Source organism: Borostomias antarcticus (genome assembly GCF_949987555.1).
Source record: "Borostomias antarcticus genome assembly, chromosome: 17".
NCBI lineage: Eukaryota > Metazoa > Chordata > Actinopteri > Stomiiformes > Stomiidae > Borostomias > Borostomias antarcticus.
The window spans coordinates 21801928-21869427 of record NC_140250.1 but is presented as its reverse complement, the minus strand read 5'-3'; the positions used below and the strand labels follow the sequence as shown (position 1 = coordinate 21869427).

At 45.3% G+C, this 67500-nt stretch overlaps 2 protein-coding genes across 2 annotated transcripts; one reads left to right on the top strand and one right to left on the bottom strand.

Moving 5' to 3' along the window:
- Positions 1–18562: 18562 nt before the first annotated feature.
- Positions 18563–36376, top strand: bard1 (BRCA1 associated RING domain 1; the record flags this gene model as incomplete). Its single annotated transcript, XM_084452100.1, has 11 exons — positions 18563–18654; positions 18804–18860; positions 19229–19377; positions 20172–21223; positions 21984–22064; positions 23505–23677; positions 28916–29042; positions 29216–29348; positions 31845–31937; positions 35369–35466; positions 36038–36376. The coding sequence occupies 11 exons, from the start codon at positions 18563–18565 to the stop codon at positions 36374–36376; spliced, it is 2394 nt and encodes a 797-aa protein (XP_084308226.1).
- A 4388-nt stretch (positions 36377–40764) lies between these two features.
- On the bottom strand, positions 40765–55886 carry vwc2l (von Willebrand factor C domain containing 2 like; the record flags this gene model as incomplete). The annotated part of the gene is made up of 4 exons (XM_084451911.1): positions 40765–40916; positions 45812–45941; positions 52602–52700; positions 55497–55886. The coding sequence occupies 4 exons, from the start codon at positions 55884–55886 to the stop codon at positions 40765–40767; spliced, it is 771 nt and encodes a 256-aa protein (XP_084308037.1).
- Positions 55887–67500: the final 11614 nt, after the last annotated feature.

Here is a 67500-nt window from a genome sequence, read left to right as displayed (position 1 = left end):
TGGGGCACATAGTAGCTTCTGACCTAGTTATCTCTGCAGCACACCTCTCCACAAGCCCACTCAGGTTGTTCATTCACCGATGGCCGTGGTCTAACACCATTGTTTTCTCATCGACAGCAACCAGAACCCCAACGCCAGCAGACTTGTCGACACCATGATGTCCTCCCCTGGGATTGATAACGGATGTCTTGAAGGCCCTGATAACCCGTATGTACACTTCACTATAATCCAGACCTGACTTGAAATACTTTTTTGAAATTGTTTCAGTTACTTATCTGTGCTTGATTGTTCTTGACTAGCATAACAGAACAAATGAGCTGTTCCCAAAAATGTAACCCCGCCCACTTGACACTCCAGGAAGACTCAAGCAAAGACCGAAGGGATAGCATTTCGACCCAGGGTCTGATATAATCACAAGCCATTGCGCTGACTAGATAGGAGTGGCTCTTGTTGTATGGGCGGCTGTAGCTCAGTTGGTAGAGTGGGTCATCCAGTGATCGAAGGGTCAGTGGTTCGAATCCCAGCTCCGACTGTCCACATGTCGAAGTGTCCTTGAGCAAGACAACTAACCCCAAATTGCTCCCAATGAGCAGGTTAGCACCTTGCATGGCAGCTGCCGCCATTGGTGTGTGAATGTGTGTGAATGGGTGAATGAGAGGCCATTGTAATTAAAGCGCTTTGAGTGCCGCTAAGGTGGAAAAGCGCTATATAAGTGCAGTCCATTTACCATTACCATTTGTTGAGGTGAATTCAAGTACTCCACATGAAACAGCTTGCCTTGATTTGGTCCAGCAGTATCCTCAACTTTGTACACTGTTCATCACAGCAGAGCACGGGAGACAGGTCAGAATCTGCATGTAGTAGTTAATAAGGGCAGCACACATACAGTAGCTGAATAGTGAGGCCAGTGCCTTCCAGGAATCCTCTATAGGACCCAGCTCAGCACTCTGGCTTTAATTTATCACACACGCACACACGCACACACACACGCATGCACACACACACACACGCACACACACACACACACACACACACACACACACACACACACACACCTGTATCGGGCAATGAATAATCACTCATCACACAGTCACAGCGGTTGGTCTCGTCCTCCAGATGGACTGTTTTTTCCTGCCTCCAGCCTGCACCAGGATTGTCGACATGCTGTCCCTGTGCCCCGCCCCTCCCTGCAGTGGCTGATTGTGTTCGCACCTTCCCCGTCTGTCATTACTCCCTCCACACCCCGCATTCAGTAACTTCTCATTCCCCGCGCTCCACGGCTTCACCGTGCCGCTGTTCACATCCCTTTCTACTCTTTTTGTCTCAACGCCTTTATGTGTCATTGTCATTCCTTCCCTTCCTCTTCCCTTCCTCTTCCCTTCCTCTTTGTTACATTCCCACCATCTGTCTCTCTGTCTCTGTCTCTGTCTCTGTCTCTGTCTCTGTCTCTGTCTCTGTCTCTGTCTCTGTCTCTCTCTCTCTCTCTCTCTCTCTCTCTCTCTCTCTGTCTCTCTCTCTGTCTCTCTCTCTCTCTCTGTCTATCTCTGCCTCTATCTCATTCTCTCCCTGGCTGCCTAGCGTTATGTCTCCGTCTCTGTCTCTGTCTCTGTCTCTGTCTCTGTCTCTCTCTCTCTCTCTCTCTCTCTCCCTCTCTCTCTCTCTCTCTCTCTCTCTCCCTCTCTCTCCCTCTCTCTCTCTCTCTCTCTCTCTCTCTCTGTCTATCTCTGCCTCTATCTCATTCTCTCCCTGGCTGCCTAGCGTTATGTCTCCGTCTCTGTCTCTGTTTCATCTCTCTCCAGCTTCTCTCTCTCTCTGTCTCTCTCTCTTTCGTTATTCTACTCCCTCCATACTATTCTCTCACTATTCTCCAACCCCCCCACCCCCCCACCCCCGCGGTGTGTTTGTGTCTAAAAGCCTGGAGCAGTTCTGCAGCGTTCGAATCATTTGTATTCCATAAACACCCTGTGTTTATGGCATAGATTTCCCTTCGCAGGCACTCAAATCAATGTTGGCACTCATGAACCAGACCTCAGAGGCACCGTAAAATTGTCAGCCAAAAAAAATAAAATAAAAACATCTACTTGTGCAGAGAGGAGGTTCTCTATGCGTGTGTGTGTGTGTGTGTGTGTGTGTGTGTTTGTGTGTATGACACCTACAGTACCCTCGACAATCACTGAGGAGTGCCAGATTTCTCGCTACTACGTGATGCCATGACAGTAATGATTCACGGTCGGTCCTGTGAATGTCTTGAAGGGTTTGCACTGTGAATGTCTTTCTTGAAGGGTTTGCACTAGAAGCACCAGGTCCGACGAATGGGTGACCAGAGGGAACAGCTCAAACCGGTTTGAACCCTGCAAATGTACCAATCAGGAACAGGTGAGACACAGCTGCGTGTGTGTGTGTGTGCATACTTGTGTGTGTGCGTGTGAGTGTGTGTGTGTGTGTGTGAGTCCGAGTGTGAGGGCATGTGTTTGTGTGTGATGCTGTGTGCGTGCAGGTGTGTGTGTGTGTGTGTGTGTGTGTGTGTGTGTGTGTGTGAGTGTGAGGACATATGTGTCTGTGTGTATGTGTGTGTGTGTGTGAGTGTGAGGACATGTGTGTATGTGTGTGTGTGTGTGTGTGTGTGTGTGTGTGTGTGTGTGTGTGTGTGTGAGGACATGTGTGTGCTGGTGTGTGTCCGTTTGTATGTGTGTGCATGTGTGTAAGCATGTGTGTATGTTTGTGAGGGTGTATGTATGTGTGTGTGCGTGTGTGTGTGTGCACGTGCATGTGTGTGCGCATGTGCATGCATGTGTGTATGTGTGTGTGTGCCTTTGTGAATGTGAATGATTGTGTAATGAATTCACTTCTCTTATCAGGTGTGTAAACACAACCAGTACCAGCCCCCCCATAAGAAGCTCCCCTCCTCCCAGATTGCTTACAACTTGTCTGGCATTAACGTGGAGAACTACCTCCTATCCACAGCCAATGACTTCATCAGGGACAGGTACATAAGTCTCCAACAGATCTGACACCCATCTCTATCAACGTGTTTCTTCTTCCATACAGCTGCTCTGGAATTAATGCTATTACCCTGCTTTTGTTTAACATTTTATTAATGCAATGCTCTAAAACAATGAAATGACAAATAGCTTTATGCCTCTAACGTGAACTGTTCCACAGGTATGGAGGCTGGGCTTTTGGGAAGCCACTCCCAGCTGATCTCCAGATGGATCTGTTGGATGTGCCCCAAGACAGGACCCTCTCCAAGGTAAACAGTCCAACCTACCTGTCCCAAATGTCACCAGTATAACTTGTTATGCAGTATTGTAGCAAATGTAGCATGAGTTTATAATTGAATCCGTTTAGCTACAAATGCACTAAGATGGCTTCCCCAGATGGAGCAACATTATTACACCATGAATGTCATCGTTAAAATGGTTTATTGCTGCACTTGCACCTATTTTGCCTGAAATGGCCCTTATTGTACAGAAAACGCCCCTGAAAAGTATGAGGGTAATGAAAAGTATGACATAATCCTGATTTCTCTCTTTATCTCTCTCTCTCTCTTCTCTCTTTCTTCCTCCCTCTCCCTCCCTCTCTCTCTCTTTCTCTCTCCCTCTCCCTCCCCCTCTCTCTCTTTCTCTCCCTCTTTCTCTCTCCCTCTCTCTCTCTCTCCCTCTCCCCCCCCCCCCCCCCTCTCTCTCCCTCCCTCTCTCTCTCTCCCTCTCTCTCTCTCTCCCTCTCTCTCTCTCGTTATGTATTTGTGTTTGTGTTGGCTGCCGCAGGTCTGGTACAACCCCGAGGGGCACCACACCATGCCAGCGTACCTGAACAGCCTCAACAACTTCATCCTGCGCTCCAGAATCCCGGCGGACCAGAACCCTCAGCAGTACGGTGAGCTGCAGCCCAGCGAATACCTAACACGGCGCCCGCTGCGCGCAATAGCGCTTCATTCGTCCATAAGAGCTTTGAAGCAGTCCTTAAGAATGACACATTTCACCAGAATAGCGTAACAACTGTAATTTCACGTCTCTGTGTGTTATAGCTACTCTCCCGACTGGAGAGAGGCCACACCAGCTTAAATCACTTTAAAATCAAATTCCATTTATCAGTGGCTGGCTCTATAGCCTGCCTAATCTGCTGAAAGGGATTTACTCTCTTTGCAAACAGTGCTTCCAGGGAGCCCTCCGTCTTGTTTAGAGAGACCTTTAAAATTATATAATCTGATTGATTGGGTCTCAGTCTCGCTAGGCACCCAAAGGCCAGCTCCTTAGTTCACAGCCAGGGGGCCCCGTGTGTCCTCAGCGCAGCCAGGGGGCCCCGTGTGTCCTCCGCACTCCTATCACTATGCAGCAGAAATACATATTAAAGGAGAGAGAGAGAGAGAGAGAGAGAGAGAGAGAGAGAGAGAGATTGGAGTAAGGGAGAGGGTGGGAGAGAGAAAGGGAGTGAGAGAGAAAAATAGAGAGAGATTCGAGTGACAGAGAGAGAGAGAGAGAGAGAGAGAGAGAGATTGGAATGAGAGAGAGAGAGATTGGAGTAAGGGAGAGGGTGGGAGAGAGAAAGGGAGTGAGAGAGAAAAATAGAGAGAGATTTGAGTGACAGAGAGAGAGAGAGAGAGAGAGATTGGAATGAGAAAGAGAGAGAGAGAGAGAGAGAGAGAGTCAAAGAGATTGGAATGAGAAAGAGAGAGAGAGAGAGCGAGAGAGATTCTCAGGGATTGAGGCGAGGACGACTTTGACGTTTCAGCACCCTGCCATAGATTCACTGTCTGCCTCGGGGTAAGATTAATGCAATCATGCAATCCTTTCCACCCCCCCACTCCCCCACCCAGCCCGCCCCAGTCAATAAGAGTGTAAGGGGAGGAGACCAGGGGCGTGGGGATAGGGGGGGAAGGGGGCGCAATCATTCAAATGTAACCTGTGGACTCACGGAGACGGATAGCGAGGGGGTGTCTGGGAAAGGGATGGGGCGGTACCACCTCCAGTGGTGTGTGTGTGTCTCTACGGTTGCCATGTTTACTGTTTAAAGGTTCATTCTATGTAATTGATCTGTGGACGTTCTCAAAAAAAAAAAAAATTAAGAAATACAAACACAAAAAAAAAAAAAAAATTCTGCTTGTGGAAGTTCTAAAAAAACAAAAACAATTAAGAAATACAAACACACAAAAAAACACAATTTTCTGCTTGTTTCCAAACAGGTATTTCTTTATCCAGCCACCCCTATCCTGGTAAAGTGGAAGAGGAAGATGCCATGTAAGCTCCAAATCTCTTCAATTTACAAAGCAGGTCCTTTACTCCGAAAACGAATTACTATGCAGAATGGTCACCGTCGCTGCAGAAATCGTAAAAGTGTCTCTTGATCATTATTGTTTGCTAGGTTGGCTCAGTTTCCCCCGTGAGAAGTCTCGTCTGAGATATAAGACTTGTTAAGACTCTGACATTTACATTCAAGCCATCACTGTCTCCGGCTAACGCAATCTGACTGCTGTATTTACCCATATTTGATTTTCTAAATGGATTTTCCTGAGCTTGCATTATTGATCACGGGTCCAATATAATGCGTGTTTACTCTGAAGGTGGTGCAGAGGTTCATTGATTCCTTCCCATTTCCCCGGCAGCGGCAGTTTTAAACACTGCAGGCTATTCTAAAGACCTAGGGATCGGACACCTCAGTAGTATGCATGGCAGTGCTCTACCCACTCCATTCCAGTACACCCACACACACACACATGCGCCCACACACACACACACACACACATACGCCCGCATACACGCACGCACGCACGCACACACACACACACCCACACACACTACCAATTCAGTTCAGAGTGTGGTAGTCAGGTCAGAGATGAGCAGTGACTCACAGACCAGAGGGCAGCGGTCTGATCTCACCAGGACGTTCCCCAGGAATCTCATTACCGCCGCGGGGCTGTCCAGAGGCCGGCCGGCCCCTCTCCCATCCAGCGTCCACTTCTGCCCTCACTGTACTTATCATTCTCGTCTGTTTTGTCAATGTGTTCCTCTCCGTTGAGACTGCTGGTATTGTGTAGCTTCAATTGTTATTGATTTGCCTACCTAGAGTTACAGATGATTCCAGACTATTACTCTCAGTGTCTGCTCTTTTATAACAGCATGGCGCTTGGTCATGTCGATAACGAGGCCTGTGCAGTTTGTTACTTAGGCTCTCTCTGCTGGGCTGTCAGGCGGTTGTTTTATACAGTATTTCACCCCCCATCTCTGTTTAGTATTCTCTTTGGTCTGTGGTCCTGCACCAGTGCCAACATGGGGGGGAACACAAATCGTGTGTGTGTGTGTGTGTGTGTGTGTGTGTGTGTGGGGGGGGGGGGGTCATAAAGAAACACTGGGAATTTTACAATTAATCATTCAACAGATGATTTCATACAAGGGGATGAGATCATCCAAGTCCCCTTGGATGATTTCATCCAAGGGTATTTACAATAAGTACATTTGAAGAGTTCATTTGCAAAAACAGATATGTGCATTTTTATTCATTTTGATAAATCATTTTTGCAATCAAATGTCAACATTAAATATCAATTAAATTACAGTTGGGTTGTTTTGATTAAATAAAGAAGACTCTTCTTTACGTAATCAAAACCATCAAACTGTTATTTAATTGATATTTAATGTTGACATTTGATTGCAAAAATGATTTATCAAAATGAATAAAAATGCACATATCTGTTTTTGCAAATGAACTCTTCATTTGTACTTATTGTAAGTCTTGTACCAAGAGAACTGAGGGATTGGGCAGGGTGGATATAATAAACCCGGGTTAGGGGTGTGTCCGAGAGTAGGAGGAGCAGAGGATGAGCGTACAGTACCGGCTAAAGCTACTAGAAGACTTTCACAATCTTAACAGATTATGAAATGACTGGGAGTATACACTAGACGACTGACTTCTGCAGATTTTTGTATGACAACTGAAAAACTGGGTATCGCACATTGAACTACTGGACCAGGTGGTGACGAGTTTACACTACACGATTGCGTCCAGAATCTACTAAAAAATATCAAACATGTTTGATATGCTCCGACTCGCTCCGACTCGGATCGGGAGAAGTCTGTTCTCATCATACACTTGCCGATTAAAATCTGTACCCCCTCATACACTTACAGATTTCTGTGCCAAATTGGCACTCCGACTACCCCCAACTAGTGCAGACTGCTGCTGACTAGGACAGACTTGGCAGGATTGTGAATCGTGTATAAAATCGGGCATAATAGTAGTGTATCCTCAGTTTAAGGGCTGGCTTGAACAGGAGGACGACGGTATAACAACCTCCAAAGGGACCCGGTATTTCTGGGCCTGGCGACAACCCTGGATGTTCCCCAACCCACCCTCGGCTTAGATCTCAGTCACTGGCAGCTGCTTCCTAGAACGTACATCAGTTCCACCATGTTCCAACAGTCCATTATAGCTCCTGGCCGTTCTCGTCTGTTCCGCGGTCTGGACGTGTCTCTTAATCTACTATTGATGGGATTCTGTTTGCTGTGAGCCTCTTGGATGCATAGAATGAATACTTGAATGGAGGTGGAAATGCCATGTACATAAGGGCACAGTGCATAGGAGGATACAGACATTTCATATGGGGAATTATGTTTGTGAGGACTGCAAACAGGAGTTATGTGGATATTCTGCATATAAATATATGCTATTGAGCAGACATTGACTTATAAGTAACTTGATAGCACATTGATAGAGATAAATAGATTCAGTAGATAGATAGATAGATAGATAGATAGATAGATAGATAGATAGATGGATAGATGGATAGATAGATAGATAGATAGTGAAGTGAAATTTTAAGCTGCCGACTATTCACAATAATACTTAATACAGTAGCTGCCTCTATTCACAATGCCTAGCAATAACTAAAAGTAACTAACTAATAATAACTGTCCTGACAAGACAAGTTCAAGTTTTTTATTTGACACTCATATGGCAGTTAAAAACTGAAATGCATGAGACGCGACTGGCAGCAGAGCGATGAAAACATGCTCCCGCCAGAGAATCGAACCCATAGTCGAACTCATTCTCCCTCCCTCTCGCTGGCGTGCAGGGTGCGAGGCCTGGTCCACATCCTGCTGGCTCTGTGTATGCTGACGGGCTTCTCCATCGTGACGGCCAGCTTCATCATCTACGAGGTCCAGGAGCACCACAGCGGCTCCAAGAGGCTCCAGCACATCTCAGGCATCGGAGAACCCTTCTACTGGGCCGTCAACTTCTTCTACGACATGGTAACAACACACCAGCTCCTCGCAACCTCCACTGCCTGCTCACAGTCAAACAAATCGTAATGATGACAGCTTACATATACTATATAGTAGACTACGTTTACTTGGTATTGCATTAGGCCTATACTGTAATTTTTTAATACTTTTTACTCAGTATTAGTTATATAAACAATCGATTTTGTGGTCTTCCACGTCAAAGCCCTTTGTCCTTCTGTTTTCACCAGACCCTGTACATGGTCCCAGTGATGCTCTCCGTCGCCGTCATAGCGGCCTTTGACCTCCCGGCCTTCACAGACAGGCAGAACCTAGGCGCCGTCACCCTGCTCCTGGTTCTCTTCGGGTGAGTAGACTGACTCAGCGCTGTGAGCAGAATGTTGCTGGCACACAAAAGGCCCATCACGAACAAGGTCAAGGTCAAGTTTATTTATATAGCACATTTAACAAGAAAAATCGCGCCAAAGTGCTTTACAATATAAAAACAGAGAAATACAATAAACTTCAAAATTCAATACAATAAACGAACACGACACGACATCAAGCGGAGACGTCCGAGGAAAAGGACCATAGTGCTGCACTAGTCCCCTTTTATTAAGACATGCTAGTCCAGCAACGTACTGTAGTAGCTTATCTATCACGGCTCAGACCCAGAGCTCATCCAAATCTGTAATTTCTTAGATAGGTGGGGAGTCTGATTGCTAGTCATCAATGGCATTGGTAATAGTTTTACTTGTAGTCTAGCTGCTACTGTGGCTCCTTATGCAAACCCACCCCAAAATGGAGCCCAGCTCAGCGGTCCGCATTCTTCATACAGACACCTGACTCTCAGGTGATTAATAGTCACACACACCGCAGTCACGCAGTCTGAATCTGCACCCACCTAGACTGGCTCGCATTCCTGTGTTTGCGTCATAGCTCGATCACCTTTCTAGCAGCCACACACACACACACACACACACACACACACACACACACACACACACTTCCACATTCAATCTTTCAAACTTTCTTCTAGGCTCTATGTCTCTCTTGCTGCACTCCCTGGCCCAGTCGACCCAATCAAATAGAAAAACAGATCATTTCGAGTAAGATAAAAAAGAAACTGATTTGGTACAAACCATGAGAGAACAAGCACAAGCCATTTATCTTCTTGTTCAAGTTTTTCTCTGGTGCTTTTTATTTCTGCAAAGTTGTAGCCATTCCGTTCAGTGTTTCTGTCAATGGATGACCTCCTCAGTCAGGTCACATGTGGTGAGGCTGGCCTTTTTATTGGCTAGGTGCATGTGATTTGAATAAATAGATTTACTGAACAGCTTTGCTTCCTTTTTTAAGATACAGTATATATGACAGGTAATGGAAGCTGTAAAGATTGGCCTGTACACTACAATAGATCAACGAAGCCATAGTACTAAAGAAGGGGTCAAATCAAATTTGATATATATTTATATATGGTATTTCATACACAGAGTCAACACAAGGAAGAACATTTTTAAAAAGCTGAGTATATTGGGGAACCTTGTTACTGCAAAGGTCAAATGAAGAGTTTTGGTGCTAATTAGTTCTGTCTTTTGGGATATTTCACAGCTCCTAATGTTCCAACTTATACATGCTGGATGTTTATCTCAGGTTTGCCACTTTCCCTTGGATGTACCTCCTGTCGAGTGTGTTTAAGAACGCAGAGATGGCCTTCATCAGCTACGTGTGCATCAACCTCCTCGTCAGCGTCAACACCATCATCTCCACCTCCATCGTTTACTTCCTGGCGCAGCTCAATGAAAATGATGAGGTGACTGTTGGCCTACGAGGCAGATACTGTACTCATGGAATGATCTCAGTCTGGTCAATGTGATTGATTAATACATGTCATCGCTCACACGAGTGCCTGTGGTGCAGCGGGACCTTGTAGTTGTGTTGACGTGGAGAATGATGGATGCTACGTCCATTCATTTACTCACTGTTTTCTTACTCTTCCCCTCCTTCATTCCCTTCTCGCTCTCCCCCTCCTGTCTCTTCCGCAGGGCATCCACCACGTGTACCGCACCCTGAGCTACGTGTTCCTGGTCTTCCCTCAGTTCAGCTTCGGCAACGGGCTGATGGAGCTGGCGCGGACGGAGATGCAGGTGCAGGTCCTCAGCGCGTTCGGCATAGACGCCTACAAGAACCCCTACAGCATGGACTCTCTGGGCCCCATGTTCCTCTCGCTGACGCTGCAAGGACTCCTGTTCTTCTCCCTGAGGCTGCTGCTCAATAAGTGGCTTATACGCAAAGTCAGGTGAGGGGGTGGTCACATCAAACCTATATATATATATATATATATATATACAGTATACTCCTCAAAAATAGTTTGGAAACGTCATTTCGGTCGATTATTTCTCCCCTTTAATAATACCAATTGGTATTGTATTTTATATCCTTGGAAACCCTGATTAGACAACGAAGTACAACTTGTAAGGATCGTGCATTCGTGGAATGAGCAACACAGCTAAACGTGTGGGTAGCGCCCCCCAAAAATGTGCCAAAATCCCCTGCAATATTCTTCTGTTGGTATTCACTCTTGTTTTGAGTTGCTTCGTGGATTGGATGACTGCACTCTCCCAGAGTAAGGAAAAAACAACACATATTGGCCACTTTTACTCTTCATTATTTTACACTGTCAGGGACCTCAGTAGCGTGTGGAAGATCCATACGCAGCCAACAGAAGAATATTCACCAATGCCAGTATTTTATATTAAAACACAATCATCTTGTTTTGTTGACTTGAAGAGACAAAAACAAATTTCAAAGGATGAATTGAAAGATATTTTCAGAGATGTTTGGATTTTTTTCAGTGTAAGGCAGAAGAAAGTGGTATTCAAAATAAAATGTATATTTTTCTGGGTGGTTATATTTTTGCCAGTCTATGCATGGATATATAAACTGGTGATTAAGAAAAATGGGCATGAAATTACATTTTTCTGGGGAAAAAAACTGAATGACATTTACGAAGGTACATTCATATGAACCACAATAAAAATGAATTATTGCCTTTATTATTGAATATAATTAATATAAGGGCATAGCTGACTCTAATGAACATAAACAATAATTTTAGGGAAGTGTAATTTCCGTTTTTGTTTTTTAATACTTTGAAAACCTTATACTTCGTTGACCCATATCGGGATAATTTAAATAAATACTAATTTCATCTTCAGGAGTTATACCCCCCTGCCTTTCTGCTCTGCCCCATAGGCGTCTGATCTGCCGCAAGAAGACCGTGCCCCAGACGGCCGACGGAGACGAGGATGAGGACGTGGTGGCCGAGCGCCAGCGCGTGACCAGCGGCGCTGCCAGCTCGGACCTACTGCAGGTCAACCAGCTGACCAAGATCTACCAGCACCTCAGTAAGAAAGTCCAAGCCGTCACGAGACTTTCTGTGGGCATTCCCGCTGGAGAGGTAAGATCACCCGCGCACTTGGGCAGATTATGAGATTATGACTTGTTTTTATTTAAATGTTTAACCTTTATCCAGTGGAACCAATTGAGACCAATGCGATGGTGCCCTGATTACAAGGCATTCATACAGTATTTCAAAATCATAAAACAATACAAAAACTGATAAATGTCATGGCAACATGCAGACCTCGACTTCAAATTCGTTAGCATTTTTGTAATGGCACTAAGACACAAAAAATCTCTTTCCATTCTCTAGGAGCACAATAACTAAAAGCCATTTTTCTCAGCTCGGTTTTGACTCGAGAGACTTCAACTCTACAAATCCAAAAAGCACTTGAGCACTTAGCCCCTCTAAAGTGCTAAAGATAAACTGAAAGGATGAACACTCTCTTAAAAGGTGTCATTATGGTTTATTTCTTGTGACATCTTCAAAGTACAGCACATGTTTAGGATATTACTTCAGTCTTTTTTTGGTGGGGGGGGGTTATTCAAATCAAATCAAATCAAATGTATTTCTAAAGCACATTTAAAAACAACTCACTTGGACCCAAGGGCTGTACAAATACAATAAGAATCACAATAAAAAGGCTGAAAACAAAAACCGACATAAGCATCAACATATAAGTACAAAATGAGAGACATAGGCACATATAAAAAATAATAAAACACAATCATATGAAATATGATTAAAATATTGCCATGAATGACTAAGCCCTTTGACTATACAGTACGACAAGAAATGCAAAGTTAAGAATGAGACTTCATGCAGAGGCTCTGGGGCCCTCTGAGCTCTTGGGCCCCTGGGCCTGGTTGCATCTAACTGTACAAGTAATGTCCCATAGCTTAGAACACCAACTTGCCTCAGGCCTTGATAATATGTTGAGCAAAGTTGTTTTAAAATAGTTTTCGCTGAGTCATTGTGAATAAGAGTGGAGGTGATCGGGCATGCCAGTGCTCAATGATGACGTTTGGTGTCTCTCTGCAGTGCTTTGGTCTGCTAGGGGTGAACGGAGCAGGAAAGACCACGACCTTCAAGATGCTGACTGGGGATATCAGCCCCACTGACGGCACAGCGCAGATCAAAGACTGGGACGGGTATGTGGTAGTGCACATCACTTTGAATCCAAGACATCCCCATGGATACTCCTGAACATCATTATTTGGGAAATTGTCAGTAAGAGTATTGTGGTCTCGTAAAACCCCTAGAACTGTAACGTGACCAGTATCCGTGTCTATGGCTGGAGAATTTTAGTTAGCGATTGAAACCGTTTTCATGGCGCAACAGACGGATTCAAACACCTAAATTCACACTCTAAAATCTGTTCTTGTTCCCCTACCAGGAGGATGGTGGACATCATTGACTGCCGTAACGAGGGTATAAACATCGGATACTGTCCCCAAGTGGACGCCCTAGATGACCTGCTGACTGGAGAGGAGCATCTCTACTTCTACGCCCGCATACGAGGAATCTCCAAGAGGGAGATTGACCAGGTAAGACGTGCACCCGGTAAGACGTGCACCCGGTAAGACGCGCACCCTCAAGGTCAGCTTATCGTGTCAAAGCCCTTAGAGAACTCCATAAAAAATTAAAACATCAGATGGAACCCTAACCCCAACTTACTAAAATATGTATAACAATAAGCAATGCTATTTTACAGGCTATACTGAGGTCAGTATCGTGGGAGCTGTGTGCGTCTCTGTGTTTTTATGTCACTGGTCTTCTAATGAAGGCATGCTCCAATGTGCCAATAGACCCAGATGGATTTACATTTAAAGTGATCCTTGTATGATGAGAGGATTCAGCTTGACAGTTCACTTCAGACATTGCTCCATATTCATTACTTAAGAAGCCAATCAATCTTGCACTCTCTCTTGATTGCGTTAGATACTGTATGTTTTCCTTTCGCGCTGAAGGTGGAAATCTAGAAGCCAAACCGTCAGAGGTGATGGGATATTCTGAAGAGTTCAGTTCAAGGAATCACTAAAAAACCATGTTCACAAGAAAAACTAAAAACTTTGTGAATGATGGTCCAGATGCACTTGGCAGAGAGAGAGAAAAAGAACCAGCTTCCATTGATTGTGAGCCTAACATTTTTATTATGACTACTGTCTTACAAGGCAACAATTTTCCCCCTTTCCTCCTCGTCCTCTCTCTCTCCACCTCTGCTGCATTAGCCATAACACTGACACGCTCCGACGATTCCCTGATGATGTCACCGACAGACATATACTGTAAAGGCCAATCAGACCCAGGCAGGATGTGGCTGACTCTAATCACTGTTGCTTCTGTCATTACCATTCTTGTGGACGCCAGGGGGCTGATGACAACAAGGAATATAATGGCCACAACATTGTTTGTGATGACTAATTCACAGAGATGGGTTTATATATAACCCCCGTCCTGCTCTACAAAATGTCTCTCCAGTAGAGAGTCCTAACTTTGGATAATGAGAGAGCAGGGCCTAATGGCCACTTGACATTCACAGGGGTTTTGCCTCTAATGAGGTGAGGTATCAAACGTCGGGGAAAGGGTGACTGAAACAGGCTTCTGAACTAACAGTCAGTGCTACCTTCTCTTTTTTTGTTAACCGTTAAAACTCTACCATTTATAGTATACTTTCCTTTATGGACTATATAAATCTGCCTATTTTGCCGATATTAAAGTGCACGTGATTGGAGCTAGTGTGTGTTCCTATAGACACAGATAGGGAATTTAAAAGGTGTTATCCTCTTAGCTTGGACCATTAACCTGGGTTATAAAATATATTCATGTGTGAATTCTGCCAACCTATGGGAAAATACTTCATGGTCAAGACTCACAGTAGGAAAAGATGAAAACACAAAAAGTGTATATCATTTAGAGCAAACTTCTGTTCTGCTGGCTCATGTCATCTTACATAATTTAAAGGCAAAGACAGTCCAGCACTGTTTCTTTCTTTGATGTGCAAATCCTACCTCCTCTTATGGGTGCATAAATCATGCAACATGTTTGCATTTATCAGTGCCAACTGGCTTTTTGTAAAGCAGTACAGTCCTACAGTATAAATATTATTAGTAATTTAATACTTTTTCAAGTAAATAAATGTCTCATGTATGGGGAAAACTACTGTATATATATACAGTACTGTACGTCCTCTGTGGTTGCCATAGAACTGTACACTCTGGTCCTGTTAAATCCAACATGGCCTCTCTTTCTCTCCTGTTTATTTTGTCCACAGGTGGTCAACTACCTGCTGAATAAGCTGGAGCTGGGATACCACAGACACAACATAAGTGAGAGCTACAGCTGTGGCACCCGCAGGAAGCTCTCCACAGCCCTGGCTCTCATAGGACACCCCCAGATCTTACTGCTGGTGAGGACCCATCACCCCACCTTACCAAACCCATACAGTACACCTATATTACTGATCCAGTGACACCAACACCAAACATCTATCTCACTGATGCAGTGACATCACCAAACCCATACTCACTGACTCGTCCAAGATGAAACTAGCATATTGCAGTTGCTCTTGAATAAAGCCTTTGAATAAAACTAGGTATTAATATCGGCTAAAGTTAAACATTTCCTCTTCAACTGGTTATCATGACCATGTGTTCAATCCTCCTTGCTATATGGTTACTGTAGGGTTAGCTTTAACTCAGATCTCCCCTTTCTCCCTCTGTTCTCATACTCCCCTCCCTTCTTTCCACTATCCCTTCTTCTGTCTCTCTCTGTCTCTCCCTCCCTTTCTCTCATCCAGGATGAGCCCAGCTCAGGTATGGACCCCCGCTCCAAACGCCACCTGTGGAAGATCATCTCAGAGGAGGTGAAGGGGAAATGTGCTGTGGTTCTCACTTCACACAGGTAGCCTACTATCTCTACTATCTCTACTATCTCTACAATCTCTACGATCTCTACTATCTCTACTATCTCTACTATCTCTACTATCTCTACGATCTCTACGATCTCTACTATCTATCTACCACCTCCACTGCACTCCTTAACATGATGTGATGGGATTTGAATGACTGTATTAAAAATACCGTTTCATTTTGTGCGTGTGTTCGTGTACATGTTTGCATATTTTTACCTCTATTATCTCTACTCTCTACCACCTCCACAGTGCTGCTGATGTGATGTGATTAATTACTGCATTCACAATGCTAATGATTAATATTGCGTGTGTGTGTGTATTGCAGTATGGAGGAGTGTGAGGCTCTGTGCACACGCCTGGCCATCATGGTGAAGGGTCAGTTCAGGTGTCTGGGGTCCCTGCAGCACATTAAGAACAGGTCAGTACCCCCACAGCATCTCCTTATTCCCCCCCACAAACAACCATTAGTCACCTCTGGTCCTCTGCTACTCATCATCTATTGTTCCAGTCTGTGATGTGTTGTTCTGCGTTCCCCTCTGCGTTCCCCTGTGCTCGGCTGGAGCCGAATATAGCACCCTGTGCCTGACAGACGATTACATTGACCGCCGTCATGAAAATTCCTTTGTTGCTGTTGTTCTTGGCAGGTTCGGCAGCGGGTTTACAGTGAAGATGTACCTGGCAACGTCTTCATGCGACGTGGAGGTTATTACCAAGTTCATGCAGGAGAATCTCCCAAGCGCTTACCTCAAGGTAAGCAAGCCTGGTCAATGTGGGGTTGGTTGGTTGGTTGGGTCTGGCAATGGTACTGTATATATCTGTGTGGGATGTACACTGAGACTAATGCTTGTAATGTTATTAATCCTTTGTATGATTCACTGAAAACTGGGTGTTGGTTGTCCATGGAGGCAGGTTCATACTTCTGCTAGCAGACGAGATTCACAATGATCCGCACCAGGGTGGCACTTATCGCTGTCTACTAGGTTGTATGATCATGCGTTAACTAATGCTTATTTAGGGTTAGGTTAGGTTACTAATGTTAATTAATACCTTAGTTAAGGTTAGGGTTGGGGTTAGGTGAGTTAACCTTAGTTAACATAAATAACATTAGTAAATGGTTAATAGAGACATTAGTTAACTGTTACTTAATGCTTACTAATGCATTAACTAATGCTTATTAATGTACCCTTATTGTAAAGTGTTACCGATCATGGCACCATTCAAGATACCTGCCAGCCTGGTGTGTAACCATGTGCTCTCCTTCCATCCACCTACCCCAGGACCAGCACTCCAACATGGTGGAGTATCATGTGCCTGTGGCGCCCGGAGGTGTGGCGGACATCTTTGACCAGCTGGAGTCCAACAAGGCTGCGCTGCAGATCAAACACTTCTCTGTGAGCCAGACCACCCTGGATGAGGTGAGAGAGGAGGGAGGGATGGAGGGAGTGCGTGTATAGATTCAATTATTGTCCTCTGTGATTTTAGTGTCAGCGCTGATATTCTGAAATCATCCGTTTCCCGCCAGGTGTTCATCAACTTCGCCATGGATAAGGTTGGCATGGAGACGATCCCATTAGACAGTGATGGTTCAGAAGATTCCAACAGCCTTGACTCCATCGAGGCTGTGAACACATAGGGTTGGCAGCCATCTCTGAAGCACTAACTGCATGTCGACACATACTCATACATACTGTAAACTCCATGTTTGCGCTGGGCTGTAAATGGATGGATCTATTGCTTTAATATAGCCTACAGTATAATCATAATATACAGTCATTCATATTTACATTTAAACTTACATTACTGTAAATTAAATCTGTAATCCCTGTTATTCATTTATCAGCCTGTTTTGTCATCGTTTTCTAATGTATTTACAGTAACTCCTATTATGAAGGTTCTGGTGGTCACTTTTTTACAGTATAAAATCATAAGTGAAAACAATGTTCAGCATGCTGCTTTTCCTGACAATCATTTGATGTTCTAAATAGTTAAGTCAAATGCAAAAGTCATATTAAGATCATCATCTAACTGAACTGAAGTGCAATAATTTGTTTACTGTATCCGAACAATCACTGGTTTCTCAGATACATGATATTGTGTTGCTTTATGTCTTTTTTCCTAAATCTATATCTTAGGGTGGTCAGTAATTAATTAGAGGGTAAGATGCTTTCATATGAAGCCTGTAAAAATCTGCACAATCCTTACCTCATGTAAAGATGCCCATTCAGTAGACACTACACAGTTTGTCCATACACTGTGGTAGGCTATAACAAACAGAAAACACACAAATGTTTTGGGCGAGAAATCTGCACCTTACCCCCTCTCATTGCCACTTGTTCTAAAGGCATATGCCTGCTTACTGCTAGAATGTACTAAATATAGTTATGGACCTTCCCTCTTTTGCTGAACCCACAGTTCCACATGGACCTGAATGTACTGAGCTCTTATTTTTACATTTAATAAAGCTATTTTCAAATGCACGAGCAGCCGTTGCTGTGTATTGTATGAATATTGTCATTATTGTACTACTGTACCATGATGCGTCTTGGTTTAGTAAATTCATTCACCACCGCAGATATATAACACATGATATGAAAAGTAGGAGTCATGCAGGGTTCAGGTGAATGGCAATTGTGTAGATAGAACATTTTAAGAAGTAAGAGTGTGTAGCCTAGTTAACACCTTTTAGATTTTTTTTTAACTTTAATACAAACCAGACATTCAAATCCGCCCACTCCACCGAAATGAGTTCACATTCCGTCTGATATTAGGATATAAGACCCTTGTGTTGACGCTGAGCTGCACACACTTCTGTTATAAAACAAGCGCGCCAAATCATACCACGCCCCTTTGCCATCATACCACGCCCCTTTGCCATTGTCAAGCCAAACAACATTCGCGGGAAAAACTGAATGTGGCTTCTGGGCAGTAAGAGCTACTAGTAGGGTGACACATCCTCTCTTGTTTTCATGATCTGAACTGTTTGATTCAAAGGAGACTGATCGATCGTTTAAAGTGACACTTAGTGTAATGGATATGGATCCAAACGCGTTCACTAAACCTGTAGGATGGGCGAAAACTAGGGAGGCAGTCGCACATTTTCGTAAACTTTTGCTCTGTTCAAAATGGTAAGTAGCTATGTCCAGCTAGCTAGCGCTAACTTTAGTATTAGTTTAACTAATAGTTTAACGTTAACGACAGCCCAAGTTACAAGTGTGATGGATCCATGCGCAACTATTCAGACTTGCTATCTAACGTTTGTCACGGCGCTTTACAGTTCCAAACTCATGAGCGAACCAGTGTGCCTCGGAGTTTGTGAACACATGCTTTGCAGGTAAGAATATGTTACTTTATAGCTCTCTAACTGTTGCAGTTAACAGTTAGCTACTGTAACCAGCCCCATGTTCTCTGTAAAGCGCATTGTGTTGCCTCTGGGGTATGAAATGCGCTATACAAATAAAGCTTTTGATTGATTGATTGATTGATTGATTGATTGATTGATTGATTGATTGATTGATGTTTACTTCAGCCACCGTAGCTTAATCACAAGGTGCACAACTCATGTTGGATCAACCAGTTACAGGTAGCCTACATCTAGCATGAGTACACAGAGCTATTAAAGTTGGCTAACTTTACATGTGTGCTCTAATTACACCTGTCAAGGCTTTATCTAACATTATCTAACGATGCATCCCGTTCTAGGTCCTGTGCTGGTCCTCACGCTGGAGATGGCTGTGTGGTTTGTCACAGCCCAGCCTGGGTGAAAGACATCCAGATTAACAGGCAGATCAGCAACATCACTGACCTCTTCCGCGGCTTGGACTCCCTGCTTAACCCCGTCGAGAGTTCTGGTAAAGAGCCGGCCAGCAGCCTCTCTACAGAGCATGCTCAACCGAATAGTAAAGTATCTAGCTACTAGCTAAACCAGCCCTCCATAGGTTGCTACCCACTGAGCAAAGACACGTCTAAAATACGTCCTTTAAACGTCTTTTTCTGTCTTTTTTCGGACGTCCAAAGACATCCAATTAGGAGCCAGAATGAAGGCTTTTTTTTAACGTTCAGATATTGGACCCGTTTTGCACGTCCACAGACGTCTTAGAGGGGTCCAAGCCAGACGTGTGAATATTGAGGGGTCCAGCAGACGTACAAATGGGGTTCTGGACCGACGGACGTTATTAAGACATGATCTGAATGTCTCCCTGACGTTGCGTGTTTGCTGGGTAGGTTTCTGCTCCAGGTTAAGCCCTGAATGATATTAACATCTCCTTTCAGTATGTTTTTTCTTTCTCCTATCACCCGTTCACCTCGCTGGTAATGACAGTAATTATGCACTGCAATTATCCATCGGGTGTTCCGCTCTCGACAGAGGGGGTGATGTGGCAGTAAACCATGCTCATACAAGCTCCCGGGCTAGTAGTTATGAGCCCCAAGGGGGGTCAGTGAATTACAGATTAGGCAGCAGAACATACAGGGTTTCGCAACATTTAAGGCCATTTTGAATGCTGAAAACGCAATACACAGAAGGAGCCGTCACATTAATGCCCCTGTATTTGATCGTGTCTTTACATTCAAAAGTGTTTATTTGGACTTGGTAGCTCGGGTGATGAATGATAATCATAGGTTCTTTTTCCTGTTCTCATTGCAGAACCCACTGCTCTTGAGCCACAAACGCAGTCCGAGAGCTCGGTATTGAAGCACAAGAAGAACTTTAAGATCTGGTTCAGTCCTCGCAGTCGTAAGGTGCGCTGCCAGCCGCTTCCAGACAGCAAGACTGAGAACACGACCCCAGCGCTGCCTGAGACGACCCCTACAGAGTCCAAAGACCTGTCTGTCTTCAACTTCACATCCTCTCAGGACTCTGATACCACCTCCTCCCCTCAAAGAGGTAAAAACAATGACCGAAAGAAGAAGAAACCACAAAATGGTGTCAGGAAACCTACAGGGTGTCGGAAGAGGCACGTAACCCGCAAGCAGACCAAGCTGGCCTTTAAGAAACAGAGGCTGGAGGCTGTCAACCAGCAGTGGGGGTTTGGGAGTGAGGTCGAGGCCCAAGGGGATGGGGAGCAGTCCAGTGCTGGAGAGGGAGGCCAGATGCCTAACAAGCGGGTCTCCTTCCTTAGCCCTGCCATTGAGGAGCCCCAGCAGGAGAACCCCCAGCAGGAGAACCCCCAGCAGGAGAACCCCCAGGGAACCGTCGTTGCTCACATACCCAGTCGAAGCATCCTGAAGGGGGACCAGCCTGAAGAGGGCGTCCTCGTCTGCATTGACCAAGACCAGCCTAGTCAGAGCCCTCAAACCAGCCCATCTGCGCTGTGTCACATGACCACCGAGAGTTCTGAATCAAGGGAGAGCTCTGCAGGACAGGACCAGCCCTCCGCTCCAAAGATCGCCCCTACAAGAGCCAGAGTGGGGGAGGGTAGCGGGGCCTCACAGAGCACCCCAAAGAGGCCCAGGGCATCTCCCGGCCAGGGTAGACGCCCGGTGGGACCCCCCCTCCTCTCCCCGTCCACCTCCATGCTGGAGATGACCGCCAGGCGACCTGAAGAAGAGCAGAGCCACAGCCCCTGTTCCCCAGCCACCGTGAAGAGGTCCCCGAGCACCCCTGGGCGGTCTGGGGGTCGGTCGTCCCAGAGCAGCCCCTCCGTCATGAAGAGGAACCGCAAGGGAGAAACGCCTCTGCATCTGGCTGCTATTAAGGTCTGGGAGCTCGGTCTTATGGGGGTGGGAGAAAGTAATTGCAAGGAGTTGATCTCCATGGGCATCACGGTGACATTGAACAAGTGTGTTCAACGTCCCTCCCATGTGTAGGAGGTAGCCCATTGGGGCGGCTGTAGCTCAGTTGGTAGAGCGGGTCGTTCAGTGATCGAAGGGTCAGTGGTTCGAATCCCAGCTCCGACTGTCCACATGTCGAAGTGTCCTTGAGCAAGACACCTAACCTCAAATTGCTCCCAATGAGCAGGTTAGCACCTTGCATGGCAGATACCGCCATTGGTGTGTGAATGTGTGTGTGTATGGGTGAATGAGAGGCCATTGTAAAGCGCTTTGAGTGCCGCTAAGGTGGAAAAGCGCTATATAAGTGCAGTCCATTTACCATTTTACCATTGTGCATCTTTAGAGTTATCGGATCAGCAGTTAACAGGCATGTCGGTATCACACTCAGGTACACAGGCGGGAGGATGTAACTTGGCTTGTGCGTCTGCCCTGGCTGTGTGCTTCTCTCATATTACTATTTAGATGATTAGACAGCCTTTCCCAGCCCTGTGGGAATGAGCGGTTTACCGTAATCTCTGTAAACAAGGTTGTTATCCCAGCCTGCAGCCTATACAAGGTAATCAATATCCTTCTGCTGAAAGTGATTGATAAGGCTTGTCTGGGATCAGCTGGGATCAGTCCCTGGATGTGTTCACACATGTCTAGTACTGACCTGTAGCCTGTTGACTGACTCTCCCACCCACAGGGAGAAGTGGAGGCTGTGAGGGAGCTGCTGGAACAGGGGGCTGACCCCAACCTGAAGGACAACGCTGGCTGGACCCCCCTGGTGAGTCAGTCCAGGGTTCGAGAACCCCCGCCAGGCCCCTTTTTCTCTTCATGCCAAAAATAGCAGACTTTTAAATTCAGCATAGCAAAAAATTAGCATCATAGCTAGTGGACATTTTCTGACTGGGGGTGAGAGATGATGAAATAAAAATATTTCTGGTTCATATATAATAGCTAAACAAGATACATTTCCTGGGGATGATGCTGGAATGGATCCTCCCGGGGGGGGGGGGGGCTAGAGTAGACTTGGCTACACATCAACCAATCACAGCACTAGGCAGCTACTGGGTCAGACGTGCAGACAGGGGTCAGGCTGATTTGCAAATTGGACCCAGGAGTGGTGCTACTTGGACGGCGCTGAGTCGGCGCGCTCCTGCTCGCGGGCAAGCAGGGGAAGGGCTCAACTCAATACCCCCCCCCCCCCCCCCCCTTAATGTGTCCCTCCCTTTGATTAATTCTAGGGAAAACACTATCATGTTCACACAATGAAGTGAACCTAATAGACCTAGGCTATATTGTTGGTTATACAGAGATTGTTGGAAATAGTTACCACCACATGAATTGTGTCAACACTGAGTAATGGGAATGAAACTCAAGATGGTTCAGTGCTGTGACACGGGTCAAAATTAAATGATTTGAAATGGAAAGTGTACCTAATTAAGTGTTTAATTGAGTCTGCCTTGAATGTCGGCCCTATTTTTTCAAATAGTATTTTGACCCAGGTCTGCTGTGAAGGCATTGAGCTGATAGATATTGACATTGCTCTTGACTCCTACACACTGGACGCCTCGTAAAACCATCCTCATCTCACTTACTTTCTCTTCCGTTACCCCGAATGTAAGCTTGCAAAATCAGGATGGTTTTATGAGGCCACCATTCTCTGGGGTAATGTCCTGTTTTGTAGGCCACTCTACCTGATTGGTCATGTGTAAAGGATATGTGAATGTTGATGCACTATTGTGCATGTTTAAGCAGGGCATGAGGTAAGGTTTCACCTTAGCTGAGTGTTCAGCTGTCCAGAGAGACCTACCTGAATTTATGCAGCTTCATCATTCAGCCTGCAGCCTGTGTTGCTCTTGTCAGTTGTCAGGCCACTCATCGAAATAAAGTTACAGACCAGTATGACTTCTCTCTGTTTAATATCTACAGATAGAGATTCATGTTTTTTATCCATCTCTTTATGTAAAGCACTATGTGCTACATTGATTAGTATGACTGGTGCTATAGAAATAAAATGACATTGACATTGATACTAGTTGAAACTAGCTTAAACTACACACAATATAAAATGCCTCAATTAATTACTCTCCATTGTTGCATCATCCCATTGAATTGAGTAAACAGATTAAACCTGATTCTAAATCACTTTTTAATGTAGGCTAATTGATGGTACTTGTGTAATATATTAAAAAAAATCACCACACCGCGCTCTGTGTTGCAGCATGAGGCGTGTAACCACGGTTACCTGGGCGTCGCGGAGACGCTGGTGAGGGGCGGGGCTCTGCTGAACACGCCCGGCTACGAGAACGACTCGCCGCTGCACGACGCCGCGAGGAACGGACACGTGGGCGTCGCCAGGCTGCTGCTGGAACACGGGGCCTCCCAGAGCGTGCTGTCAGTACCTCCACACACACACAAGTACCTCAACACACACACACACACACACACACACACACACAGTCGTTTCCATATTGCTTTCACTTATCTCTGGTCTCTTAGATCCACATAAATAGCTGTAGTAGAGGGACAGGATCAGTTATTTGATGTGTGGTTGAGGGATAAGACCAGCCAGTTTTATTCACATGCACATCGTACAAGTATAATATGCAGTGAAATATAATTGCTTGCTCCTAAGTGTGCTTAATAGTAGAGTAAAAAAAAAAAAGAAGTAATTAAAGGGATGGTTCAGAATTTTGGACATGGAGCCTCATTTACGACTTAATGTTGTTGATTGGTGGTGAACATTTTCAGCTGATTCCATGCTGTCCCTCACTCGGGCATTCACGGCATGCTAATGCTAGCGGAATCAAACTGAATTGGCTAGCATTCAAAGAAAACTTTGTCTGCATGTCCTGGCACAAGGTCTCCTCCACGGCCTGCCAGTCTCCGGCGGAGTACACCAGCGCGAGGTCGTCTGCGTAGACATACTTCCTGGAGACTGTGTTCGGCAGGTCGTAGGTGTAGATGTTATAGAGGAGGAGGGGGCCCAGGACAGATCCCTGGGGGACGCCGTTCTTAAGGCGTCACAACCTGCTTCGCTGTCCGCTACCGGTGGTGAGGGTGAAGCTGCGGTTTCGGACAAGCTCCATGATCATGCTGACCATGTGCCTGTCCGGCAGCAGGCGGAGCAGCTTGCAGGTGAAGCCACGGTGCCATACGGTGTCGTAGGCAGCCGTCAGGTCTATAAAGACGGCCCCCTTCTTTTTGGCCAAAAAGCTGTCCTCGATGTCTAAGCGTGCTATCAATACTTCGGTCTGAATAATCACTTTACTATTAAACAAGTGTCTGTGTCTACACCTCCGTGTGTTTACACGGCAGAAGTTGCAGGCAGCACAGCAGTTGCTACGAGTGGAGAGTGGGCAGCAGCGTCGGCCTACTCCGTTTACATCGCAAGGAGAGGGTGGTGGTTTGTTAAACTAGAAGGGCTTTATCGATTGTTCTTTTAAAGAATGTATGTACTGTATAATGTCACTTTTAAAATGTTTTAGCCTACCTCCAAATGACTGACTAGCATGTACGTAAGCCTATATGTCCACTAGTAGGCTAGATGTAGTCAGCTTGGGTGCCTATGCAAGCCGTCATCCGTCTTATTCCTAACCTAGCCACCGAGGATTGTCTGTTGCCATAAACTAGCTGGCTATCTTATTTTAGCAGCCTAGCAGCGTTCCGTTCATAACAACACCGATTTGCACAGGTGCCGTCTAAAGTATCCTGAATTGGGCTTTGTATGCCTCCACGCTTGCCTGCAAATGTTCAAAGTAAGGGAAAAGTCTAACGTTAAAGATCAAACTAAGCACTCTCTTATCGTAGACGGTGTTAACGGTAATACTGATGTTGTAATGGGTTTATTAGTGGGTGGGAACAAATCCACACTGTGGCATCTTTACCGTGGATATCTTCAGCTCTTACAATTCCTGTACAGATTTTGTATTCGTGTTGTACGTTTTGTATTTTCACTTGACTTTCTTGCGTAAGTGCTTTTTAAGCCCAGGCTCAGCAAGGGACACTTGATTTGATTGGTGAAGAGATCTTGTGATGGGATATTGTCGAGGAGGGATTTGGCTCCCCCTTACTGGGGTTGATCGACGAGCAGCCGTTTAGGGCAAATGGAAGGGACAATTGCCTCTGATTTCGTATCTTTTTTTCCATCTATCCCCCGCTTCCACTAAACGTTGTTTTCTGCCACTCTGTCATCATGTTGATTGGCTCTAGTAGGTGGATCCTCCGGCCTGCTGACTGCTGTTAGCCCTGGCAGATGTACTCAGGTATATCCCATCTGCAAGGCAAAAAAGACAGAAACTGGCATAATCTCTCATGATGCCAGAAGACAAATGCAATCCTTCCCTGTCGCCTAGAATAAATGAATCTCCCCGTCTCCTTTCCATACAGGCAGCAGCACAAACAGCTGCATAGACTCAAACGCACGCACACACACACACACACACACACACACACACACACACACACATGCTCTCTAGCTCAAACACACACGCACGCGTGCACACACACACACACACATATGCTCTCTAGCTCAAACGTACGCACACACACACACAAACACACATATGCTCTCTAGCTCAAACGCACACACACACACACACACATGCTCTCTAGCTCAAACACACACACACACACGCTCTAGCTCAAACACACGCACACACACACACACACACACATGCTCTCTAGCTCAAACGCACACACACACACACACACACACACACACACACACACACAAATCATATCCCTGAAGACTGAGTGGTGGCAGGCAGAGAGCTATGGATCTGCCAGGACCATCTCTAATGGATTGATTGGCACACAGTGCTGAGCTACGTGGGGAAAGTTGATATTACTGTTGCCATGTTCAGCAGGAGGTCTTTGAGGAGTTGCTAGCTGCCTCTAAAGGTCAGTTTATGCTCAGTCAGATATGTAGGTTACAGTCCTATACAAAAATGACGTCAACTGGACACTTTTTCGTTTGTCTGATTGGGGTGTCGCAAGACCTCTGGAATTTAATAAGGTCGTAGGTTGTTGCATAGTCTGATTGGTTGGTTGTATGAAAGCTTCTGAAAAGTCTACTGCAGAAATTGTAAACAATTGTCCATAGCTACCATAGAGACGCGGCGAAGTGTGGGCTAGGTTGAGTGTCTAACCGCACTCCGTGTGGGCTATCTATACTAATCCACCTTCTATTAACACATTTAAAAAGGTTTTATTCTTCATTAATTAGCTTAGCTTAAAATATAAGCTTGGGATGTGGAATTGTAGTATTTGGACATTTTTCAGAAGGGGCGTCCCTAGGCAGTGATAGGGGAAGCTCTGATATACATGGCCAATAAATCGGATCTTGAAAACCATGAATGCAGAAAATGTCTGATTGATGTGAGTTTTTTAGTACGACACTTGTCCTACTGACCATAAATTGGTCTTAACTCTTCACACTGTCCGGCCTTGGGTTGCGACACACTTTACATCCAGATCAGATCAATACAACCTCTTCATTGGATATTTTCACATGAATACTGAAATGGATATGGATCTTGACAAAGGAGTAGTATTTATCCTTTTCTAGACACAAGCATACGGTCTGGAAAAGCTGACCTAGAAAGCATTTGAATCAGTTCAGTTAGATTTCCATTCATTTAGAAGTTAAACTGAAATAAAATCTAGTGTTTCAAATTATTCTGCAATAGATTAATTAGTAAAAGCTTTATGTATCAAGAGTTTTTCAATATTTGCTTGAACTTTCCTGAATTGACTGAACTGAAAATACTGAAATATTTTGTGTTCAGCCAACTACAGTACTGTTCTCTGTATTCTTCTCACAGTTGATAAAATAATTAATTTTTCCTTATCGGAATGGAAGGTTACCCACACCACTCACACACACACACACACACAAGCTCATTTGAGTTTTGTCTCAAACTCCACCTCTCCTGCACAATTTTTCATTTTTCACGCTTTTTACTATTATGTAGATATTCCATCGGTGTGCTGCTGCAGTAGCCAAAACCATGCATTTCTATTCAAGGTGTGCGTGTGCGCTCGTGTGTGTGTGTGTGTGTGTGTGTGTGGGTGCGTGTGGGTGTGTATGCATATGCATGTGCGTGCGTGTGTTGGGGTGGGGGGGATATGAATCCAAATGAAATATTTGATGGACCAGTGGACCTATTAATTGGACCCCAGGTGTTATCTTTGCTGACGCCTAATCTTTCAGACCCAACCTGCTGGGATTCTCTTTCTTTATCTCCTCCCTCTCCTGCTCCTCCCTCTCTCTCCTTCTCCTCCCTCTCACCCTCTACTATTCTCTCCCTCTCCTCCCTCTCCTCCCTCTGTCCTCCCCCTTTCCCTCTCTCCTCCCTCTCTCTCCCTCTCCCCCCACCTCATTCTCTCCCTCTCCTCCCTTTCCTTCCTCTCTCTATCTCCTCCGTCTCCTCTCTCCCCCTCCTTCCTCTCTCCTCCCCCTTTCCCTCTCTCCTCCCTCTCTCTCCCTCTCCCCCCACCTCATTCTCTCCCTCTCCTCCCTCTCTCCCTCTCCTTTCCTCTCTTCCACTGCTTCTTTACCTCCTACAAGAAGGTGCTGTCTGACAACAACATTGCATGTGTGTAACAGTGCATGTGTATTAACAGTGCATGTGTATTAACAGTGCATGTGTGTTAACAGTGCATGTGTGTTAACAGTTTCAATCAATCAAGTTGGATTTATATAGCGCCCTTCATGATACCCAGAGCGCTTTACAGAGTCCAGTATTCATTCAGACACAGTCATACCGGTGGTGGTAAGATACATCTGTAGCCACAGCTGCCCTGGGGCAGACTGACAGAAGCGTGGCTGCCAATCAGCGCCTACGGCCCCTCCGACCACCACCAACATTCATTCACATTCATACGTTGCATGTCTTTATGATGGTGGTGAACAGTGCATATGTGTTAACCATGGATGTATTAGTGTTAACAGTGCGTGCACTAGTCTCTGTGCAGTCTATAGTATATTGAGCCCAGTGAGGGTATTGCATTGTCACCATTCTCCAACCTTCTGGCCTAGCTTATGACCGGTTAAAGCTCTTACTAGGGTTGCAAATTTCAAGGAATTTCATTAATCGATAACTGTTAACCTCAACAAACGATAGTCGATTAATTGATAAGAAGGTCCCACGCTGGACTGCGCTTTGCTCACTTCATTTTTGTGTCTTCTTCCACTGTCGTTGAAATTTCCCAGCATCCCAATTAGCCTTCACTACGTGGCGTGGCACCCTCATGTGTAGTCAGACCTTAAATCATGATTACATTTCTCACCACTCCGGTTGATAATGTTCATCCCCCCCAAAATAGTTTCGTTCCATTAACAAGCAATTAATCAAGTAACCAAATCTTTCTCGAGTAAATTATTATTGGCAATTAATCGATAGTCGATTAACTATTAACATCCCTAGCTCTTACCCATTCTCACCAAGTCCAAGACTCAAAAACCCAAGACCCAAACCCCAGACATGTTATCTGAGCTCACAGTGGAGGACTGAGGTAGGACTTACCCTGGTTCTTCTGGCACCTACGGCACCGCGGGGACCCCCCCCCCCCCATCTGCGTGATTCAGATCTGAGAGAGTGTGTGTGTGTGTCTCTCTCTCCCTGACAGGAATATGCATGGTCTGCAGCCTGCGGACTGCGCAGGGAGCCCAGAGATGCAGGCAGTCTTCCAGGCAGTCTCTGAAGGACCCCACCCTGCTGTCACCCCTCTCAGTCCCCCACCGAGCCTCAGCAAGGTAGGATCACACGACTCAGGAGACAGACACTCTCTCACACACAGATGAACGCGAACACTTCCCACAATTTTTACTATCGTACTATGACAGAAAACGGTCGGATTTCTAGTCTGTAAAGCAACTAAATAATCACCGTGTGCGTGTGCGCTCATCTGGTTCTTCATCCACTCTAGATGTCCCTTCTCACGCCGTCAGACAAGCGGATGGTGATTCTGGCCAGTAAGCTGTCCAGGCCTCAGCAGAATCAGCTGACCAGACTAAGCCGGGTTGTGGGAGGGAAGCGGGCCGACTCCTTCTCCAGCTCAGGTACCGGTCAGTCCACGTTAGAGAAGAATGAGTCTGAAAGCTGTCTCCTCACCCAACCCCATCTACAGGTTCGGTTTAAAATGCTGAAATGTTGTTTCTTAGTAGTGTTTCTAACAGGCGGCTCGATCTCATCTCACGTAGGTGATGAGTAGTAATTTCATAGTACGATACCGGTACAGTATCTTATTCTACCAAAATACCACGGTATACGGTGTTTCACAGTATTATTTTTTTTCCCTTTTAACTAAACATACTATGTCCCCTCGAAAAAACAAACACGTATTTTGCTTTGAAGAAAAATATTGCTTAATTGAACTGAAATGTAGCGTGTGTGTGTGTGTCTATTTAGCATTTTAACAAACATCATAAGCAGGGCTGAAAATTAACACCTGCCACCGGCCAAATGCAGAAAAAACTTCCAATTGGCAACTAGATTTCAGAAGGCTATCTGAAAAAAATATATACATGGCTGGTAGATTTTTTCATCTACAGTCCCCTTGGCAGGTGACTCACCGTGAGCCAAAAAGTTAATTTTCACCCCTGATCATCAGTCTTTCCCTGTAGTACCGTTGCTATCTGACGCGTCAGGTTTGTAATACTGTTCCCACAGTACTGGGGCTGTCCCCAACTCAACTGTACCCAATTTCGTGTGTCAAATCAGATTTGCCTGTTCTTCCCTCCGCTATATCAGTCTTAAGTCTCCTTTTACTTCACAAAATAGCCACAGTCATAGCCTAGGTCTAAAACGAATGATTTGCCTGTCCTATAAATCACAAGGCAGGTGAGTTGTCTTAGCCCACCAGCGCATCTTTATAGTGGAGCAAAAAAAAAGAAAAACACTGCTCTGTCGACTTAAGGGAGAATCTCAAGAATCTCAGTCGACTTAAGGGACTCTGACTGATGATTGGACTCGTTGACGTCGAGGGGGCGGCCCTACACGGTATTACGTGCATGTTGGGCAACGCAGCGCACAGCTCCCGTCATGACCAGGGGGAAAATGAAACATTACAACATCACAGTAATTTAACATTCATTATTAAACCGCACTAGATTAGAAGATCGTGTATTTTCCATCTTCAAGGCAAAATAAACTATTCGATGTTGCCCTGCAGGACACTAGAACATAATTTCTCACGGTTTGAGAAATTGACTCAGTCGTCTATAAACCAGGTCCAGCCTGGCTAAAGGCTGATGGGTGTACATAGAGCTGTTCTTTTGGTAGTTGTGGAGAAATGTAATTGCCTGTCCTATGCACTTCCCTGTAGGTGGCGAGGTTCGGCTTATCTGGACATGAATACATATTTGATTGAGTCAGCAGGTAGTTATTGTCAAAGGGATCATGCGTTAAGTAATGAGAACTTCCTGTTTACGCAGCGTCGCGTTGACGTTCAGTGGCATCCATGTTAAGTTGTGCCCGCTGACTCTAAGGGAGCATGCATATTAAGTAAAATGTCAAAGGGATGATGCGTTCAGCAATTAGACCTCACTTCCTGTTCACACAACGTTGACGTTGAGTGGCAGCCATGTTCAATTGTGCCCATTGAGCCTTATGGGGTATGCATATTAAGTAGAATGTCAAAGGGATGATGCAATGATTAAGCAATGAGACCTCACTCCTTTTTTTTTGTGTGTGTTTGCATTGATGTTGAATGGCGGCCATGTTAATTTGTCCCCACTGACTCACTCACCTCTCTACGCCTCTCTCATGAGTGAAATCTGACACCACTGCTCTGTGTTGTGCCACACCTTAACAGTATACCATTACATCCCATATATATGTCCCTATCACAAGTGTGGAGCATTGCAAATAAGTGTAATAATTTAAACTCGGTGCTGCTCGTGTCGTGCTTCAGCTGTCTGGAAGTGGCAGTTGGAAAAGCAAAACCCAGAGGATTACTCATATTGCCGTGTGCATCTGTTAGTGGGAACAATTGGGAAATGGAAGGGTTTTTGGCTGATCTCAAAGTATTTTAAACAGAAGGTGTTTAGTAAAACGGTTGGTGAGAATAGTTCATATTTAAACTACTACTACGCTGTGCAGCACGCTAGTCTGGGCAGCAAGCAAACCTCAGTGGAGCCTGAGGATATAATTAAGGTCATTTTGCAGCTGTCAGCAAGAGAGCCCTGTTGACTAAGGAGGCCAATAAGCCTGTATTTAATTTTTGATTATAATCCTATCTCCATGTCAAAGTCTTTGTGAGCGGGGCTGTTTTGGACTTGTATAAAAGTCACTCAGAATAAAGACATTAGCCAGTCCTTTTAATTTGTCCCCCAATACCCCCCCCCCCCCACACAAAACATATTTAATACAAAGTTTTATACGTCTACCATTTTATGTTCTATGAATGGTATTCAGTTTCAATAGCTATAGAATGCCTCCACAGTGACATTGACGTGGCGGAAAGCACTGTTTAACTTGCAGCACACTCATTTACAGTATCTCCCCGTAGTAACGATCTTCCAGGATTGGTCAACTCTTCTCTCTCTCTCCTCCAGTGACCCATGTGGTGGTGCCAGACGGGCCAACGCCCACCACCCTGACCGCCCTGCTGGGGGTCCTCTCTGGCTGCTGGGTCCTCAGGTTCAGCTGTAAGTAGCCATCTAACTTTCAACCAATCAGAGACGTAGACGTGCTCCACATGCTAGTGCCCGCTAATTGTTCTACGTTGCAACTTGTATGCGGCTTTCTTGGCCAGGTCTCTCTTGAAAAGGAGATTTTAATCTCAATCTCAAGGTTAGTTTAAATTGAAATAAAAAATAATAAAGTGAATGTATGAATGTGATCTGGATACACTGACTGGCATAGTGTACCAGATGACTATATAAAAGTGTTTTCCAGTGTGTACCAGATGACCATGTAAGTGTTCTCCAGGCAGTGTGTACCAGATGACTATATAAAAGTGTTCTCCAGTGTGTACCAGATGACTATATAAAAGTGTTCTCCAGGCAGTGTGTACCAGATGACTATATAAAAGTGTTCTCCAGGCAGTGTACACCAGATGACTATATAAAAGTGTTCTCCAGGCAGTGTGTACCAGATGACTATATAAACGTGTTCTCCTCTCTTGTCATTAACTCAGCCATGTTTAAGAGCTGTGATGGAGCTGTTCTCTCTGTCTCACCTGAGCTCAAAGTTCAGCATTCATGCTCCCAAATCTCAGTGGAGACGCCCACCTAGATTCACCTTCCCCCGGCTGGCTTTCATGTCAGCTTGTGCGTAGACAGCTGATATCTCAGAGGAGGAACGCTTTCAATTCCTTTTGAGTTTGACTTTGAGTCTGGAGTCCTGAGAGGAATACAGCAAATTTGGCAACGAGCGTTCCTATGTGTGCTGGCATTGGAATTACCTGGGACTGTTTGAGTGGCAGCGAGGTCACAGCAGATGGGAGAAGATGAGACTGAGGAAGTGCCTCGGAAAACAGAAAGTCTCCCCTTGTGTTTGATTTGTGTGGAGATTAGAATGATAGAATTTACCTTTGGCGTTTGGCACTTGGCATCGCCTCCCAGTTTCCAATTTGTTTGTATTCCCAGCAACAAACAACGCCCAATATATTCTCAGGCAGTTGACTTAAAGGAAGGAGAAGAAAAGTGACTTGTCAAAGAGGTGTCTGGCTCCCTTGTGTTGCTGTCTGTCTTTGACTGGCGTGTAGTGTGTGTGTGTGTGTGTGTGTGTGTGTGGTTGTGTGTGTGTGTGTGTGTGTGTGTGTGAAGAGAGAAAATGTCTTTCTTCCCAACATTGCTCTCCCCTCCACGGCAGATGAAACACTTGACACAGCTTGTCTGCTGTCTTTCTTCCCCCCCCCCCCTCTCTCTCTCTCTGTGTTGGCCGCCCATCCACTCAGTCTCCCATCATGCCTCAGTGGTGCTGCCTCCTTCCCCCCCCCGCGGGTCACAGCTGCCGCCGTAGGGCTGCAGAGCACACAGACCGCCAGGCCCCCTTCCTTTCTCTACCATCTACATGAATCTGATTACCTAGATTATGCTAATGGAACGCAGGGTTAACGAGCCGGTCATATCGTCCGTAAGGGGGCGGGGGGCGCTGGGGGTCGGCTGGGCCGGATTAACCCCAGTGTCAGTTCCCCCTGCCGGGGTCGGCGACGGGGGCTCTCCAAAATGAAAACTCTAATTAAGGGGAACCAGGAAAAACGCAATTACACCTCATGATTGCAATGGAGTGCGTGTTCTGTGCGAGAGTGAGTGAGTGTGCGCGTGTGTGCGGACGTGCGTTTGTGAGTTTGCGCGTGCGAGTGCGCGTGTGAGTGAGCGTATGTGGGTGCACGTGTGTGGCCGTGCGTGTGCACGCGTTGTATCTGCGCTGCGGCCGCCTCCTCCGTTTAGCCCTAATCACGCTAGCTTTGTTGTGGCAGGGCATTTGCACACATTGTAATCTTTAACATCTTGTGTCACTTTATCACGCAGGCACAACTGCATGAGAAATTCAAATGGAAATCGGTGTTGAAATTAATCTGTGAGATTACAAGGGTGTTGGGAGACGCCTGGTTGCCTCGCAGATTCTAATTAAACTTGAGGGCCATTTTGAAGTCCTAATGGCCACCAATTACCTGGAAGAGGTGACCAGCAACACTCACCTCACACACGCTCGCAGTTTGGTGTGTCAAGTCTTTCGTCACACAACTTTGTCCAGGTGTGTTTGGATTGATTTGATTAGATTTTCTTAAACTCCTCTGAGGCTCGTACCTCAGTCTCCTCATTTAGTCCCCTCGTGTCCCCTGTGTCGTCAGCTGTCCCTGTCCAGCAAACCACACCCCTTTTTTACTCTTGGCTCTCTGCTTTCTGTCTCTCCACCTCTGCAGCATTCTCTATGAGTCTGTCCTGCGAAGTGCTTACTGTGCTTTGTTATATGATTCACTTAAATATCATATTAGAGACTACGGGGATAGCTAACACATAACGGCCTACCATGTAGGCAACATCTTTGTAACTATTTGTATACTCTACTGATAGTCAGGTATCTCCTATGAAGTATTAAGCAGATGTTTATTGCTTTGTAAATGTTCTTAGCCACATTTCCCAGGAGCTTGCTCGATCGTCTCTTTGACAGAGTTCAGGGAATAATTTTTACAGCTCACCTTTCTCGCCCCCAGTTTTTTTTTTGCTTCCCTCTGGAATATGTAGGGGTGGGACCTATGCCCACCCCCCATTGCTCTCTGTAAAGTGCATTGCCTTGTTGCCTCTGTGTATGAAATGCGCTATGCAAATAAAGTTTGATTTGATTTGATTTAGTACTTTTAGGACATACACAATATTGCTCTTGTATTTCAGCCAAGTTGTTGTATTTCTGTGTTAAGCGATAATGTAGGCTAAGTGAGCATTCCAGTGACTCTGTGTTGCTGTAGTTCTGTAGTACACTATAGCCTACTTCACTTTTTTTTTTATCTGTAGAGTTGCCATTGTGCTCCCTTTGGCAGAATATTTATTTTCTCCCTGATTTTGTTTTGGTTTTTGTACTTCTAGAAAGCGCTTGCCTCAACTCCCCTGGAAAGGTCAAGCTGTTGTAGGTCTTACATCACCACGCCTTTAGGCTTCCTACGTTTGAGCCAAGCCTCCCCATACCTGGAAGTCTGTGTTGCATCATGAATACAGGACTTCCTGGCTGCGGGGCCGAATGCTAATCTTCAACACACAGAGCGTCAAGTTACCATAACAATCGCTCCCTTCGGATCGGCCGAGGAGCCTCACACTTTTGGGTATGTTGTCATGGCAACAAAAGAGGCTCCTCCATCTCCGCCGCCTTTTCTTCACACAAAAAAAGTGCCACGGTTTGACCCGACCACTGGCCTATCTGACCTGTTGCAGGGTTTTTACAGTGTGACCGCTGGCCTATCTGACCTGTTGCAGGGTTTTTACAGTGTGACCACTGGCCTATCTGACCTGTTGCTGGGTTTTTACAGAAAACCCACTTGAACTTGCTTGTTTTTACCTTGTACTGCTAGTTCCCATTCTAGTCCCTCAGTCACCCCCCCCCCCCCCCCCCCCCCCTGTCCCCTGTCCTGTCCTAGGGGTGGAGGCGTGCCTGCAGGCAGGTAGCTGGACGGCCGAAGCTGACCACGAAGCAGGGGAAGGACCCCAGCGCAGCCGCATCAACAAAGATAGTCTGGTAAGACGCACGCGCACACAAAACTGTATGATTCTCTCTGGGGATAGTGGGATGCTAATTTATCAATGTACTTTTTTATTTTTATTCTTTTTTTTTATTTTTTATACACACTCCGTTCCTCCCCGTGACGGAAGTAGAGACCTGAACAATTCCAAAACAGAGAGCTTCTGGTGTCTGGAGTCAGAGCTAAGCGTTTGGTGGCAAAAACCGTTATAAGTAAACAAAAAAACGTCTCTTGGCATTGAAGCAAAAGACTGGGGCTGGAGGGATGCAGCGATTCAGCATTTAGACTCATTATAGGCTGAGAGAAACATTGACAGCGTCTGGAAGACTTCAACGCAAAGTACTGATTCTTTGTAGAACCTGATTTTATCCACAGGCACTCTTAAATGATTAAGATCTTTTAAACTCGGGGAGAAAATGTATCTAATCGTCGTGTGTTTCTCGCCGCGCAGCAGTTTGGTGTATCAGACGGCGCAAATTTTCAACAACGCTGAATAAATGGAACTGTTTAACTTTGGCTTGGTTTTTCAAAAATGTATTTCAACTCCTACTCATCTCTCTCCGCCAGCTGCCCCCGCTCTTCGATGGCTGCTTCTTCTTCTTCCTGGGCTCCTTCAAGAAACCCCCCAGGCAAGAGCTGCTGCAGATGGTCAGGGAGGGAGGGGGCCAGGTGCTGAGCCGCCAGCCCAAACCCGACAGCGACGTCACCCAGACCCTGAGCGCCGCGGCCTACCACGCCACGGCGGGGTCAGACCAGGCTCTCTGCACCCAGTACGTGATCTATGACCCCCAGAGCTCGTACCGGCCCCACAGGCTCCGCCTGGGCAAGGTGTGGTCAGCCCCGTCCTCCTGGGTCGTCAGCTGCGTCTGTGCCTTCCAGCTCCTGCCTGTGACGGAGGCCTGCTGACCGACCGGCCGGATCTTTTTTTCTCTTCTGTTTTGGCTACTGTTTGCGTGTTTGTGATTGTGTTAAAAATAAAATAATGAAAGAAAGAGATTTTCAAACAAGCCAGGAACCATTTACAATACCTTCTAAATCAACTGCACAAACACAATACAAAAACTAATGTTTGTACCAATTCTGTTGCTATATATATATATATATATAATATATATTATATAATATTTATATGTGTGTATGTATGAATATATATATATATATGTATGTAAATGTATTCGTTTCTTCATATTACTGTATGTCCTGTAAAGGAGTACCATCCCCACATCCTCTCCAGTAATAGAAAGGGGTAACGTACTGTAATTGGCAATTTAGGGGTTATTCTAGTTGGGCAAGCCAGGCAGCTTCTAAAACAAACAAACAAAGATCGGGGCTCAAAAGATCGATTCCAGACACAGAGGAATAGCGAAACATTAAAAGCAGAGCAATAAATCGTCCAGTCACCAAGTTGGCACTCGCTTTGGAAAAAGAAACAAACAAGTTCTCTTTTCCCCTATGTCTCCACCAGAAGAAAAACACCTTCCTTAGTGGTGAACGCTGCAGATTCCTGCCCTTCCACCCCCCTCCCACACCCCTCAGGGTCTCTCCTGGCTGTCTCCCAAGATGCCGTTTTCAATGGGATTAGTCAGGGATGCGCCTAATTGCTATTGATTGCTGAATGCTGCATTAAATTGCTTCCCCCTTTCCCGTCCAAAGAGGGAGGCAATTAGTGGTGCGGACAGAAGCCCAGCCTCAGACTGACGGGTAATGAATTGGATTGTGGAATGAATCTGTGTGGAGAGCCCTTATTCACTCCTGTCCACCAGACATGGGCCCCCCACCTCGGCGGTGGTGCTGGCCAAGAGAAGGTTGTATAAATATGTTATTCTGGATGTCTGTATGGGCTGTCGGGGTCAGGTTTATTCCCTGGTTAGGGTCTGAGGGTTTGTATGAGCCTCCATGAACTAAAGTTTCACTAGGAACTTTCTAGGATTCTAGAAGCTTCTGTCCTGTCTCCAAGCAGGGGTTTTGGTGTGGTCTATCGGTGTGTTCGCTTGGTTTGATCTGGGGGGCAGCAGGGAAGGGCCTGGCCTACTGTGCACTGCAATGGAAGAAATAAATCAAGTCACACACTTTTGCTGAACAACACTTCTTTTTCCAATCTATTTAACAAAATAGTTTTTGTCTTCATAAATAATACACGTTTCTCTTTTTTCATCTCCACCTCGGATTTTCAGAATACACATTATACGCTTGAAGATATTTACAACGTCAGACACCATGAAGGGCACCAAGGGTTGTTGAATTTTGTCCTTTTTTTAAAAATACAAATCTAGTGTTTGGTTAGATGCACCTGTGGGCTATATCAGAAGTGTTTGTTTTTAAGTATTTCCAACCAAACGCTCTCCTCTTTATTGTAAAGTATAACTTGAATTAATTTACATCAGTAGGACTGACCCGTGGTGCCCGCGAGTTATACGATTGATTGTTTAATAACAGTATCTCTCTCCGCAGTGGATGGTACTCTCAGTTGGTTTTCAGGCACACTTTATGTAACAGTATTGTTGTTTTTTTAAAAGAACAATCTTTCATAGCTTCCAGCTACAGTAAGTCGGTGTCTTGTGGAAAAAGCAATGGTACACCTCTACAAAACAGTTGAGAAGCACTGATGGGTGGGTGGGTGGGTGGGTGGGTGCTAGCGCAGACTTTCTGGGACAGACACACAAAAGACTTTTTCTTCTTTTTTCTAATTGGAAAATGAACAGGGATTGAGCTCACCAACTGATCGCTGAGAGACTCCATTTTGGGTTAAAAGTTTGCAACCAAGATTGGATCTGCCAGAGAATTTTTTTTATTTTTTTTTAATTGTATTTATCAGAGTCTACGGTCTGCCTGTCCCATATACTGTGCCCTGTTGGCCACTAACGGGCACTGCAGGTCAAGGGTTACTAAGGGCATTCAACTAGACTGCTCCTGGCCATGCAAGACGAAAGAGAGCACAGTGGATAAATCTAGCGCTTGAAGAGGTCTCAGCTGTTGGATGGATGCTGCCATGGTTGGTGGTCAGGCTCTTGAGCACAGTGTTGCTCCGCCTTTGAGTTTATCAGCTGAAACACTAGCTTCTTTTTCTTTTCCTTATCTCTCCATCTCGTGTTTTTATGAAGTACAGTAATATAAATAAAATGTGAACCTTTAATAACAAGGAAGGCTGTTATAAGTCCATGATTGATAATCAACACGTGTCAGACATGGAGTTCAGAGCTGTCTGTTTTCATACAGAATGTAAGACTGATGTACTCTGGCTTAATAGATTAGGTCTCTATCTTCATCTTTTTTATACACTCAATCATTGCACCATTAATGACAAAAATGACCTGAGCAAATATGATAAACCCTTGATTGAGCTTCTCCCTTTCAGTCCAAACCTGTGAATTATCTTGACCATTAGACTCGCCTGGTAGTTAGACCAGAATGAGATACCTGCAAGGATGGGTTTGGAGGCTTGTTGGGTACCATCCTCCCCCACCTCTTTAGTGATGGAGGTCTCACTTCTATGTTCGTTTCTGTCTCATTATCAAGGGCTTTGGAGATGCTGCTAAGCAGTTCATCCATCACGGCCCAGGAATGGGGTGTAAAAGGTTAACGGGAATGGATTCTCTTGAAGTAGAGGAAAAAAAATACATGTGATGAATCGTACTGGCTTAGTGGAATTCGCCTGTGAATTAATGAAGGGTATTTATCATCTCAGAAATGCGGAGGAGTTGGGGGGCGGGGTCACCCGAGCAGGTTGGGTGGGTGGGCTTTTGGAGTCTGTTGCCATTGCGTTTGTTTAGTTGGACCTGGGGAATCTATAAGCAATGCATTAGCCTATCCTAAGACAGAGCTATACAGGACGGGGTTGCAAAACAGAAAATCTATTATAGAATCTATAACGGAGGGGAGAGAACTGCTTTGTGCCTCAGCGAGCAGCGAGAGCCTTATTGGCTTAAGTGCTTTCTCAGGGTGCTGTGTGGATCAACATTTTTAAGCTGAAAATGAATTACCACAAGCTGAGTGAGTCCACCAAGAATGATAAGGAATGTGTGTGTGTACGTATATGCGTGTCAATGCGTGTGTGTGGGATGTCTGTGTACGTGTGTGTTTGCATGTACGAGTGCTGCTTTGAAGCACCAAGACTTGGAGTACAGTATGCAGATTTCTCTCCCTTATCTCTGGATTCTTGCCGAGCGGGCTCCTCACAGGCGAGACTGAGGAGAGAAAGGCCTGATGATTTATCACAGAATATCCCTTGATTAAGGGAAATTAAAGCAGTCTGCCTTTGGCACGCTAATTGCTTAGATAACAAGTTCAAGCTGTGAGCTCGAGAGGGTATATTTCTGTTGCTATGGCCCTGGGGGGAAACGGTAAGGTCATTTGGGCACGGATTGCCCGGTCAGTGGATTGATGCCTCAGCACTACTTTGCTTGCCTCTTGGGTGGGCTGCAGAACTTCTAAGACAAGCCTGGACTCCGGTAATAAGACCAGTTAGTTCCACTGGTATCCACAGTCTAGTGACTTACCTCCCATTAAAGAATTCAGGTGACCAGAACTAATCAGTGCTATACTGATAAAAACCTTTTTATATTGTGTATGAGTAAAATCCTAGTGGATCCTAATGACTCCACCGTAAGTAGTGAATTCTTGTCGCTGACCGGTTTTTCGAGTGGTGAGGGCGAACCTCTGTGAGTGATGGGTGAGTGTTGTAAGCAGCTCAGAGTGAAGCAAGCCCAGCGTTGTGAACACAGCTTTGTCATGCTACCTGTCAATGTCAGCCTCTGCCTTGTGTTTAGCCAACAGTGCCTTAGATAGTTGTGTGCTTAGTGGTTCTCCTGCCCTGCTGTTCGTTTGCTCTCATTAAATGTGTGTGTGTGTGTGTGTGTGTGTGTGTGTGTGTGTGTTTGAGTGATAGGCAGCTACAGCAAGCAAAAATTACTTACAGAAAACAACAGAGCTTTGCAACAGTGCCCATGTGCAGGAATAATGAGTTTGTCTAAATGATTATATATATATATATATATATATAGATATATATATATATATACATAAACTTTGTGTGAGAGCAGCATAAGCATAATTAGAAAATATATAGGACTGTTAAAACAGGAGAAAAAACTGTCTCCAGGAACATTGCTCCTCCTGCTGGGGCGGTTAAAGTGTTTGTTCTGAACAAGAGCGTCTTGACGAGCTATGCAGTTTCAGGTTTGTGCTCCTGTCCTGTCAATCATCCAAAGATGGGCGGGGCCAGGTTTAGCTGTGGCAAGGCCCCGCCCACACATCAATGTCCCCCCGTGCGTCACCGTCCTCCCCGGCGGGGGTTTCTATGACAACGTCTGGCCGTTGAGGCACTCGCGCCTCAAGCACTGCGCAGGCTTCCACCAGTCCCCATTGAAGCATCGACAGATGGTGCAGTCGTCCACCTTCACTTCAATGCCTGCTGGGATGATCGTCGTTCCGGCAAAGCAATTTGGACCTGTCGCAAGGGAGAGGAGGGAGAGGAGGGAGAGGAAGGGAGGGATGGAGAAAGAAAAGAGACAGAGAGAAGGAGAACTGTGAGTGGAGATCCCGAGAGGATCGGACCGGTAGAGAGGGGGGTGGTTAGAGCTGAGAGCCGGGACCCCTGGGGAGAAGGGAGTCAGAACAGACGCAGAGATCTTTTCATGGCCATGCACCAATGGGCTTGTTTTCGCAACACTAAAGCACTTTTGTTAGCCTTGCACTCCCTCGACATGAAACGCTTTGCATCCTAATGGGCTGCAAGCAGTAGCAGGGAAGGCTGGCGCGGCACAGGCCCTGGCAGCTGCGGGCTTGGCAGCGCACAGAGGTTGGAGCACAGAGAGAAAGCTGCTTTCAGAGGCAGCAGAGAGGATGGTGTTAATCACTCCAGTGGGCAAAAAAAAAAAAGCCTCAGCCTCCTCAGAAATAGAGCTTTCAGCACACAGCTTCCTGCCTGTCATACCGTTCAAACAATACAGAATTATAATCAGGAATCACGGTGTTCATTATTAGATCGATCTTTTTTTTCATTATGTGTCAGATCTCACTGTGTCACTAAACTGCTCGTACAACGGTTAGTTCTGGTTCTTGATTCTGATTGGTTGGAAGCGTGTTAAAATACTTTGTAACACACACCTGGGACCGCATTTCATTCAATTTTTTCAGTATTATTACGCCTCCCATTTGATCCAATCATGGATGTATTAATAGGATCCAATGCATTGTAGGCCTATCATTGTGTTTTTTCAAAACAACTTAACATTCCATCCAATGCATCTGTTGCTTGGCAACCCTTTTGTTAGGGGAACTATTTTGCTCGGCGGAATTGAGGGAATGATGCTTAGTTTTGAATAAATGTTAATATTTTACATTGCTGTGTGTTTATTTTACACTAATAGCTGTAGTAACCGTTGTATAAAAGCAATAAACCACTCGAGGCCGTGTGTTATAGTGATTTTATAACAGCTAGGGAGGTTTTAGGTACTTCGCGTCATGCCTAACAACGCCCCCTAGCTATAAAATGTGTTATAAAATCACTATCAGTGTTGCCAGTTTGGGCGGGTTCACGCCCAATTGGGCTTCTTTTGATCACATTTGGCCGGAATAAATAGCATTGGGCGGTTGGGCTGGAAAAAATAGCATTGGGCGGGCGTTGAAAAAAAAAAATTGCCTATATATATTTTAAAACTGGCGGGACAGACGTTTCAATTTTATCCAATGATGTTAATTGGGTGGGAGATGTGCACCTGTCCAATAGGGGTGAGGGAGCTCTCCCTGTTCAATGCATTTGATTCACACGGTCAAGGAGAAGGCACGAGGTCAAGGTCGGAGTCAAATCTAGCTAGCTACCCCCGAAGAAACCTAAAGATGCCAACGTGGGGATGTGGGATCAGCAGGTTTCTGTCATGATCACCGCATCGATGCCTTTTGGCTGGAGGTGGAGGCCTTTAGATGCCGGAGGAAATCTGTGCTTTCAGGATGTGGCACTTGGCGCAATCAGATTGCTCACTCTGCCCATATCAGATGCTCATGTGGAGAGAGCATTTTCCCAAGTGACGCTAAAGATGATGCCATGACGTCTGCAACGTTCCACCCTCCCCGACAGTTGTTGGGGAGCTTTGACTCAACCATCTATTAATATTTGCTAATTGGCAAGTTCACCACATGTACATAATTTTACATTGACAAGTTACGTTAGAAGTTGGAATGGACTCCTGGCCTGTTCGGCTTGAAGGTAAGATATTTTTTATTTAATACTATACAGCAGGTGTTTCTGGATGTCGCATCATTGAGTGATTCATTACTTGTGTCTCTGCCTGCTCGCCTGCCTGAGTGTCACACTCCTGACTCGGTTATTGTAGGCGAGCAGGCAGGCTATTCATGGGTGGTTATACAGGTGGTTATATAGGCCTACCATTGGAAGTTGTGTAGCCTAGTCCACTTGTCACGTTCTCTAGCGGTTTCTTGTCACCACTAAATTTAGCTTGTTATCTAGCTTGTCATCTTGTTATCTTGAGTTGCTCTCTTGTCTATGACCGCAACACCGCCGTTCCTAAATTCATGATATAGCCATGCTTCTCATGTGTTATTATAATTTGTTGCCTGCATTATATCATTTTGACTATTTGAAAGCCTCATTGGTGTGACAGTGACTTTGGATTGGTCACTTAACATTCCGACCCTGCTGGATTCAGGAGGATTTACAAATCGGTCCAGCCCTCAACTCTGGGGGGGAAAAACTCGTCGACCTTGAATTTATTTAATCCAGATCCTGATAATATAATGACACAGTGACATCATCACATGCAACTGAAGCGAATAAAGTAAAGCAACACTAAACCCATCTACAGGGTAGTCGTCCTACTATAGCGGCACACGCCAGCAGAATTCAAACCTGCAATGGCTGAAAGTGGGCGTATCTGAAAGTGTGATATCCATGGCAGAGCATTGGCTGGAGGCCTAAGCAGTGTCTAATGATCTGTGGCTCAGTCACTTATTCCTTTTCCTCTGGGGGGGTGACTCAGTCTGGAATTATCATGATCAGAGAGAGAGAGAGAGAGACATGCATCCGGCTTCACTAGCGATCACGACCTCGGCAAGCCTCTGTCATGTCAGCGCTCCGGCTCTCTGTCCTGTTCCTCGCTCCCTCTGCCCACCTAATTCCGACAGTGCAGCTGATACATGACGGAGCCGACATACTTAATGCCCACCTCGCCTGCCTTCATACAGTCCCGGGAGGATGATTCCCCTGTCCTGCGCCGCCGCGATAAAAACAATCCCCTTCGATCCGCACCCGGAGGGGGACATTGCGAGGAGCCGCCAGGGGCATAACTCCCATTGATCCCCCTCAGGACAGCTGACACGGGGTAACTGACGAGCGGCGGTTGACGAGGAAAGTGGGCAAGCAGGAGGTGGGTCCGAGCGCGATTGTTTATTGCCGGATAAATCAAGGACACAGTTTCCAGCGACCTGGCGCTTGGAAGATGCGTGGGACGCTGGCCGGGGGGCCGTTGCTCCGTTCGCTGCCAAAGCAAGAGAGAGGCAGGTCTCATTTTGTGACCCCCCCATCCTCCATAAAGCTGTAAACACGCCAGCTACTGTATGTGCCAGTTTTATCTTGTATGAAATGCCTATATATGAAGAGATTGTAATTAGATTTGAATAGGTTAGCTGATTTCACTGTACTGTGTGTGTGTGTGTGTGTGTGTGTGTGTGTTGCATGTATTGCATGTATATTGGACCATCCCTCCACAACCCATTATCAGTGCTGCTTGTCCATCAATCGCTGTCATCTATGATGTGTTACCTGACTGGCTGTCTCTACGGTATTACACGACAGCCCATCAGGCCATCACACAGAAATAAGAAGTGATGGCCCAATGGAAAACTGAGACAAAGGTCTCCCGTGTGTGTATGCATTTACAGAGAAATATAAATGTAGAATAAATGCTAGATCTATCTTGGACTTTCTTCCTGTACGATACACCTAAGCTCCCAGAGGTATCCCCGAGTCGTGGGAATCCAGGAGAAAAGCCTGATGTCTCTGTCTAGCTACATGTCAAGATTACTTTAGCCAACATGTGCCTGCTGAGGCATGTAAGAGGTCGGTTTTCCATTCCGTGTGTATGTGTGTGTGTGTGTGTGTGTGTGTTTGTGTGTCCAATCGGAGGGTCCTAGCACTCACATTATCTCAGGAGCAGGTGAAGTGAAAAATCACTTCCATCTCCTGAAGATATGAGTAAATGATCTCCAGGAATGAGCATCAAACACTCCTCAACCCAACCCTCCTCAAGGTTTCATCTGCCACGGTTGGTGGCGGGGGGCTCCCTACGGGGCTGGAGATGGTAGGCGCTCCCCTGACATGCCTCTGCTGTGAAGGGTGTCACCAGATCCTGTCTACATGAATTAGCTCGTCCTCCAGTTGGAGGCTGGCTTGTGTGTGTGTGGGGGGGGGGGGGAGGCACACTTGTTGTTGTGCACTGAGAATGGAGGCTACTAGAATCTTCCTTGAACACCTTAGAAGTCTCTAGAACCCTGCCACTGCTCTGAGGATGAAGGTCACACTGCGCTTCAAGGGGAAAAACACATTTGGGAAGTGATAAGAATTTAACTCATCCATGGGGAATCTATCTCTATATTAATCTGTCTATCTACAGTTGGTACTTTCCGCCGGCAAGCTTATCCTGTGCAAATCATATTACAGCTCCCTTTTCTCTTGGCGAGGCAATACACAGACCTTCCATGTCTCCCCTCTGGGAAATAACTTTAGCATATTTGTCAGTTTTAATGATCATTATGCACAATCATAATGCACAGGTACAACATATGAATATAAAATATATGAATATTTTTTGTGCTATGCAATCATTATTATCTATTTAATACCGTAACTACTAGCCCCCTGGTATGTGATTGATGGCTGTCCAGACGAACCAGGTCGTCCAGGGGTGGTGCTCCAAATCTCAGGATTGGGCTGGCTAAGGGATATCTCCCGCCCAAACTCTCTTCACTGGCCAATGAGCCATTGGAATCCTTTAATTCTAATTTGGGGATTGGTTGTGGCTGACAAGGTCATCGGGGCATCTGGAGATAAAGAACCCTCTGGGGGCGCATTATTCCCTCCAATCACGGCCTTAATCAATAAGCCACTGTTCACTCTGCTTAGTGTCGTCCATAATTAAAGGCAATTTCCCTCATTAGGGGCAAAGAATCCCCGGGGTAATGATTTTGATTCATAAAACATAATACTCAAACGTTAAAAAGAGCAGATCATGAACACAAGACTTTGCCACTTGTTTGGTGTTTAATGAAGTTGTAAGCGTTCTACACAGAGGTGTGCGTGTAGAATCCCGAACAGCAGGGAGCGCTTACCGTTTTTACAGATGGGACAGCACTGTTCTGGCTCGTACACCGGGTTGACACACTCGGGCACGGCGCAGTCTGACACCACGCAGTGCACCTCGTTATTTGGTTCGCAGCGACACCATTCACAAGGCGAAGGCTGGAGAGACGGAGAGACAGATGAGTTACTGTAGATGACTGTGACTCCATTCTTACAGGAACTCAACCATTAGGTGTGGGACAGCTGTGTTATGCACAGTTGAGTGTTAACCACTGGACTCCTTTGCTAATTCAAAGTGCATCATGCATTTACAAAATTGCCCTTATCCGTATATTATTGGTAATATTACCTGGTGTGAAATGTTCTCTGTTCACAAACAACCTTTAGTCTTTTAAGAGTAATTCATGTCCACTTCAGCCAAGAGACTGTGTGTCGTCTAAGCTACCATTAGAAAATCTCATGGTCTTGAGCTGTAATGTGTTTATAAGTGCTGTAAGATGCACTGTTTACTGCACTCAGCTAACAGGTCAACAGCTCAGCACAGAAAATATGACAATCACACAGAGTTCACCTTTAAAACACTGACTGATAATAGAAGACTACTGTACTGCATCCTTCGGCCATCTTTCCAAAGAAAACCTCTGCCCAGCCTTGGTGGCAGAGAGCAAAGAGTGCTTTATTAAATTGTAATTTAGTGCCTACTAGTGCAAAGTGCCCATTCAAAATGCACTTGCCATGACATAGTTGCTTCCCCTCTTCCACTATAGTATGATGTACATGTGCTTGAAATCTTGACAGCAGAGGCCCCCTGTTGCATTGAAATTGAAGTAATCAGGCAGCTAGTTAACTCATTTGAACGCCACTGTCCACAACACACAGCTACAGAGAGTTGAACATGTGCCCGGCTGTGCCGTCGGAAACCCATTACTAATGGCACAGAAAACATCTAACTATAAAGGCAGCCACATCTGCTGTCTGGATCTAATCAGGAAGAAGGAATGACAAGCTTCACAGAGTAAACTATATAGCACAATAAGACACCCCTCAACTATTTACTGAACTGAAAAACTCCCCCATGGAACATGTCAGCTGTACTACTGGTATTTAGCACCATAAGGCAGTCGTACACTATTTACTGAAATATAAAAAAGTCCCCCATGGAAAATGTTAGCTGTTTTCAGTGTTGGACCCAAGTCTGCTGTCTGTGAGTCTGCCTGTATCAGCTTGAGAACCGATCGTGCCCGTTCACTACTCTGTTGTCATTCCAATCCATTCCATAGCATGATGTAACCACATACGGGGAATGAGATATGTTTCTCTCGGACCACAGTTAAACGTTCTCAGCTTCACGCGACACGTGCACGTCCTCGGGCCCTGAGCAGTACACCTGGCGGATAATATAATAATAATAATAATCGGGATACAGGAAGACAGATACACAAACACCGCCATTTCTTTCTGTAGAGAGAGATGTTTGCTCATTTCTGGTTAATTGGAATGGCTTGTCCAGAACCACTGGAAAATGCATTCATCTTTGAGCCGTGTCCATATTTGTCACGGTGTGTATGGAAGAGGAGTAATGTTTAGGTTACCATGGAACATAAGGGTATGGCCTGATATTGTCATATTAGTCACTATTATGTCCTATTACTCTATTGGTAAAGATGTAGTAAAGAAACTGTGAGAATACACCTGAAGATCTGAGAAAATGGAATGAACGTACTAGTTCTGCCCAATGTCCTCCACAGACCACAAGGTCCAAGTCCTCCACAGACCACAAGGTCCAAGTCCTCCACAGACACAAGGTCCAATGTCCTCCACAGACCACAAGGTCCAAGTCCTCCACAGACCACAAAGTCCAAGTCCTCCACAGACACAAGGTCCAATGTCCTCCACAGACCACAAGGTCCAAGTCCTCCACAGACCACAAGGTCCAATGTCCTCCACAGACCACAAGGTCCAAGTCCTCCACAGACCACAAGGTCCAATGTCCTCCACAGACCACAAGGTCCAAGTCCTCCACAGACCACAAGGTCCAAGTCCGCCACAGACCACAAGGTCCAAGTCCTCCACAGACCACAAGGTCCAAGTCCTCCACAGACCACAAGGTCCAACTTCTGATGGGATTCCTTCCCATCAGGTCCATTGTTTCAGCGAACCCATTCAGCCATGTAGAAGAATGCACTCAGGCTGCAGATGGAGGCTGTTGCCTTTGTTCCATTGTCATGTTCTATGTCAGTTACAGTCCAGCTGACAATGGCAAAGGCCTTTACTTGACTCACGAAGCCTGAGCAGATTATGATGCATAATTATCTGTGCAAAGAACAAAATTAACATCCAATGACCAGACTCATAACTAATACTGTCGGTAGACCAGACTCCTATTAGCGGTGTTTAAAATCTCTACAGTCTGGTGCCCTTTCCTCCGCCTGTGTGCCCAAAGTGTGCCAATTAAACAGTGTGATGTTGACTCATGCATATGGAGCAGGGCCTCAGTTGCCCAGGCAGCCGGAGTCTAAGGGGGTGGGGGTGAGGTTCGGTGCACTGTAGCGTGAGGGGTGAGGGGCAAGCCACTCAGTGGTGGGGCGTTTAAAGGAGTAACATGATAGTCGAATGTGACACATGCCATTTTTATTGCCAGTGGGGATGTGTTTTATCCCACCCGTAACAGCAATTTCCCCAAACGTGGAAGTCAGGGCTTAATCCGATAAACTGACCACATTGAGAATCTACATCCTTACTTTCTCGCCTGAAAGGACATCAGAACTTAATGAAGTGCCATATTAACAATCCTACAGACACATTTGAATCAACTGATAATGGTGGCGGGTGACAGGAAGTGAAGCCGAGTGAAACGCCCACAAGCGAGGGCGGCGGTATAGCTCAGTTGGTAGAGCGGGTCGTTCAGTGATCGTAGGGTCGGTGGTTCGAATCCCGGCTCCTCCTGACTACCTGTCGAAGTGTCCTTGGGCAAGACACTGAACCCCAAATTGCTCCCAATGAGCAGGCAAGCGCCTTGCATGGCAGCTGCCGCCATTGGTGTGTGAATGGCGCTCCAGGCCAGTGTAACAACTGGATGGGGAGCGCGTTTCAAATGCAGTACCTAAGCAAGTCAATCGCAGGGGGCATGCAAAAGACAGGCGCTGACAATTGTCTAGAGGACATGCAAAGGCACTTACATTCATTGTAGCATTGAATTGAGTACATGGGGTTTCTCATAATCACAATTCCGTCAAAATACTGTAGATCAACATGCTGAAAGCCCCATCATGCATTGTCACTCACCTACTATACGCTCCCGGGCAATCTCATCAGAATCTAATATAGAGCCAGGGCACTTTGCGCTTTAGGAAGGGCGACTCGCGTGGCTGGTCTTGGAAAACAGGTTAATGCTGTTCTGTGTTGGCAAATATGGAATCTAGGCCCTCAAACAGCAAAGGTGGAATTTTGACGAAAATCTGCTGTTGACCTGCTGCTGAGGCAGAGCTTAGCAACAACTTGAAAATTGCCACTAATTGCACCAAACTGAGTGGGAACAAACACGCACATAGCCTAACTCTGTGTTGAGGTATAAAATGGGCCACTTTGCAAATTGCTCTTGCTTGTGCGTCATTGACAATCCACTGTGCAACCTAGGCACAAACGATTGATATTTTACCCACAGGAGTATACTGTCAATGCTGTCAAGTCTAGACAAAATAATTGATATTCAATCAGTCTAATGTGATCATAGATAAGAACATCATTGGCTTGATGGGCTAGTAGATAAGCATGATAATTATTCATTTTCCAGTAGACTTGAAAATTGGCCTGCTTGTATTGTCTGCTGGAAGGACTTGACACGGGTGCATTTATGTTTTTCCTGTTGGTAGCCTGTAGAACCCTTTGATTAGTTGGATAGTATATGTTTAAATAGTAAACATTTGAATGTGCCAGCTTTCAGATGACTCGACGATGTGCCTATATCATGTTTTTCACTCTACAAGCATGCCTATTTCCATGGCTCAAAAGTGAATAATCTGTAATTTTCTTTGACTTTATCTACTCGACTATGGAATACTGGGTAAACATTTAGCTGTCCTACATTGTAAATGCCCTCAGTGCTATATGCCTTGAAAATGTAAATGGATGCAGTGAATCTTGCTGACTCAGTTGTAGATCTATAACTGATCTCCTGCCAAGTCTAAGGAGAAGGTGATGACTCCAAAACATGCCACCAGTTAAAACACTGACAAGCTTTAACTGAAACCTATTTATAGCATCGCTATACTAGACTATCTTTCATGGTGGAAATAAGGACTGTGGAGGTTTCAGCGCTACTCCTACGGGTGCAAATTAGTGATGTATGACTGAATATGATGAGCTACTGTTTGATTTCTTTGCAAGAGTCAGTGTTTTCATCGTGTTTGTTCAAAGATGAGTAGATGACACATATTCTGTCATTGTGACTGTAAGACTGAGATCAACCTGGATAAGTATTTACAATACCCAGTGTACTAATACACACTTGTAACAGTAGTTGCATTGTTACAACATAATATATAAACTGAAATTATGAAGGATAGTTTGCATCCATGGGACATACTTCATGCATCTTCTATAATACATTGTCGGGCACCCATCAATGTATTCACCAGAGCTAGTGGCGCTTTCAGCACAACCATTTTATGCAAAGTCTACAGACCAGAGTGGATCTACATTGTGCCGTTTGTGCTGACTCACAAAAGGGAAATCGAACACGGACACCAAATGTAGTCGTGCTGCCGGCCTTGTGCGTTTGAGAGGCAAATCCCGCGGTGGGTGGGCGGCCGACCCGGGTGGGGCTTGATGTGAGAGGGGACTACTGACAGTCACCCCCGCTCCACCCTGGAACCACTGGCATGCCAGGGGGATGACTGAGAAGAGTCAACATGCGCTTTCTCACTACAGTACTTTTCACCCCGAACTACAAACCTTTGGGGGTAACTTGCCGTGTTCACACCAAAGGGGCTGGGGTCTACGGATGGGTTCATGGGGGACTTTATACCCCCCAAAATGCCCCCGCTTGCGAGGTGTTACTCTTGCCGGGGGACTGTACTTTGTGGGTGGGGCGGCGCCGCTGAACATTTCTCATTGGCTGAGAAGGAGGCCTATTGGCAAAGTATAAAGCCTCCGTGTTTAGCGATCACGTTGATTTTCAAAATTGATTTTCTAAAACGGAATGAATCCCAGACATAAACACGAAACTGCTTTCCTAGTTCAATATTGTTGTAGCCTAACTAAGACATCTGATGGAAAAAATAATTGTCCCCATAGATAGATTGCGGTTTATATGTCCGTGATCAAAAAAACTTCTGTGTTTGCTTAAAGAATCTTGGGGATTTCTTTAACTCAACCAGGGGTGTAGTGGTAACTAAAGAAGTGGGTATACTCTGATTAAAGAAGTGGACACTATAGCAGAAACTTTACTTAACTTTAAAGTTGATATAGTGTAGGCTACTCTGGATTCATGGATAAAGAAGTAGACACCCCGTATACTGTACCTCCGTATACCCTTGACTACACCACTGAACTAAACTGAATAAACACCATACGCGTCAACATGAAACTGCTTTCCTAGTTCAATCTTGTAACTAAGACATCTGCTGGAAAAAAACATATTTTTTCCCATTAAGAGAAATGCGAGAATGAGTTGTTTTCTGCCCCACGCAGCTGCCTCAATATAGAGATCACTTGTACCGTTTCTACCCCGCCGTCTGGACGCAAGTAAGGGTCATTCTAGGGGATTTTCTCCTGGGGGAAAAGTACAGGGGTCTTTCTGGTCTGAAAGCGCTTAAAACAATCAACCCGGTGTCAGAAAAGACATGCATGGTTCTAAGGTGATGGATAACAACCAAATGCATGCCCTTGATGCCTACATCAAAACAACAACTTAGCAGTGTCAGGGAAAGCAGAGAGCAGAGAGGTGAGCTGTGGGGCTGAGGGGTAGGGGAGATGCTTAGACACACAAGGCAACCTCTTCGCCTGTTGTTTACCTCATTATTGTGAGGGCCTGTCCATGTTTTCTTTGGCCTACTCGTTTGCTCGTAATCATTTTTTGTCGTTGAAAAATTACAAGCGTTGTTTGTTTGTTTGTTTGTTTTACCTCAGGGACAGTGGATGGGAAAATCAATTTGTGTAACTCATTAAATCTCGCTGCTTTTTACAGCAGCTTTCTCTCATAGGTGTGACACTGGTGAAGAGCACAGACACTAATTACTGTAGGATGTGAAGAAAGGAAATGGTTGTGAGTGTTTTTGTGTGTGTGTGTGTGTGTGTGTGTGTGTGTGTGTGTGTGTGTGTGTGTGTGTGTGTGTGTGTGTGTGTGTGTGTGTGTGAAAGAGGGAGAGAGGGAGAACCTTCGCCTATTCTATCTCGTTCCAAAAAGTACTGGTACAGTACATGTGTATGTTTTGCTGTGATATTTTAGCTCATTATATATATATATATATATATCAAAATGTTTTCTGAAACTGGCATGATTTGTTGTCCTGTAACATTCAGCTGCTCATATGTAAATACAAGCAAACCAAACAAATCTAAAAAATCAATGAGCCAACAATGTCTGCAGGCGCAGATCCATCTAAAAGGCTTTGGACAGAGATTGCCATGGTGTGTCTGTGATCTTGAAATTGACATCCTGCAATGGATGTCCTCATCTCTCCCAGTCATGGAGCCACCACCCCCGCCCCCCCCCCCCCCCACACCTGCAGCCCCTCCCTGGGGATCTCAGGAGCGCAGACCGGATCGATCTGAGTTCACATCCCAGCCCTAGCCTGTCCGCCTGGGATCTGAACTCACCCTATATCTCTTGGTTCTTGATTGGAGCTGCGCTGAGGCCGGGCGCGCGCCGGCGGCCCTGTCTGGCAGACTGGTCCCTTCCTGGGCGGGCGGGGAACCCTGTAGGTGAAACACCTACTGGGGGTGAGTGGCATAGCTCTCTTATATAGGGCAGGAATAGTATACAACACAGCAGCACAGACCCACTACTAGTAGTACACACTCACTAGCCCCATCGCTCCCTATCAGACTATTCTAATCTAAGAAACTACAATCCTCTACGCAAAAACCTGAATGGGCAAATGGCCAAAAAAAGATTTCATGGATGGGCATTACTACAACAATGACATGACTACCTATGGGATTTAGCTTCCGGAGGCTTCCGGCAATAAATGACTGATCGCATTGATCATTGATCATGACTTACATCGGCCGTGATGCCAGACTTAGCAAAATAAGTGTCAAGATGGCCGCTTCCGCCTCACAGGTCGTGGAGATGCTTATCTCTGCAGGACGCCCCCCCCCCAACCTCCACCCATTGCTTTGAGTAAAAGCAGACCGCGGCGTGAAGCTTCAGAACGACAGGTCAAGGAAATGCCAACTCGGCCCACACCCAAAGGTTAGCCTGTCGGCATCTCTTAATTGGGACGCATTTCAGAAGTAGCAATGCCCTTTGATTTCCTTCAACGCCACTGGTGGCCACTCTTAGTTCGCAGGTCAAACATATGCCAAACACACGTGTCGAACACCACACTGGAGAGGATAACGCAATATTGACTGCCAACCTCCATCGGATGGTTTCTGGAACAGTCGGCAAATCTACTCCTAGGAGTTGTGATACCTACGTCTCTTATTTATCCAACTAACTGAGGGTGGCCATTTTCCTCTCCCTCTGGCTACACCTTGCAATTTCTCGGGTTGGGAAATCGATAGGAACAAATGAATGGGTTTTCAAGTGGCATGAAATGTCCTTCCCTGCCCGGACCGCCACTCAAGGTTAGTGGGGATGTGAGGGTGAGATGCACTATTGATGGACTTGATCTCACATCAAACCGCCAGGCTTACTGGCGCTCACCGGCCCCGCCTTTCAGGAGAGTGCGGCCGTGCATCCCAATGTGGGGGTTAAAAGCCCAGACATCGTTCCAACGCACAGTCTCCGATTGCATTGAATTAACTACAGTACATTGGGTTTACAGGGTTGATCTCACAGACGCTAGCGACAAGGCTATTTCCCTTCGGTGCTAATGAGCTAATACAGGACTTGTCAGAGATCCAAAAGCCTTGGAAACAATACTTCTCCAGAATGAGCGGCACATGTGTCCTATCATGTGATTACAGTAACATGCAGGCAGAATTGATTGGTTGTCATTGTGTAAGCAAAAGCTGGAGAACATGAAATAAAGGACCTGGCCTTAATTTCTCACACAAAACAAAAATGAAGCATTGACAGCCATCATAAATAGTAACATAATGCTGTTCCACTTCAACTTGCAGTATGTGTACCTGACAGATGCCAAATAAAACACCTTTATCTTCCACGCACACCTCTGCAGGGCATAGAAAGAGTCATATCAAAGTGAAATGATGACAACTAAAGCAAAACAAACAAGCAGCCAACTGTCTTTCAATACCATCCTCTCACAGAGCTTCTTTGCTGTATCGTAGGGGTATTAACGGTAAACAGACAAAAGCATAACTTTGCATGAGCTCAGCCATTTAAGCTTCCATGTATTGAAGAAGCAATACAGTACATGGCAACCATGTATCGCGACAGTTATAGATTTTTCCGACCTCAGATATTGGGGGTCATCGTGATGCTCAAGTCTTTAAAGTTGATTCAATGGTTGCCATATTGATTTACAGGTACCACAGTTCATCTAATATCATATACATCATATAAATATGTGATCAGGGTGCAAACAGTTCAGGATGTTATCACTCTATCGTACAACTTGTTCAATCCACAACATTTGAAACAGTGAACATAACTTGTGGTGTGCATTCCCAGAGCTGATCTGGTCCTTCAAACTGGCATGCTTTGACTAGGATGGTCTGGTCTATTTGTTTTCCCCTGGTTCCATGATGGATTGCCTTGCCACTGAATCAATATGAGGGAAATAATTCAAAGGAAACGTGAGGATCTACGCTGATACATGGATTGTTTTGTCAGATGAGATTACTTGCAGATGATATTGCAGCTTTATGTTCGAGGTGTGGAACAGCCCTTGTTGGTGTATTGTCTATTGATGCCCCCCCCCCCTCCCTACTACTACTTCTAAAGAGATCCTCCTATGTTGACAAAACAGAAGTGCCAAGTGACATGTTAACATCAAGCCTATGAGGGCTTCTTTATGCACCTGGAAACATGAATGACTGCCACAATCAATCATACCAATAGATGAGCCAAGTTAGGGAAGGACTGTTGTCTGGCATGAGCGAGCATGCGACAACACGACTGAAAAAGACTAACATATCCCTGACAACCCAGTGTGACCGTGGAGGTGCTGTCGTTTGATTTAATGATGTGTTGTTTACCCTTTTCAGTTGGTCTCGGATGAGGCAATTAGGCCCTTAGCAGGATAGAAGAAACTTTCAGACAACTTTCAACTGTCGGCCATAGACATTGATCTTAGCAGCGGTGCATATTGCTTGGTTGCTCTTGACGTCGGTGAAATTCACCAGTAGAACGCGCGATTGTCCAATCAAAATCGAGTATTTCAGAGAGCCGTGTAATAGGCCTATACACACATTCTATGGTGAAATCATCACTATGAATAGACCACATCGAGAAATCAGAGTCAGTTATTTGTAGGCCTAATGATTGCAACCAATCGGATCATGCTAGGGGCGTGGCTAGAAAATGTGGGCCCTATGAAAAAATATAATATCACATGCTATAGGCTATGGCTTCCTTACCTTGAACTCCTCCAAGATTTTGTACGTTTTCCCACGGTATTCACAAAAGTTTTTAACCTCTTTGCATTCGGGGCAACATCCATTGTGCTCCACCTTTGTGCACTTTGGGTGTATTTTGGGGCACTCCGGCTGGTCGCACACAGGCCCGTCCTCCGTGCAAACACACGGGCAGTTCGAGTGCCCCGGGAAGAAGCGCTCCCCGAGTTTATAAACGTAGCCGCTGTCATCCACGCAGCCTTTGCCCCGGTAGTCGTCAAAAATAATGTTGTCGTTGACGGTCCGCTCGGCCTCGTCCGCTGGGTAATCCTCGGGACTGACATAGGCTGGTGACACGGTGGCAGCATTCAGAGCAAGGAGGATGACACAGGTCGCTGGGAAGAAAGGGCCCATCCTTCGCCGCGGTATTCCTATTGCAGTGGAGAATAGGTGTCTTAAGTTGACTTTACTTTCCTCTTTCCCATTTTGAGCTGCATGGAGGGAGACAAGTCTCTGTTGGGCACTTGTGGAATAATGTATTCTGTATTCATAATATAATATGCAAATGACAGGGTTGTTTATCAGACCGGCCATATAGTCTACCCTTGGTCAAGGACATCAATTGGGCCTATGACATCAGTAAGGCCTAAATAGTGTTGGATCACGCGTGCGTTTGTGGATGGTACCATTTACCATGCTGTTCGAGAGAGAGACCAAAATAAAGAGAGAGAGAGAGACAGGGAGAGAGAGAGAGAGAGAGAGAGAATTATATGGAAGAGAGAGCAGCGATGGTAAGGTCTACTCTGTGATCATAGGCTATCTCCAACTCTGAATTTAATTAGAAAATCAATTTTCATCATTTTGAACCGATAGGTCCTAAACAGATCGTAAATGGTCATCCTGAGTGTGAAGCCTATATCATTCGATTCAAACACTGACCAACAGGTAGGCTATATTACGTTGCGTCGCATTGCATGTTAAATCTGGGACAGTTCTGCTCAATTTAGCATTTATTAAAATAAAAAAAATAAAAAACAAACAAATGTGGCTATCTTTTCCGAGCCATTCCTAACTGCGCAATGGGCTTTAATCCAAATGTATCTGCAGTTGCAATATGACAAACGAAGCATCACTGATCACATAAGCGGAATCCAATTGCTGCCTCTCGACTAAGCTCTTCGGCAAACCTATCGAGAGAGGGGCTCTCTGCATTGATACTTGATACAGCATCTGCGATGCTCTTTAATACTCATGCACATCATTCGTTCTTCCAATAAGTTGGATAATGTTAGCATGTCAAGTAGTCTAAAACAAACACTGAAGATGGAAACATGGTTGAGGTTTTCAAGACGGGTTGATGTCATTACGAACTCACCGCGCTGAACTGTCTGGTGCTAGTTAGTTGCGGTCGGGATCAACAGAACCCAACATTCGTTGGAGCAGGAGAAACACAGTATGCAACTTCCAGTTAAACCTCCGGGTGAAATCACCAGACTGCAAAATATAGGATATTCCCGGCTCAGTGGGTGATGTACTTAAAAGCAATTAAACATCAGACCTTTGTCTGTGCCGATGTCCCTTTGCAACGCAAGCGATGTGATATCCATGCGTAAGTAGGTCTGATACATGATTATCCTTACTTGGCGCCGTTTAAGAAAATAACATAATTAATGTCAATGTGCAAGAAATGGTTGGAAACGACCTATGAAAAAGCTCACTTCAGAAATTCCCGTACGTTGTTGACAGTGATCTTGGTCATCCAGAGTCATTTCAAACACTTCCAAATAATACAGGTATAGCCTATTGAAAACACCATTCGGCATTTGGTGCATATATCCAGGGCTTGCCGCGACAAGTACGAGAAAGCCACTATCCGCAAGGTGCAGTCGAGTACAAGTTTAAGAGCATGAAAAATTGAATAAACGACAGTTAAATCCGCCCATCTTCTTTCGCTAAGTTACAGCCTTTGCCACAAGGCGCTTTTAGTCCAGTATTGTCTTTAAGCGCTCAGAGAGAGCTCCGTAATACGTGATCAAACATGACTTATTACTTGTTAGTTGAATGCTGAAGCGAAACCCTCGTTCAAATCCTACCACGGGCAGCGCTGGGAGGAGAGGCGTGCAGAGGCGCTTCGCATCGTCCTTGTGTGAGAGAGGACACGCTCCGACTTCAGCACCTTGGACAGCGATGCTTCAGCACCATGGACAGCGGCGTCTTCAGCACTGCCGCTGTTCAGTCGCGCGTTCCACTGAGCTCGGAGGAAGCGAAAGTTTCCCCAACCTTTTTCCCTGAAGAGAGGGGGACGAGAGAGCCGCGACGATTACTTTTCTCAGACATTTCCAATATCTTTGTTAATGCTCCGGTATCTTTTTTTGTGGAGAATAAAGACAACCCGATTTGCTGGAGGAAATGGTGCCAAGAAAATAATTGAATGCACTCTGCGGTGGTAAAATGTGTCATGTGCATGATATCATCAACTAGGCTTGCATTAAACGGACTGAGAAAAGCTGAACAATGTGAGTTTTTGTCCGGTCTTATTATAGCCTACCTTAGCTGATGAGCACATTTTCACTCTAGCCTATCTGCCTTACATATGATTGCCCGTAGGGGCCACTGCATGCCTGCCGTCAGAGTCCGAATAAACGTGATTGGAGCTGGGCCAATATCATAGATTATAGATATTGCGGAATTAAATTAAACAGATAAGATGTGATTTTATCAAGGAGCCCTTTGACCTGCTAATATGACCAACGCAACGGCACAATCGGCTCAGCGAGAGGGAAGGGTGAGACAGATACAGTCAGCATCTCGTGTGAAAACTGCTCAATGTCTGATCCATCATGTCCATGACACTCCAGGCTGCAACAGAACATTCGACAAATACTATTCTGAAAATTGTGCGAATAAGACCTGGACATTGGTCTTGTGGTGTGACTCATCTATCTATCTATCTATCTATCTATCTATCTATCTATCTATCTATCTATCTATCTATCTATCTATCTATCTATCTATCTATCTATCTATCTATCTGTCTGTCTGTCTGTCTGTCTGTCTGTCTGTCTGTCTGTCTGTCTGTCTGTCTGTCTGTCTGTCTGTCTGTCTGTCTGTCTGTCTGTCTCTCTGTCTGTCTCTCTGTCTCTCTGTCTGTCTCTCTGTCTGTCTCTCTGTCTGTCTCTCTGTCTGTCTGTCTATCTCTCTCTCTCCCCCCTCTCTCTCTCTCTCTCTCTCTCTCTCTCTCTCTCTCTCTCTCTCTCTCTCTATCTCTCTCTCTCTCTATATATATATATACATATATATAATTCACTATATTCAATAATTCACTATATTCAATAATTCACTATATTCAATATATATATATATATACATCTTTGTAAAGGAAATATCTTATTGTGAATCCCATGAACACAATGCCTCTGTTTTGAATAGTGAACCAGAAAATCAATGGGTATTTGATAGCCCAATTTTCTGCCTGGCTAAAAAAAAACAATAGAATTTGATAGACCTATATGGCAGTCCGCATAACTAAAGGGCCGTGCTTTGGCAAATCAATAGTGAGACCAACCTTGCAGAACCCAATAGGCACGCATCGCAGTCTCGCAGATGCAAACTGGAACAGTGAAATCAGGAGACCATCAGCAGACCAAGTATGAAACACCCAAAGATACTCTCCCATATGGTCATAGAGAGGGGAAATTGTTGTAAAATGAGAAAACAGATGTGATCTTTCTAGAGATTAACCTACACCTAGACTCTCGTCCCCACAGGATGTTTAGAGAAAAACACAGTTTCTTCAAAACAAACTCCCAGAAGATGACGACGATCATTTCGTCTTGAGACATAAGCATACGTGTTCACAGGCCTTCTATAGCCTACTATACGCACCATAATTATGCTATGCGTGTATTGCATTGGCGTGAGTATGTAATGTGTGTACTGTACTGCATCTGAGGATGCCTGGCTCTCCCTTTTAGTGTTTGTGCATGTGCCTTTAGATTATAAACAGCAGCAGGCTCTCCAGCACCTGTCAGGCCCGTTCAGCGTCAGCTCTGTCGGGGCCCTGGGTCGACGACATCCTTCCTCTGTAATCCAGGCATGTTTTCACACTGTTTTTAATAGCGGCGTGTTAGCAGCTCCCTATAGCCATGTAGTACTAATTGGCTCCTGACCCTCCAGCTCTTTGCTTTGAAAGGCTTTGCTGAGAAGGGGGCTGAGTCCTCGCGACGCACGGGTCACGTTACTCATTAGCGGGGGATCATACCAGCCGAGCGTGATCTTGAGTCGATCGGGCTGCGAGGCGCCGCGGCACCCCGCGAGGAGGCGGGCGGCGGTTGGCGGTGGAGGTGACGGATCGCGGGGATGCGGATGCCGGCGCGACAGCAGTCATAACAAAACTGTGGAGAAGTGTGCCGTTTTTTAGATTTGGTGCGGAGTGTTTCTTTCATGGCCTCAATCATCTGCTGTGGGAATTACCGTGTCAGCTCTAACATCAGCCATCTCAAGGACAGAGTTGCATTGCTTTACGGTGCCCCACCCCCTTCCTCCTCCACTTGAATTCGCAGGCTATTATCAGGGCCTGTTTTGCCTGAACCTGGTTTTCAGCAGAAGCGTAGCAGCAGAGTCCTTCTTCTTTCTCCTATCCTGCCTTTGCGACTCACAGCCGCCCTTCATGTTAGCCTGGAAAGATGTTAACAAGCCTCAACAGGGCCTGCGTGGCATCTGCGTGACAGCCCTCTCTAGAACTGAGGGGTAGGCGTGCATTCAGAGGCCACGGAGCTATTTGTCACATGTCAGTCTCTACCGGCGTTAGACATCCTGTTGACCTGGTTATAAGGACCAGGAACACTGATGGCCTGCGAAGCACTTCCTCTCCCTTACAAGTCCTATCTAACCCACCAATCAAACTATAGCACGGGAGGAAGGGCATGAAGCTCGAACAAGGGTATCAATTATTCAGCCTGACATTGCACTCGGGTCCACGCTGGGCTGTAGGACATTCAGGAAGTAGGTTGTTCGGGAAGCCAACATCAGCACCACCTACTAGACCATTAGTGCTTCACTTTGGCTTATCAAGAACACAGACAGATAATAAAACAGAGCTGTTACAACTACAAGGCTTCCACACACACACACACACACACACACACACACACACACACATGCACGCACACACATGCAAACACACACACATGCACGCACACACACGCAAACACGCACGCACGCACCCACCTACACCCACACACACACACACACACACACACACACACACACACCCACACACACCCTCTAATATATTCTCCAATGTGTGCATATGCAAGTTTCTCTTTATTCTCTCTATTCATGTCATGCTATATATCTCCCAGGTTAGTGTCTGTTGGACGGACGTCTGTGGGGAGCTGCCTCTCCGTCCCTAAGGCCTATACCAGGTTAAGTTCATTCATAGTGCTCATGGTGTTGTTACGAGACCACAGGAGCGATTCCAACTCAATTAGCTAATGGAGGACCAGCATGTTTCTCCTCCCCATTTTTTATTCCCCTAGCAGGGAATTCCAAGCCGAGAATGTGCCCCATGCCATAATGGCCATTAGGCCCACATTTATAGAGTGCTAACAGATTCTGGCTATTATATTTGGTCATGGATAGTCACACCAGTTTAACAAAGTGAATGGCACAGAGTCTGATGACCTGAGGTGAGGGCAGTCTCCAATGGCCTTAGGAGGGAGATCTATCTTTGAAAGTCTGTCATTTTGTGTCCCCCTTTGTAAATGTCTCTTAAATAGAATGTTCTTGTGGGAAGAAAGACAATGACACCCTCTCAATTTGTCTTTAAATTAAATTAATCCTCGTATGATTTGGCTGTGATAAATCTAATCCTGTTCGCAGAGCTGTTGGAATCCCTTGCTGGTACACATTATGAGGCAAAAATGAATTCTTCCTCTACAAATATCCATTTTAATAGTATTGCGATGAATGTGACCTGTATTATGATTGTAGAGAATGAATCCACTGGCTGTGTGTATGAGCATACTGTACATCTATTATATAGTATATCTAATCTATTGTTATGTTAAATGATAATAAGGCAGACACTATCACCACTATGTTCTATCAAATCTGTCATCTCTATTACAACATCAAGAATTAATGCATAATTCAGATGATAGTATCACTGAGTAGTGTGATAATATCCCTATCTCACTACATTTCATACATTTCACAGTCTCTCAATACACACACACATTCTTATTAAGAGTAATCTGTGGCTTTCTCAGCTCAAAAGTGCCAGCCGCCCCCTCCTATCTGGGAGTGAATCACTCCCACGCGTCTGTTTGTACCACTGCCCCTATGGCACACTGTATTACATGGGGCAGTGACTCAGGCATTTAAAGAGCTTCTGTTGAGCAGGGGCACTTCAGCAACATTTTTGATATTTCTTTTTTTAGAATGCATCGACTGCATGCCAACGATGACAGGACAGAAGTCCACGTCCCGGTCTGAGCTCGGCGGTGGATCTGAGGCTCAGTCTGATACTTATTATCCTGCCTGTGTGTGTAACTATCCCCCTGTGGCTGCTGGCGTTTTCTACCAAGTTAGACTAAGAACCCTGTTACGGTTCCCTCTCCCTTCCTCCCTCCCAGGGAGTGGGGGGCAGTCATCTGTTCCATCTCTCCGCGTTGATGCAGGATTCTGCACCATAGTTTGGCGGAAGCAGGCTGCCGGGATCGTGTCCTTCGCTGCTTCTTAATAACGCCGAGTGATTTGAATACTGCAACAGAGGCGAAGCAGCCACGGGACAGACTTAAAGGATACATCGGAAACAATGTCTTTGTGCGCTTCAATTTAAAAAATAATGAGTTATTAATGGATGTTGTTTTCCTGTGGAACAGGACTAACAGACCTTGTAGACAACACTGTCTGCTGGGTTTTATTTGCACCTTCCAATCACCTGTAGATCTGAGTGGAGACGTGTGAACACACCTTCTCAGAGATCAGTGGAGCGACAGGGGGAAAACAAACCTGCCACAGGGTTGCTCAAAAGAATGATACGTACAGTAGCTGCACCATTCGCCTCTACTTTCAATCCCATTATATTTATAGATTACTGTATAGGCGATCCAGGTAACCTACTAACTCTATGTAAAAAAGGGCTTCCCATACATTTAATGTTATATTCAGTCGCCTTTCTCAAGCTTCAATTGCTTCATTTGCTTCTTTTTTGTGTGACGCAACACAGAACTGAACGGATTGACTACCCCACTTTAACATCGTTTATCCATTCAAACGCTATGTCTGTGTTCTGACTAAAAAGGAGGCATACAGAACCCTTCCGAAGGCTCATCTCATCTGGCATGCGGGGGATGGGGAGCTCTTGTAACAAGGGGGGCAATCAGATTGATTATGAGTGCATGCATGTCGTGTCAGAAAGTGTCAGTTAGGGGCGTAATGTATTCTGTGTAATCAGCTTCAAATGCCCGCCCCCCAGGGGGAGGGCATGGGAGAGGGACACGGCCATTTCCTTTGGCCTGCCACTGAGAGCACGTTGTGGTGTTTCCACAACAACCTAACCACCACAAATGAGGAAGGGGATTATGGGTAACAGCTCACACCATTATCAACAAGATCTAGAATAATATAAAATGCTTAAAATATGAGTCTGTACTCATGGATTTATTGAGTACTGAGTTGCAGTCCATTGCTGGGCAAATTCATTATGTTTGAATTAGATGGAACGGTGACTTTTGGAGTGGATTGTTTTGTAATTAGATTGATACACAAGGATTTTGTGACTGAGCCACAGGTGATGTGCTAACATTATAAGATATAGTGCCGTATGCCTACGTCTCTCCCTGAGTCATTCAGAGAAAAAAACACAGCAATGTTGAAGTGTTATGTCCTACATAAATGAGCTCTGGAATGTCAATACACTATTACTCATCAAGTGTACAGTAGCCTACAGTTTGTTTCAAATCCCACTTCTAACCATTAAAGTAGCATTGAAGCTGCCATCAACCTTAAAGCCCGTGGATAACAGCAATCGAGGATGAAGTTGATGTAATAATCAACCTCCCATCAGCCTCCTCTGATACCCACCCCCACCACTATCCCTGTCACTGCGCAGTGGTCATACGACAGGTAGGCAATATGATAATCTGTGGGTCTATGTGCAGCAGAGAGAAATTTGCTGATTTGCTAGTAGAATGGGTGATCATATTGAGCGGAAATTATGTTTCGCATACTGAGGCGAACCTGCAGACCTCATTAAAGCCTGTCAGCGAGAGGAATTTCAGGCCACGGAGGGCTACTGCGGTAATGAGCCAGCAGCCCGAGCCGCAGAGAAAGGGCTCAATGACTATCTGCGGTCAAAGATGGACTCCTAGTTTAGCTCTCCATCAGCCTGCATGGAAATATATTCACTGAATATATATGAATACGTTTCATGTGAATAAACCTCACAAGTGCTATTCGATTATCCTTTATTATCACCAATGAATTATAGCCTATTTATGTACATTATTAACCTGGCTCCAGCCCCTAAATCTAATGATCTAGTGATCAATTTTCACATTTTCAAAATGCGATTTAAAGGTCTGGAAAGGCTCTTGTGCAGAATGATTTCTTGGTTGGAATTCTAACCAGGCCAATCAGCGTCATTTGAACGCGATCGACGGACTAAAATGCAAGACGTGATTGGTAAGGGGATGAACTAATTGCTGAGGACTCCTTCAGCAAAGCCTGTCGCGGAAAACGACTGCAGTAATCATTCTGAAGTGAAACTAAATGCCAATTCAGTCTGTCAGGCTAGTACAGTACAGTATATTACTTAAATTTGATTTTTATTTTTAGCTGATATTAAGCTGACTTGTGGATCAGAGAGATATTGTTTCCTTCTCTCTATGTCTTTTCAGGTGATTAGCGAAAAACGTGTGGCTGACGGCCAATTTTCTGTCAGGAAGGCTGTAGTTCATACAGTATGATCAATACATTAGCCAGAGTAGCTTCCTCTCCCACCCTTTATGTGAGATATCTTGTGTGATCTACTCTGGTCTGAGCATAACTACTTCGCTGCATTTGAACCTGTAATCATCTGTATAATATTCTCTCCATAATACTACTCTCTATAATGCTACTTCAAATGGAATCACAAAGACCCATCCTTGCCCCAAACTCACCCACTGGTTATAATGAATTCTGCTCTGTGTAGAGGTTTTCAGGTTATTCATTCTTCATGTTAATGTTTTCACGCAAGGCTAATGATGTGTAGTAGATGCTGAACATCTGCTTGGTCTCCGCCTTCTCTGATGATCAATTGTGTAGTGTGAGAGCTGCACGTCACCTCTCTATGAGGCACTCAGAGAGACGCTCCTGCCGGGGCGGGAACGTCTTAGCGTAGAACCGTGGAACCTCACCTGCCACTACGGGAACCTTCATCCCTCTATCTCTGTTCTCTCCTCTCCTAATGATCCCTTCACCCCCCTCTACTATAACCTCCCCCAGGAGGATGGGGGCGGATGTGGATTTGGAGGTCCTAAGAGCAGAGATGTGTCTGTGTGAGAATCCACAAGGCAGGGAAAACAACAATCCTTTTTTCATGGCACATTGCTGCCTCTCTCTCTCTCTCCAGCGTTGCATCTCAGCCCAGCATCGCCTCACAACAGGAGCGCAGACAAACAAATAAGGCTTCACAGCCAATGCTGTCATGCCTAATCACCATCATAAATGCATCACGCTTGTCTAAATTCAAGGTTCAGTTTAATCATTCACTATTTCATTTGTGGATAAAAGTATTTTTTCGCACACACCTTTGGTATTTTCATCTTTTTTTTAAATGTACAAAATGCTTACAAAATAGCTTGAAAATAGTTAGAAGACAATCATGATACTTCAACGCTGCCAATATACAACACCACAATCATAGACAATCTCTCTCATCCCTTAGAAGTTAAGTTGTTACAAACCATTTGAAAATAGTATGGTCTATCTTTTTGAAGTGTCTGTGAGAATCTATCTAACTATTTCATCAGAGGGTAGTTGAGTGGTTGGGCCTGTGAAGGCAATTAATTCCTGACCTCTGGCTGTTTATAACTGTTTTATGAATAGATGGTTGACCACTAAGAGCAGCTGCAGACCAGTTCTGTGCATTTCAAAGGAACGTGTCTTTTGCTGTTAGAGTCACCCTGACAATAACTGACGAAATGTGCTAACTAGTACTGAATAATTAAGTCATACATAAGAGCCCTCTGGGAATGTATCGAAGAGAATATTCTCCAAAAAATATGTTTGGGTATAAGGAGTGAGGGTCAAGGACATTGGGTTTGGCATACTGTACACAGTATACTGTACAGTACAGTGTATATGCCATCTTTCTACAATGGAGAGTTTGGATACGTGATTCTGATTGGCTAGCAGCCATTGTAAAATACTCTGTAACACACGGCTGCGACCGCATAACAATTAGTATTAATGCGCCGTCAATCTCATTAACAAGGCTATTGATAAGATCAAGCAGTACAACAGCAATCCCAAAGAGGAACACAAGGTAACGGTAGTATCACCATACTTTTGGGCTAGAGTCGCTAGTTACCACAGGAGTAAAGGCAAGGAATGATATTGGGAGTGAGGTGATATTTGGGAGTGAGGGACGGGTTCTTAAGCTGAGTTGATGAGAAGATGGGAGGCAGGTACCCTGATGGCAACAGGAAACAGGAAACAGGAGTGCAGTAGGAGCCGGGGAGCGGGGGAGAGTGGGAGCGAGTGAGACACGCCCACACCACAGAGACAGACACGGGAAACATGAGAGGTAAATATGGGGTCATGGCTGGGCCAGGATGGCACTTACAGTACCTCAGCCCCTCTACATTTTCACTGGATCTATTATGACGGCAGAGTTTATCATTTGGATGTCGATAGCTCCCAGCCCCCTACCCTCCATGTTGGACACGGTAAAAGCGGACAGCTGGAGGAAGATGAGATGAAATTTCCAGCAACCAAGGTTTGTTGGTTTAGCACGAAAACGCTGCAGCACTCGCTGTCCTTGGACTTGTGTCCAGACACAGATAATGTGGACAAAAGACCTACGAGAACGCAGACAGCGCACACAAAGACAAAATTGATTTTACTTTAAAAAGCTGTCGAGCAATGCTTTTCAAATGAGCGTGTCCTTGAACTCCATTGTGCGGAAAAAATCCAAGCAAAACCACTGTCACATAGTGGGCAACCATTATGCTTATACTGTGGTATTTCTGGCAGTTTGTGATGGTGAACTTCTTCACCCGCTGTTGAGAGATAGTTGGACAGAGTGGAGCAGTGCCTGGGAGAGACGCTGCCACAGACAGAATTATTAGTCTGATCCCTCTAATGAAGCTGAGTCATTTCCCTGGGGGGGAGGAGCTTCTCTTATTACTTCTCATTGGTCCACAGACTAGGCTAGACCAGCCAAGCGATGTCATCGTTTTGTCGGCCAGTAATAATCAGATCTAAAGCCAGAAAGCCTATAAATAAATGAGGCTAGGCCTTTCTAGATGTTTAACTGTGGGTTATCACGCAGTAATATAAGATTATTTAACTGTTTTAAAATTATGTGCATTAAAATTGTCTGCATATGAAATGATCTTCATTAGCCTCAATGATTAAATATTTCACCTATGCTGCCCACATTTCCTTTTTGGAGAACTTTTAATGATAAAATATAGATATATTTAATATATTTTTTGATGCTTTGATTTGTTTTGAATTAATTATTTGACTACATAAGGACATAATTAAATGGACCCAGACAGTGTTAATCGAGAGAGAAATGTACTTTTGCCAAATGTGGGGAGCCAATCATTTTTTATCATAGAGAATCTGGAAACCCTAATTGGACAAAGCACAGACTGTGAGATGATGCCAGACTAGTAGTCAATACTGTACTGTCTCTCTCTCTCTCTCCCTCTCTCTCTCTCTCTCTCTCTCTCTCTCTCTCACTCACCCACTCACTCTCTCACTGTCTCTATCACCCTGTGTGTGTGTTCCCCCCCTCCCCCTCTCT